Genomic DNA, 72089 nt, shown 5'->3' on the forward strand with positions numbered 1-72089 from the left:
ATGGAGCATCAACTATGTGCCACAATTTCTAGAAACATTATAGATTATCTTCTATGTCTATGCCATTGCCAATTTGATTACTAATTCCAGTTAGTAACCCTAAATTATTGCTATTTATGATATGTTGTATAGTTAGTATTTTTAGGCTCCACTCAATTTTCTTTAATATAGTTGCTTGCAATTTGCTCTGTTTAACCAGGTTTCGTTCTCCCTGTCATTCTTTTCATTTCATAACATCTTATTTACTTAAAGGTTTGCCTATATAAGTGCACATATATTCACAAACATTTGTGAATATATAAAGGTGAAAAAAACAGGTGAAACCCTGCTTGTTTGGATCTGGCACTGTGATTGGTGAAGTCAGAGTACAATGAAAAATGTTTGTAAGACCAGGTGCTCAGGATTAAATCATATGAAGAAAGTTACTCAAGTGTAGAGAATGGATTGTCATGGCATGTGCAGGATTTGTTGATCACGTCTTGAGAGGCCTGTGCATGTTGGATGAAGATGAAATGAGATCAAAACCCAAAGACTAAGAAAGAAATGATGCCTCATTTACCATCAATCATATAAAAACCCACTGATCAAATAAATATAGAAGAGGCATAGGAAAAACCAGTCTTCTACTGCTTGATGTTAAAATCATTCACCCTGTGCTGTTTTTACATATTTCCTTTTGTGAGTTATTGGTTTATTTTTTGGTCAGATTCCACTTCGGGTAGTTACATCATATATCTGTAAATACCTTTGTATATTTGACAAATTTCTTTTTTCTCCTCTATTATTTTTGCTTGGCTTTAAGGGGGATTTAATTAGGGTTGGAAAGCAGCCAGAATCCAAAGAAGCTTTTCCTTCCTCATTGTCTATCAGAGACCACCTGAGCTAATTAAATCTCTCTTCTTCTTCATGTTCATTTTATTGCTCTCTATCCCACTATGTTTATTCAACCTATTTTTTATGTTTCTTTAACTACAGGACAAAAAATGTGCCTAGCAATGTAAATCCAAAAGCTTATTTTTCCATGGGAGGTGTACTATAAGAATATCAAAATACTCTTTCTAAATTCTTTTTGGAAAAGAAGTTGATCTGCACACCTAGACTTGTATCTTCTCATAGTTTAAATACTATGAGAGTGAGAAGGACACAGAAATAACAGAGGAGAAAAGGCCATGGTGAGCTGGTGTGTGTGTGTGTGTGTGTGTGTGTGTGTGTGTGTGTGTGTGTGTGTGTGTGTTGTAAACTGAGAGCAGTGCCTGGACTTACATATTTCAATGTGACTCTAATATCAAGAGGAGATACTAACGAGGAGATCCTTTTCAATTCACAAGATGCTTCTGCAACCAGATTAATAAAGTGCAAGATTTACATAGTCTGCACAAGACACTCCCCATGACCTAAAGTTACAACAGCAACACACAAACTACCATTTTTTCTTAATATTCTCTGACACCATCTCTGATCCTGCTTTGCTGTGCTCATTCCTCTTGCCACTCAGACTCATTTTGACCCTTATTTTCTAACAATCATCTTCCTCAGTGTCTTTGCACTGGCTGTTCCTTTTGCCTGGCAAACACTTATGCTTCAGTCTCCCAGATAGTGATCTTTGAGGTATCTGTTTAAGTGTCATCTTTTGGCAAGTCTTGGCTAAAAAGAACACCCTCTATCCACTCTCTCCATTTACTTTTCTTTATAGCAGCTGCACCATTGGATATGTTTTATTATTTTTATTTGATTATATTCTTTCTCTATGATTAGTTTGTAGAGACTATGTTTTTTAGCATCCCATACTCTGAAAAGTGCCTGAAATATGGTCTGTAGTAAATATATATTCCCCAAATGCATGAGAGATATTCTCAATAAAACAGCAATATACGTTACTTTTGAAGAAGATGTTGATGGTAGAAAAGAAAATTCTAATGACAAATGCTAATAGAGATACCATAATGGGGACCAAGTCAAACACCAAAATGGAAATTACATTCTTGATTCTAAAACATAAATACGTCATTTCTTCTCAGTTACAAATGCTTGCTAATGCGAAATTTTGTTTTTCATTTTTTCTATTTTCTGGTAGTCACCTACAACACAAGGAATCTTACAATGGTACACAAATTTCAGAATTTCTTCTTCTGGGACTTTCACAGGTACGGGAACTACAGCCCCTCATATTTGGGCTTTTCCTCTCCATGTACCTGATCACTGTGTTGGGAAACCTGCTCATTGTCCTGGCTGTCAGCTCAGACTCCCACCTCCACACACCCATGTACTTCTTCCTCTCCAACCTGTCCTTGGTAGACATCTGTTTCACCTCCACCACCGTCCCAAAGATGCTGTGGAACATCCAGACACAGAGCAAAGTCATCACCTATGAAGGCTGCATCACCCAGATATATTTTTATATCCTTTTTGCAGTGTTGGATAACTTTATCCTGACCGTGATGGCCTATGACAGGTTTGTGGCCATCTGCCACCCGCTGCACTACTTGGTCATCATGAACCCCCGGCTCTGTGGACTGCTGATTCTGGTGTGCTGGATCCTGAGTGCCCTACATTCCTTGTTACATAACTTAATGGTGTTGGGTCTGTGCTTCTGCTCAGGCTTAGAAATCCCCCACTTTTTCTGTGAACTCAATCGGGTGCTCCAACTTGCCTGTTCTGACACTTTTCTTAACAACATTTTGATTTATTTTTTAACTCTGCTGCTGGGCTTTGGACCCCTTGCTGGAATCTTTTACTCATACTCTAGAATCGTTTCCTCCATATGTGCAATCCCATCAGCTCAGGGGAAGTATAAAGCATTTTCTACTTGTGCATCTCACCTCTTAGTTGTCTCCTTATTTTATGGCACAGCCCTAGGAGTGTATCTCAGCTCTGCTGCTTCCCAAAGCTCACACTCAAGTGCAGCAGCCTCAGTGATGTACACCGTGGTCACACCCATGCTGAACCCATTCATCTACAGTCTTAGGAACAAGGACATAAAAAGGGCCCTGAAAAGATTCCTTGGCAGGTACGCTTTTCATGGGCCAACTGTACTAGGCTGAAGAATTGCCCAGGAATGCAGGGTTCAAATACTCAGGGCCAGAAGTTCTGACCCAAATTAATCCAATATTTGGACCATATGTATATGGAAATTCTCAGTTATCTCATAGGTTAAAATAAATTACTTTAGCATAATTTAATATTTTATGACATTTTTCATACCAAGTAATTTTCCTATTGTGTTCCTGAAAGAATAGTCATGAATTATACTACCCCTGTGGACAAAATTATACTTGGATGCTAAGGTCATATGCATAATTTTATTTTAGACCAAAATCTGAGACCACGGTTTTCACTTATATGTTCATTATTCTTTTTTTAAAAAAAAAATTTATTTTTATTTATTTCAGAGAGTGGAAGGGAGAGGAAGAGAAAGATAGAAACAACAATAACGAGAAACACCAATCAGCTGCCTCCTGCACTCCCCACACTAGGGATTGAGACTGCAACCCGGGCACATGCCCCCACCAAAATTGAACTGTGACCTTCTGGGGTACAGGTCAATGCTCAACCACTGAGCCATGCTGGCTGGGCTATCATTATTTTCTATAGCACTACCTTTACTGCTATTCTTGATAATGTAGACTTTAACATGCTAGTATGTTTTATAGCTAGTTTCCTGGTTTTATATTCTTCATTCTATTATTCATCTGTGTGTCTACATGCCTACCAGAGCACTAGCAAAAACTGATTATCAAACACATTTCTAAGGAGAGTCTACAAGGAAATAGACATTTTAATATATAGATTGGTCTTCCATGGTTAGAGTCAGAGATAACCTAACATGTAATGAAGCAATAATAGACATATAATTTTTTACTGTACAAAATGTTTGTCCTGGCACAAATCTAATCAATAAAGTGTGGAATATGCTGTCCATGTGTAAGGCTACTTATTCATTGGGGTGAAAAATTATTTGGAGTATTTTATGATTTTTTTTTCTGAGCTATTTCACTGTTTCTGCTTTAAAACATTCTTTTTATATGGTTGAGAGAGAGAGAGAAGAGAGAGAGAGAGAGAGAGAGAGAGAGAGAGAGAGAGAGAGAGAGAGAGAAATGGAAGCAAGATGGAAATGTCAATCTTCTGTAAATCTTGAAAATGACATCCCATCACCATTGTCTTACTCTACTGTTAGAAGTACCCACACTCAAGGAGGGGATTACACATGGATACCAGTAGGCACAGATCATGAGGGCTGTCTTAGAGTCTGTCCAACTATTTTTCCCACCTTAGTATATGGGCCACCACCAGGTCAGTTCTTCAGGCCTTAAACGGGGATGTCATCTTGTCCATAAGACATCTAACCTTGTTCTAAATGGCCTTTCTGACATCGTCTCCTTCTTTCATTCCGTCTTGGCCTTCCTTTTCTTCTCGGAAGCTTAGTCCCCCCTCAGTGCCTTTGTACCTGCTGTTCACTCTGCCTGGAACTTTCTTCCCCCAGACATCTGCTTGGCTCCTCCTTCAGGGTCTTTCACAGGCTGCTATCCAGGTATTGTCTGGGGCTGCAATCTTATCTGAAGTCTGGATCAGGGAAGCACCAACTTCCTTCCAGCTTTAGCTTTAACATGAACTCTTTAAATGTGCATTGCTGATTTGATATTTAGTCGTCCACATTAAAGAGTTAACCCAGGGGTTTTGGGGTGCTCCAATTCTCCACCTTCCAAAGGAAGGCCTGTTTGCATGATACTTTTGCCTTGCCTTTTCCCTGGGGAGGTCATCTTTAAGGGCCTGGAGTGTCCTGCCTGATAAGAGTGTCTATATACCTCAGACCTTAGACCATGTCAGAGAGTCAGGCTCACAATGTGATTTATGGCAGAGGCCTTAGGCCAGAAATGCACTATCAGCTTGTTCTCTGAAGGGGCTGAAGTCAGCCACATGAGTGGTCAGTCAGGCCCACATGAGGAATTCCCAGTAAAAAACCTAGACAGCAAGGATTGAGTGAGTTTCCCTGGTTGTCCCAGATCATGGCTGTGCGAGTGGAGAGCTGGCACTCCACTGGGAGGGACACCTGGAAGCTCATGCCTGGTGTTCTCTGAGTCCCACCCATGTGCTTTGTCCTTTGCTGATTTTAATCAATATCCTTTCCCTGTAATAAATTGTGGCCAAGAGTATAACAGCGTTTCTAGGTTATGTGAGTCTGAGTGAATCATTCACACCCACCCAAGCCCGTCTCCCATCTGCCACCCTCTTTTGAGATCTTCATTGCCCTTTTCACTGAATAGTATATTCTTGCTCATTTGCTATTTCCTGACTCTCTTCTCTGGACAGAGTGGAAAGCTGGAACCTTTTCTATGGCTCTTATAAGAGCAGAAGACCAGAGTGGTCAGGGGTCAGGCCCTAACTCTGCCACTGTTTGGAGGTGTAGCCCTGGGTGAGCAACCTCACTTGTCTGTGCTCAGTTATCTATAAAACAGGAGGAGAACATGAGTTCCTCTTTCATGGACTATTGGGATATGGATGGACTAATTTATTAAGGCCTATAAAGGCCTCTGTAAGTAAAAGCTTCTAAGTGGTGGTCACTCTGTCTCCCCAGTAGTTAGAGCAGGTGTCAGTGCTCAGTTAAGGACAATGAGTTAGAAGATCCTTCTATTGCCTTGGACATGGAGAGGCAGAAGGGAGCCAGGGATGCCCAGATGATGTAAAGGATCAGGAGAGGAGAAGTGCTAGGGAGGGTATGACATCCACCCTGTGATTCTGGACACACACAGGCCCTATCAGGTCTCTTTGGGACTTCCCTGGTAGCTTGGTTGCCACAGTGGAGGAGGTCTTGGTTAGTGAGTGACAGACCTGGCTCAGAGGTAGAGGGTAGGAAAACCAAATTCTACAATCAGGGCTTCTAGGAGGAAACATGTGGGAGAGTTGGGAGAGGGTAGCCAGGGGAACTGGAGCCATGGTCCTGGGCAGGCACCGGACCACCCCAAAAGAATGGTGTCCTGAAAGTGGCTAGTCTAGCCTGGCCTGGGAGGTTGCCTCCCCTGTGCTGGATGCCCTGGAGATGTTGCTGAGCTTCTGGACACAGCCTAACCTATCCCTGAGGGAGGAATGTGCCCCTCCCCACATCGTGCTTCTAGATTCTTCAACATAATGCTTTCAGGATACTCATGCCAATGAGTTCAGGACAAAGGAATCAGAAGCACATGGTCTGAGTCTCCAGAGAGAGGTTCTTCTGCAAACAAGACTAAAAGGATGAGAGCAGAACAGTGGGCCAGTACTGGGATGTGGGCTTGAGAAGCAACAGAAGGGAGTGCTTGGCTCTGAGCAGGTTCTGTCCCTCTCAATATCCACACTGCCAGAGCTCTCAAGTCAGGGCCATACCTTGGCTGGGGATGAGGGCCACTGTGGACCCATATGCACCCTGCACACACCCATGTCCTTCTTCCTCTCCTCCCTGTCCTTGGCAGACATCTGTTTCACCTCTACCACCATCTCAAAGATGCTAGTGAATATCAAGATACAGAGCAAAGCCAAAACCTATGAATGCTGCAGCATCCAGTGCTGGATGCTATCCATTGTCAACACTATCATGAATGTGCAACAAGGAACTCAGAAGGAGGATGGACCTTCAGCTTTGGCAGGGCCAAAGCCATGCACTGATTGTTTTGTCGAGATAATGGTGGCTTGAGCAATTTCCTGACCTTATAGTCTCAATGTAAATCTTTACTAATATTTACTGACCTTTAAGATAGTCTGTCTGCTACCGATTCCCTGCCTAACTGAGGGAAAGATGTGTATTCTCAAATTGAATAAAAGCTAACAGGGCCTGGGCTTCGGTGAGCCTCTCCACTAGAGAAAGGTTTCCACCCAGCCTGCATGATTTCTAAATTCATATTTATTGTCTAGTGCTTTCATTTGTGCATCCGCCCCTTCTCCAGACCTTGAACCCTAGCTGTGCTAGTTGCGCCATCCCATCTGGCACCTTGAAAGGGACCTGGAGAAGAAGATTCGCCTGAGCAAAAAAAGAAGAAAAAAGGAAATTCACTAGAAAGGTGGGAAGATCACAGAATAGGTGGGGAAATTCACCATTTAAAAGCCCATTCCAGCTTCAGAGTTGCAAACCATAAGTGGGCGGGAACATCTTTTATTTCAGTCAGGCTATCATGGGGCATAGTTTGAGTAAAGGGGAAAAACTTTATTGTTAACTTTGGCTTGCATGCTCAAGGATAAAGGAATTAAAGTGGAAGAAGGTCTTCTCTTACAGTTTTTGCATATTGTTATAGAACATAATACTTGGTTTCCTGAAGAGGGTGCATTAGATGTTGAATGTTGGAAAAGAGTAGTCAGAACTTGGAAAAAAGCTCATCAGCAGGAGAAAAACTTGCCTCCAAATTATTTCTCACTGTGGAACATGGTATTGCATTTGCTAGAACCTTTTAGAGAGGCTAAAGAGGATAGACCTCCTCCCATTGCACCATCCACTCGTAAAGAGGAACAGAAAGAAAAATTGGAGGAATGGCCTTCATGCCCACCTCTACCTCCATGTCCTGATCTTGAAACATTTAATTTGCCACTAGTAGAATCACCTGTGCAAAGAGCTATCTGAGAAGAATTAAAGGACATGACGGTGGAGGAGAGACTTGCTTTTCCTATTATACATGTAGTGGACCCACATTTCCCAAATCAAATAATAAGACAGTATGAAATGTTTGACTTTAAAATGATAAAGGCCTTATGTGAGAGCATAGTACAAAATGGTCCTACTGCTCCATTTACTGGAGGAATTATGACTAACATTTCTAAAGCATTCCTATCTCCTTATGATTGTATGCCGGGGTCCAACCCCAGCAGGTCCAGGGGTTCCCAAAGGCGTAGACGGAGTTGGCGAAGAAGGAAGGACACGGAGACAGTGTTCAGTTGATCAGCAGCCTAGCCAGGATCTCCAGCCAGGATCTCCAGCCAAGTTCTGGTCTGGATCTCCAGAGAGGTTCTGGTTAGGATCTCCAGCCAGGTTCTGTCCAGGTTCTCCAGCCAGGTTCAGTCACAAGGTTCTAGTCCGGTTCTCTTGCCATGTTCTATAATCAGGTTCAGTCCAGGATCTTTTGCCATGTTCTCTCCAGCGAAGTTCTTCTGGCTCTAGAGAACGTTCTGTGTAGGTTCTGTGCCTAGGTTCTGTCTTCTTAGTTCTGTCTCCTAAGTTCTGTCTCTTTCTGTCTTGTTACATCTGTATTTATATCAGTTGATTCAATCCTATCAATCTCTATTACAAAGGTTAGGGCGTTTCTTATCTCCATTCCAGGGAGTAAAGATTATGTAGCTTAAGCATGATTGTTCGTAGTTAAAGTGATTAATTACCCGCCTGGCACTTAGTTAAGAGGTTTTATTCCCTCCCTAACTTCAGGGGAAAATCCCTACCTGGGGAAACAACCTTTCTCAGAGACCTTGGTTAAAACACATAGTGCCAAGAAGGTGAGCAAACATATCAAGAACAGTATGCCATATATGCCAGGTCCCTTGAAACAGCAAGGATGGACCGGCTCCCGGCAGGTACTCTCTGGCTCGTGCAACCCTGGATGGAGGAGATTATTTACTATGGAAGGGAGAATTTTTAGAGAGATGTCAAGAACAAACTCATGCAAATTGCATGCTGAATGATCAAATAACTTATGAAATGTTAGCAGGACAAGGACAATACAGTGACTTGCAGAATCAGCTACAGTATGAGCAACAAGCTTATTAGCAAATTAGACTTTGTGGAAGAAGAGCCTGGTGGGCTTTACCAGCAAAAGGAGATCCTGAGGGAGCATTTAGTAAGTGTATTCAGGGACCCACGGAATCATTTTCTGATTTTGTGGCTTGCCTCACTCGAGCAGTGAGATGACAAATACAACATGAAACAGCAGGAGACATTTTAATTCAGCAATTAGCTTATGAAAATGACAATGCTATTGAAATAAATGTCTGACACCTCTAAGAAAAAATAGTACCATTATAGAAATGATTCAAGCATGTCAGAATGTGGGATCAGGCATTTTTCAAGCAAACTTACTAACTGCTGTTGTAACAGTGGGGAATAAAAGATGTTTTAATTGTGGAAGAACAGGACATTTTAAAAAAGAATGTAGGCAACCAAGAAGGACACAGGGTGGCACCCAAGGGAAAGGCATGAGCATTCCCCTCCTGATTCAAACAACGCAGGTTCAACCTCTTTATGTCCTAGATGTCAAAAAGGAAATCATTGGGCTGGTCTATGTAGATCGAAGTTTCATAGAAACGGGCAGCAGTTAAATCAAGACATAGGGAATAGCCAACCGCAGGGAAACGGCCAGAGTGGCTATCCCCAGCCCTGTCATCAACAGGGGATTTATGCCCGGCAATGCCCACTTCAAGGAGCACAGGCCTAGATCTCAACAGCACAATAGCAGTCACTCTGACCCTGATATGGCTCAGCAAGCTGTTCCTACAGGAATTTGGGGACCTGTGCCACCAGGAACATTAGGATTAGTCTTAGGAAGAAGTGAAAACACTCTTAAAGGACTAACTGTTTTGCCTGGAGTCATAGATTCAGACTATGAGAAATCAAGGCAATACTAGACTGAAAACATATTATGCAAATTACTCCAGGACAAAGAATTGCTCAGCTCCTACTTTTACCTTATATGCAGCAGGGTGAAGCTATAAATAGGAAAAGAGGAACACAAGGATTTGGAATCTCAGATATCTATTGGATACATGAAATTAGCAAAACCCATCCTATGATTAATTTAAGAATAGAGGGAAAACTGTTTAAAGGTTTAGTAGATACTGGAGTGGCTGTTAGTGTTATTAGTAAAGAATTCTGGCCTCCAAGTTGGTCCATGGTAGAAGCTATGGGCTCTATTAGGAGGGTTGGAGTTCCTGATAATATACAACGTAGTGCTTCAGTGTTAAAGTGGCAAGATGAGGAAGGACAGACAGGATGGTTTCAGTCCCACATAGTCTCTGGAATTGCAGTCAACTTCTGGGGCCAGGATGCTTTAGAAGGTTTACAAACTTGTATTATTACTGGCAAGGGATAGCAGTTAATAACTCAGATGAGATATCAGACTGGTCAAGGCTTAGGAAAAAATAATCATGGAATTAAAGAACCCATTCAAGCCAAAGGAAACCCAGAAAGATGAGGATTAGGATATCAGCCTTCTTAGGAATGATCACTGCTCAGTCTCCTCGCCCCCATGCTGATCCTATACAATGGAAAGATGATAGACCTATATGGGTGGATCAGTGGCCATTAACCAAGGAGAAACTAGGTCATATTCACGAATTAACACAGGAACAAATAGAGGCTGGCCACATAGAGCCTTCCAATAGTCCTTGGAATACTCCTATATTTAGAAGGTGACAGGAAAGTGGTGATTTTGCATCATCTTAGAGTGGTTAACACTACTATGCATACCATGGGAGCTTTACAGCCTGGACTCCCTGCACCTTCACAAATCTCCCTAGACTGGTCTCTTATTTTAGTAGATCTTAAGGATTGTTTTTTCACAATTCCCTTGGCACCACAAGATAAACAAAGATTTGCCTTTTCAGTGCCATCTATTAATAATATAGAACCTATGAACATATATCAATGTAAAGCTTTGCCTCAAGGAATGGCCAATAGCCCCACATTATGTCAAAAATATGTAGCTCAAGCTATTCAGCCTTTAAGGGACAAATATTCCCAATATTATATCATCCATTACATGGATGGCTTGCTCTTAGCAAGTTCATGGGAAAAGCAGACTTTAGCAATGTTTTCCCAATTAGAAAAGAAACTCCCTTAATGGGGCTTAAAAATTGCTCCAGAAAAGATACAGAAAGCAACACCTTTCAAATATCTAGGAACCATAATTGAAAACCAATGTATTAGGCCTCAAAAGGTGGAAATATAAAAAGATTGTCTTAAAACCTTAAACGACTTTCAAAAATATTTGGGGACATTAATTGGTTAAGACCTTATCTAAAAATCTCTATGCGAGAAATGACAAATTTATTTAATATACTTAGGGGTGACTCTAATCTTTCCTCACCCTGAACATTAACAGATGAAGCTAGGAAGGAGTTGCTAAGAATTGAGCAGGCAGTCCCCTCAGCACAAGTATCATGGGTACAGCCTGAATTGCCTTTATTGGGACAGATTAACCCTATTGAAAATAGTCCCACTGGAGTCATCTTCCAAAATAAAAACTCTTCTACTATTATTGAATGGGTCCACCTAGGGCAGTGATGGAGAACCTTTTGAGCTCGGCGTGTCAGCATTTTGAAAAACCCTAACTTAACTCTGGTGTCGTGTCACATATAGAAATTTTTTGATATTTGCAACCATAGTAAAACAAAGACATATTTTTGATATTTATTTTATATATTTAAATGCTATTTAACAAAGAAAAATCAACCAAAAAAAATGAGTTTGCATGTCACCTCTGACATGCGTGTCATAGGTTTGCTATCACTGACCTAGGGCATCAATCCTCTAAAACTGTGGTTACATACATAGAATTCATGGCTCAATTAATATCTCAACTCAGAAAGTGCTGCAGGCAGCTTAGAGGAGAAGAACCCCAATGCATCTATCTTCCCTTCACTGGGAAGCAATTAGAAATGTTATTTCAAACTGATTTGAATTGGCAAATTGGACTAAGCGGATATTCAGGGGAACTTAGTTGTCACCTACTAAAAAACAACTTACTACAATTTTTATATTACATCTCTATTATTATACTAAAAATACTAGGCAGGAACCTATTCCTGAAGTATTAACTGGTTTTACTGATGGATCATCTAATGCAGCATTTCTCAACCTGTGGGTCCGACCCCTTTGGCAGTTGAACGACCCTTTCACAGGGGTCGCCTAAGACCATCCTGCATATCAGATAGTTACATTATGATTCATAACAGTAGCAACATTACAGTTATGAAGTAGCAACGAAAATAATTTTATAGTTGGGTCAGAACATGAGGAACTGTATTTAAAGGGCCAGAAGGTTGAGAACCACTGATCTAATGGTAAAGCTATATATATCTATATATCTATATATCTATATAGCTATATCTCTATATCTCTATCTATCTATCTATCTATCTATCTATCTATCTATCTATGTCAGTGTCCATGCCGAATGTGCTGACCAAACTACCGGTCAAAATGAGGTGCATTGAGTACCTCTTGGTCCCTCCCCCCACGAGCCGTGGCTCTCATGGTGTAGTGGGACAGGGCAGCTCTCTCAGCATGGCAGGGTGGGGCAGGGCGGCTCTTGCAGTGCAGCGGGGCAGGGCGGCTCTCGCGGCAGGGCACGGCGACTCTCACGGTGGGCTGTGGCTCTCATGGTGAGCAGCAGCAGGCTACCACATGCAATTTCATCCGCTGGGCCTCTAGTCTATATAATAAAAGCATAAGCCACTGTTACAGCGGAATGATCAGAAAGACTGGTCGCTATGATGAGCACTGACTACCAGGGGGAAGATGCTCAATGCAGGAGCTGCCCCCTGGTGGTCAGTGTGCTCCCACAGGGGGAGCATCGCTCAGCCAGAAGCTGGGCTCACGGCTGGCAAGTGCAGCAGCAGTGGTGGAAGTCTCTCCCGACTCTGTGGCAGTACTAAGGAGCAGCGAGCTGAGTGGTAAGGAGCAGCAAGCAGGTGGGCGGTAAGGAGTGAGGGACCTTGGACTGCAAGAGAGATGTCTGACTGCCGGCTTAGGCGGACATCCCCTGAGGGTCCTGTACTGCAAGGACTGCGAGGAGAAAGAAATTAATACCTGGGTGCATTAGAGGGAAACTACAAAAGAAAACAAAGTCAGAGAACATCTTAAAAATAGTCAGAAGAAAATCAGCAGGCAGACATCCCCCAAGGGGTCCCAGACTGCAAGAGGGCATAGGCCAGGCTGAGGGAACCCCCCTGCAGTGCATGAATTTCGTGCACTGGACCTCTAGTCATACAATAAATTCAGACTGAGTCATCTAGACTAGTCATACTTCTGTACAAACAATTGAATTAGAGGCTATCAAGGCTACATTGCAAGATTTCCAAGAGCCTCTTAATATTATTTCTGACTCTGTTTATGCTGTGGGCCTGGTAAACAGAATTGAAACTGCTTGATTAAAATGTCTCAGTGATCAAAGTTTATTTATACTATTTAAACAAGTACAGCATATTGTACAGCAGAGACAATACCCTTTTTATATTACTCACATTAGGGCTTATAGCACATTACCTGGCCCTTTAACATAAAGAAATGCATATGCTGATCAATTGGTTGCTTTATTGAAACAGGCCACAGAATCTCATCAGCTTTTACATCAGCCTGCCAAAATGTTGTCTAAACAATTCTCAATCACTCGACAGCAGACAAAACAGATTATCAAGGAATGTCCCACTTGCATGTTACATCTGCCTCAAGGGCCTAATACAGGTATTAACCCTCGAGAATTGATAAGAAACCATATGTGGCAAATGGATGTAACACACTATACTTCTTTTGGATACCTTCGGCATTGCATGTCTCTGTAGACACTTTTTCAAAGGCCCTATGGGCTACTGCATCTACAGGGGAAATGGCAAAACAGGTCATTAATCATTGCCTAGCTGCTTTTGCCATTATGGGAATTCCAAAAATTATTAAAACTGATAATGGACCCACACACACAAGCTGTCATTTCCAGCAATTTTGTAAAAAGTGGAAAATTCAGCACATTACAGGAATACCATATAATTCCCAAGACAGGCAATTATAGAACTCCAATATCAGCAGCTAAAATCCCAACTTGTAAAACAAAAAGGGGCAATAGTGGAGAAATCTCCTACACCAGGCCTTAATTACCTTAACTTTTTTCATTTGTAATGCTGATGGCAAGACACCCATGCAATTACACTGGTGTCAGAATAAGCCAAAGGAAAATGGTTTGGTTAAATGGGAATATCCCGAGTCTGGTTTATTAAAAGGCCCCGACCTCTTGTTAATATTTGCTCGAGGATACGTTTGTGTATTTCCAGAAAACTACTCCAAGCCCATGTGGATTCCTGCAAGAAATATTAAACTTCAACATGGATCTGAGGGAGGAACTGACCAGATTAATGAGGACTTTGCACCTGGAGTCACACCCTGCAGCTGCAGATAATCAACTACCCCAGCCACAGATAGCAGCAGCCCCAAGCAACATGCTGAACATAAGGAGTGGGAGGAGAACAAGACGGTCGACAAACAGTCCAGAGATGACCTGCGCAATGGTGAAGAAGACGGTCCAGAAAGCTGAGCGAATTGTGAGGAGACCTAAACCCCAAGAACACCTGAGTACATCTTTCTTGCCATGGTAGCAGTCATTTGTTGTGTGGTAATACTACCAGGGGCAAATGGGGAAGTATATTGGACTTATGTTCCTGACCCTCCCTGGGTAAGACCCCTTATTTGGGCTGTTCCCCCACCTAGTGTAGTCACCAATAATCCCAAGCACCTTGGTCATCCAGGAGGACCACAGGTGGGACAAGGAAGTACATGGGCAAAGTATAATTACACGGGTGTCACCACCCAGCTTCCCTTTTGTATGACACAGAATCCAACTACTGCTCCTTTGTGTGTAGAATTAGAGAGAGGTTTCTGGATAGCATGGACACCAAAGGAGGGGGAAGCAAAAGCCCAAATACATCTACTATCACTACTTGCTCTTGGGAGAGGTACAGAAAATGTAACATTACTAAGACATCCCCCAACTAAGCCAATATGTAAAAAGTCTTATGAATGGCACCCCACTGAGGAAGAAATTAATTGGCAAGACTGTTATAGTGACCACCCCACCAGCAGCAAATTTAATAACCATTTTTCCTTTGAGGATTGGAGCCCCTATGGGTCTGTGTATAGTAACAATCGCACCCTAAAATGGAAGGGGACCACATCCTATCTATATGTTGAAGCTAATCACTCCATCTCATGGCATGGAGGAAGATTTGTTGAATATCATTTACAACATGACAATTGGCCCCTACAAAATACACAATGGAAATTAGCTGCTGCACTTGCACCTATAAAATGGTATAGTTTTAACAACAGCTTAGATAATTTCATTTGTACCTTATGGGGAGCTCCCAATAAGACAGTATTTGCCACCACTTATGTATTTGATCCTTATATACTCCTCTCAGGCCCCATCCAGATGGGCCTTAATGCAACAAGCCATCTGTATGAGGTGTCATGCACAGGATGCACACTATCCCACTGCATTAATTCTACATTCCAAAAAGATTCCCTTATGATTTTAAAACAACCTGCTTTCGCTTGGGTTCCTACTAACCTAACCGAGCCTTGGGAATCTCATCAAACCTACCAACTGTTACATGACCTAGTAAAAATCTTAAAACGACAAAAAAGATTTCTTGGAATGTTAATAGCAGGACTCTTTGCCCTCATAATATTACTTACTTCTGTGGAATTTGCTGCTTCATCCACGGTACAAACTGTTCAAACTTCTCAGTTTGTACAAGTTAAGGAAAATGTAACTAAGACCTTGTCTATACAAAAAAGAATTGTCAGCCAGTTTGAGATAGAATTATCAGCACTAAAGTCTACAGTCTTGTGGATGGGTGATAAAATCCACAGCTAAGAGCAAAGAATATCCTTGCAGTGTCATTATGATGTTTCCCAGATTTGTGTTACCTGCTTTCCCTATAATAGTACCTTACACCCTTGGGAATCAATAAAAAATCACCTTCTTGGTGCTTGGTGTAAAGGTAACACAACCCTTGATATTTTAGAATTACAGCAACATATTATACAATTATCCAAGGCAAACTAACAAACTAATTCCTTAGATACCTGGCAGCAATTTAAAAAGGACATGAAAGAATTTAATCCCTTTCACTGGATCTCCTACATTTGCCTCTCAGCATAACCACTATTGCTTGTCTCATTTCATTCTTGTTCTTATATGTTTATTTCTAGGCTGCAGATGCAGAATGAAGAGTCTTAAAAGGACTCAAGCCTTACAGGTGGCATACACTTTTCAAGATTTATTGAGAAAACAAAAAGGGGGAGATGCTGAAAGCTATCCATTGTCAACACTATCATGAAAGTGCAACAAGGAACTTGGAAGGCTGATGGACCTTGAGCTTTGGCAGGGCCAAAGCTATGCACCAATTGTTCTGTTGGATTATGGTGGCTTGAGCAATTTCCTGACTTAATAGTCTCAATGTAAATCTTTACTAATATTTACTGACCTTTAAGATAGTCTGCTTGCTACTGGATTCCCTGCCTAACTGAGGGAAAGATGTGTATTCTAAAATTGAATAAAAGCTAACAGGACCAGGGCTTTGGGGAGCCTCTCCACTAGGGAAAGGTTCCCGCATAGCCACTATGATTTCTAAATTCATATTTCTTGTCTAGTGCTTTCCTTTGTGCATTGGCCCCTTCTTCAGACCTTGAACCCTAGCAGTGCTGGTTGCGGCATCACAACCCAGACTTATTTATATATACACTAGAGGCCTGCTGCACGTAATTTGTGAACTTGGGGTGGGGGGTCCCCCCAGCCTGGCCTGAGCCCTCTCACAGTGTTGGAGCCCTACAATGGTTTGCCCCAAAGAGGTAGGCCCCGCCAACCCATCTGGGGATGTCCCAAAGAGGTAGGTTGGAGCCGGGGGTCCCGCCTCGATGCTGTGTGGAGCCACAGGACACCCAGGCTTCACCTCACAGAGCCACTGGGCACTGCCTCTGAGCCACTCATGCAGCCCAAGTCCCCGCCCAGCCACATGTGCCTTGCCATGCATGAAGTCCCACCCACCCACGCACGCCCACTGTGCAGCCTCCTGGTGGCATGAGGGCATGATGACAACTTGTATATTAGCTCTTTATTATATAGGATATATTGTTGGGTTAGATGTTTTCCTCTTAACTGTGATGACCTATAACCAGTTTGTGGTCATCTGCCATCCTCTGCACCACACGGCTATTATGAGCCCTTGGTCTCTATGTCATTTATTTCCTCTCTGATCTTTATTATTTCCTTCCTTCTGCTTACTCTGGGCTTTTCTTGTTGCTCTCTTTCTAATTTTTTTTAAGTTGTAGGGTTAGATAATTTATTACCATTTTTGTCTTGGTTTTTTTTTTGTTTTTTGTTTTTTTTTTTGTTTGTTTTTTTTTGAGGTAGGCCTGTAGTATGAACTTCCCTCTCAGGACTGCTTTCACTGTGTCCCATAGGTTTTGGATTGTTGTGGTTTCATTGTAATTTGTTACCAGGATAATTTTTATTTCTTCTTTGATCTCTTTGGTAACACAATCACTGTTTAATAGCATGCTAGTTAGCCTCTAAGTGTTTGATTTTTTCATTGTTTTTATTGTAGTTGATTTCTAATTCTACACTATTGTGATCTGAGAAAATGTGTGATATGATTTCTATCTTCTTGAATTTGAAGAGACTTTGCCTGTGTCCCAATATGTGGTCTATCTTTGAAAATGTCCCATGTGCACTTGAGAAGAATGTATATTCTGTAGCTTTGGGGTGAAATGTTCTCAAGATGTTAATTAAGTCCATATGATCTAGTCAGTCATTTAGGATTGATGTTTCTTTGATTTTTTCTTTAGAGGGATTTATCCAGTGGTGTCAAGGGGTATTAAAATCTCCTACCATGACTGTATTGCTGTCAATCTCTCCCTTGATATCTTCCAGAAGTTTTTTTTTTTTTTATATATTTGAGTGCTCCTCTATTGGGTGAATATATGTTTACCAGAGTTATATCTTCTTGTTGAATTGCTCCCTTTAGTATTATGAAGTCTCCTTGTCTCTTATTATGGCCTTCACTTTGAGGTCTATTTTGTCAGATACAAGTATTGCTACCCCAGCTTTTTTTTCATTTCCATTCACCTGAAAAACTTTTTTCCATCCCTGCACTATCAGTTTGTGTGAGTCCTTTGTTCTGAGGTGGGTCTCCTATACACAGCAGACATATGGGTCATGTTTTCTTATCCACTTAGCTACGCTATGTCTTTTGATTGGGGCATTTAATCCATTTACATTTAAAGTTATTTTTTATAGGTACTTGTTTGTAGCCATTTATATTCTTTATGCCTGTGTTCCTTCGTCCCTTCCTATTTCTTCTTTTTACAGCAGTCCCTTTAGCATTTCTTGCATTGCTGGTTTGGTGGTAATAAACTCCCTTTGTTCCTTTTTGTCTGTGAAGCTCCTGATTTCACCTTCCATTTTGAATGATAGCCTTGTTGGATATAGTATTCTTGGATTCAGACCCTTGTTTTGCATCACTTTGTATGTTTCATTCCATTCCCTTCTGGCCTGATGTGTTTCTGTTGAGAAATCAGTTGATAGTCTGATGGGGATTCCTTATAGGTAACTTTCTGTCTCTCTCTGGCAGCCTTTAAGAGTCTTACTTTGTCGTTAGTGTTTGCCAATTTAATTTTATTGTGTCTTGGTGTCAGTCTTTTTGGGTTCATCTTGTTTGGGACTCTGTGAGCCTCTTAGGCTTGTGTGAGTTTTTTTCTTCCCAATATCAGGGAAGTTTTCTGTCATTATTTCTTCAAAGAGATTTTCTATTCCTTGCTCAGTGTCCTTTCCTTCTGGCACCTCTATTATGCAGATGTTGTTTTGTTTCATGTTGTCCCAAAACTTCCTTAGGGTCTCCTCATGTTTTTTAAGTTTTTTTCCAGTTGCTGCTCTGCTTGGGTATTTTTTCCTACCTAGTCTTGTAGCTCACTGATGTCGTCCTCAGCTACTTCTAGTCTGCTGTTGATGCTTTCCATTATATTCTTTATTGCAGTGATGTCATTCTTCATTTCTTCTTGGTTCTTCTTTTTTTCCACTTGATTCTTACACATGTTGTTGAATTTGTCTTCCATCCTTTTCAGCATCCTTATGACCATTGCCCTGAATTCGTTCTCTGACAAATTGCTTGCCTGCATTTCGTTTATGACCTTTTTCAGTGATTCCTCCTTTTCTTTTGTATGGGTGCTGTTTCATTGTCTCCCCATGTTTGCTCCTCTCAGGGTGTCTGGTTATGTGGCTCACTCTCTACCGGGATGACTTAAAGGCACAAAATACAACTCGACAAGACACAACACAGAGGGCATAAAACACGAATGCATTGATACCAATAAGCCCAAATAAAGGTGACCACCAGAGAAAATTAGGGGAGAGAAAAGAGCACAAAAATGATATTGAGAAAAGAAAAAAAAAGGTAAGACAGTAAAGAAAAAGAACAAAAAAAGGAGGGGAGAAAAATATACATATATGGGGAGAATACTCCATAAAACAAACAAATAAACCAAAATTGCAAACAATAAACTCCCAGAAAAAAAGGGGGAAAACTGAATCTGAAGAGGTAGAGGTTATTTCCAGAAAGTAAGGTAAAGGAATTGAATGACTGGAGGAGTGGCCACCATTCAGTATAGAGGAGGGAGAAAGAGAATGAGTGGATAAGGAAAAAACCCCACAAACAAACAAACAAAAAACACATAAAAAAAACCCTCAATAAAATAAATAAATAATAAAAATTTAAAAAATTAAAAATAAAAAGGACAAAGAAAAATTTTCCCTTTCTTTAATCTATCTAGCTAGCTATATATTCATCTATTTTTGGAGAAGGACAATAGAGTAGAGAGTAAATAGTCTTGAGTTTGGTGAGTGGTACTAATTAAGCAATTAGGAGAAAACATGAGCAAGGGAGGAGAGGAAAAACAAAAGTATAAATAAATGGCTAGCAAAGAAAAAGAAATGAGAAGGGTGCATGGACTTGGGACAGGGAAGAGGAAATTAGATATATAAATAAGCCAACAGAGACTACTATAATAGTAATGCATCAATAAAGCAGATAAAGAAGATCAATTTTTAACAAGAGGTAAAAGAAAGGAGAGAGAAAAATGAAAGCAGGAACAGGAGAAGAGAAACTAGATGAAAAAGGGAGAAGGGAAGAAGAAAAGGTTGGCACAAAGGAAAAAATGCGATAAAGTAAAGTAATGATAAAAAAATAAAAATAGAATGAAAAACATTAATCCAAAAAAAGGTTAAAAAATAAATAAAATAAAGAAAAATTATTTTTCCATTTTCTTTCTTAAGTAAAAGATAAAAAATAAAAAAGTGAAGTAGTGAAGTGTCATTCACTTCACCTGAGTTTTAATGTCCCAGGGGGGCTGGTTTAAGACCTTTCTCTACTGTTCTGTCTGCCACTTCTCAGTTTCCTGTTAGGTAATGAGCACCTTGTTGAAGTTCCCAGAGATCCACCGCTCCTCTGTGTCTGTCTCCACAGCCTTGGTTTCAGGCAGGTGGGACCAATCTGCCCACATTGTTTGTCTTCCTGCTTTCAGTCTATTTATAGAAGTGCCTATTTCTGATACAGGCTCTAGGTGGGGGTGTTACTGTATTAGTTTCCAGGACCAAATAACCACTCAGCCCAAGCCATGAGGGCTCCCTGGGGATATTCAGATTTCTTATTTCCCTGCAGGGCTCAAGGCTGGGTGCAGCTGCAATGCTAGGAGGGGCTGGCTCTTCAGGAGAAAAATGGCTGTTTAGGGTTGGAGGGACAGGAGTGTCCCAGAGATGGATTCATGGTCACCTCTCCCTGTCTTGCTCCCTGGCCTCCACAAAATTGAACCACCACCTGCACCACAGCCTCAGTGAGTGTTTGTAATTGAAAGATCCTATGAACTGGGTTTAGCAAGTAAAAGCAAGGAAAATATAAAGACAGAGCAACCATGCCGCTGTGTATATCCCCCTCCTCCCCCCCGCCCCCCGCCCCCCCCCCCCCCCCCCTCCACACACACACTGCACTGCTAGTGCAGAACTTCAGGCTGCCTTTCTGGGCACAGCCTCCCAATGGCTATGGTCTTAGATCTAGATTCCCCAGCTTCCAGCAGCCCTGTGGACCCTCTTCCACAGTCAAGTGTTACGCCTGTCCCCAAGGGATGCAGACTTGGTGCAGCACAGTTTCCTTCTGATCCTCTCATCCCGGTAGTCACGTGTCTCTCTCACCAGCCCATATCCCCAATCCTACCATTCTCCAGGCGTCCTCTGTCCTTGCCGTCCACAGATTGCCTCACCAGTTGTGTTGAATTCACCAATTCTGGGTGGATGTTATTTGATTTAGTTCTTTCTCCTATCTGGTCCGTGAGAAGGTGCAGGACATGTCTGCTGATTAGGCCGCCATTTTGTCTCCCCGCCAGACAAATTTTTAGGAGCCCACAGCCAGGGAGGCTGGAATCTCAGTGTTCTGGGTTCACAACCAAGGCAACAGATCCCTGGCTGGTGTGGTTGTAGGGTCCCAGGTGGCGTCCAAGGGCTCCCCTGGTGAAGGGTGAGGCTGGGCTCCCCTTAAAGATGGCGTGGCCTCTGTGGCAGAGCCAGCTGCCCGGGGAGAGATTGCAGTGGTAGCAAAAGCTGCCCGGCCAGGGGACCCTGGTCCTCCAGTCCCCACAAGTCCTGTGGAATATAACTTACTCACACACACACACACCCCACATGTCCACACACTCTCCTTTCACTCCCTCACTCACTCACACTCTCTCCCTCACTGCCATCGGAGCTCTCGCAGTCTGGGATCCTTCACTCCTTACTGCCTGCTTACAGCGGAGGTGGGAGAGTCTCCTGTCACTGCTGCTGTGCTCACCAGCTGTGAGCCGGACTTCTGGCTGAGGACACTCCCCCTGTGGGAACCCACTGACCACCAGGGGGCAGTTCCTGCATTGAGCATCTACCCCCTGGTGGTCAGTGCACATCATAGCGACTGGTTGTTCTGCTGTTCTGTTGATTTGCATATTAGGTTTTTATTATATAGGATATTTTATGTATAAAGTAAACTTATGAGAAAGTTGACGAGCATAGCATTGAAAAGATATAGAAATTTAGACATAAAGGTTTAAAGTAAATGGTAGACATGAACTTAAATGATGAATTACCTTTCATGTGTTAATGCCTCAAAGGAATTAACATCTGAAGCACATTTATAATTATTCAATAAGAAATCCTCTACCAGCTAAAGAGCTTGAATATCTCCAAACTGATTATAAATGCCTTCTACCTAAGAGGGATTACATCTCAAAATGCCTTTACCCAGAGGCAATGAATGAATTGAGACTTTAATTTCATTTTCCTGAACAAAAATTTCATTGGATAAATTTCTGTATTCAATTTTTAATGCTAGTGTAAAAATATCATGAGTGATTAAAACAAACATGTTTATGCTCTTATAATTCCTGAGGTCAGAAACAGGAAATGGGTCTTAGTGGGCTAATATCAAGATGTTTGCAAGGCTAGGTTTCTTCTGGAGGCTACAGGGAAGAGTCTATTTACTTTCTTATTTCAAACTTACATTAGAGTGCAAAAAGTATGTTTCTGATAATTAACAAATATTTCATAGTGAGGGACTAAATGACAGATTTCAACTTGTGATAAAAGGTCGAAATGCCAAATTGCTTTTGGCTAATATGTAATGAAGCCCATTGTGTAGCATTCAAAATTTATATCAAAGGAAGTTAGTTCTCCCCCTTGTTAAAAAGAAAAATAGAATTTTATGTAGATATCCGGGCTTATGATCAAACAACAAGTCAGTATGTTGAGATTTAAGTTTTCTAATCCAGGCTAGATTTTCAGTCTTAAATTTGGAAACATTTTAAATCAGGGTTGGGATAAGATGCTGAGATGTCAGTCCCCTGAAAACAGATTATATAAAGAAGAACTAGTAAAAAACTGGGATTCCCTGGACATTTAAACTTGTCTTTTGGGAACACAGAATCTCCAGGAAAACATTTTGTTCTGTCTTAACCCACAGGGAAATCATGTGATTAGCGGTTGAAATAACAAGAAAGAAATGTAGCTAATTAGCAGACATAGGGAGCTGTAAATATCTCTTAATCTTCAGTCTCTCAGTGTGTGTGACCTTGGGATGGATGGGATCTGGTTGTTGCTTTTGGAATCCTAAGTTTGTCTAGGAGACCTGTGCTTGCCTCCATCCTGCTGTCTTGTCTGGACAGAGAGCTTTAGTCTCCATCATCAACCATCCAGGAGGTTGGAATTTCACACAAAGGCCATCCCCTAAGATTTCCCAATCAGGTGAGTCCAAAGATCTGGCAGGTACTACAAGAAAGAGTCAAAGAGAATCCAAGCCAAGAACATTTACCTGAGGTCTCTTGGTAGCCATCAGCCTATGGTTGTTTGTCTGATTAACTAATTAATGGTTAGTTTATGATGCTGAAAGGAGAAGTGAACATTGAATTCAGCAACACATGGTGAATTGTTGACAATTAACAGATGGAAGCCCAATTAGAAGTGGCAATGTTAGACATAAAGCACTTTAAGTAAAAGTGGACCCTATACAATGAGTTTTGTAACTAAAGGGAGTAGGAAAATAGAGTGCTAGCTATGGAGTGATGTCCAATAAAGTGAGGGCAATTCTTTATTCTTATCATGGGGTTTATTCCACGATGTATTTATATTGAAGAGAAAAATCCAGATTCAATATTTGCAACAGTAGTTCATGAGACATACATTTCACAATGTCTTCTTTCAGTCTGGTTGTTCAATTCACATGAAACAGAATTTATTGGATAAGTAAAAAGAGGTATGCTAAATAGCTTCAGCCATTTTTCTCCTGAAGAGCCAGCCCCTCCTAGCATTGCAGCTGCACCCATCCTTGAGCTCTGCAGGGAAATAAGGAATCTGAATATCCCCAGGGAGCCCTCATGGCTTGGGCTGAGTGGTCATTTGGTCCTGGAAACTAATACAGTAACACCCCCACCTAGAGCCTGTATCAGAAATAGACACTTCTATAATTAGACTGAAAGCAGGAAGACAAACAATGTGGGCAGATTGGTCCTGCCTGCCTGAACTTCATTACTTCATTACCTGTGACCTGAATACATTTGTGGGGTAATTACTTATTTGTTTTGTCTATTGTAAATTATCTGTACAAGTCCTGGCATTTGTGTAGTGGGGCCAGAGTGTTTTCATTCCTGTTTTTTATTGCATCCTTCTAAATAAGGAATTGCAGTCTTCTCCACCTAATTTGTTGTCATTGAGTACCTTCATGTGTGTATATGTGGGGAATTGTTAGTGTTTATTAATAGTGTGGGCTCAAATCTACCACTCAGTCATATTGTATTCTCTGTTTCTTCGTATTTTTCGCTTCTCTTACTGAAAATAAATTCAGCTGCTACTTGTATACTTTTCACTTGTGAATCCTTGCTCTCAACAAAAATGAAAGTGAATGTTTTTCTGTTACTTAGTGCTAATAAATCACCCTACACCCATATAGCCAACTTTTTTTACATCTCCATTATCCCTTATTGTTCCTTTCGGCCTTTTGTCATAACCTCTATTTCCAAAATTTGCATCATGTTCTACTGTCCTCTGGAAGGCATTCTCCTTTGTATTCGACTAAAGGTTAGCTTTACTTTCTATTAGCATATTTGAATCTAATAACTTTATATAAGAAGAAATTATAACTTAGACACTGCTCTTCCCCAGATTTAAAAGCCATTCTATGATATTCTTATATATCCAAGTTTTTGGATATTTAATCTGGAATTAATGGCCATGATGATGATAAGTCATTATTTTCTATCTTTATATAGATTAATATGATTTTCACTTAATGTTTTTATGTAATTGTTTCATAGCCACCATGCATAACCTAATCTCATTCTTGCCGATAATCTGTATTCCATAATTTTAGTTTTTAAAAAACTTCTCTTCTTATGTTATGCACATATACATACTCATATGCTTTTATGTAAATTCATAAATACTATCCTGTGCCCATCAGAAATTCTCTTTATGTGTTCTACACTCTTTTTTCTGTGTCCACGCTTCCTTATTACTAACAATATCTTATGGTCTTCCCTCCACTCAACTAGTGTAATAGCAATTCATTATTACCATGTGCACAGAATCTTTTATGATGTGGCTATTCTATTCCATATACTTTCTCAATACATTGTTATTATAACAATCATACAAAAATATTCTGAGATTGTTACATTAGAACTCTGGTACTCCACCAGCGGCAGTATTGTTCCCCCAGGGGACATACAGCAATATCCAGAGACATTTTTCGCTGTCACATGGGAGATGTAGGTAGAATCCAGGATGCTCTAAACATCCCACAATGCATAGGAGAGACCACACTACAGGCAATGATATGGCCCAGAATATCAATAGTGCAGAGACTGAGAAACCATGACTGAAAGAATATATGTACTTGTAATAGTTGTCTTCAGATTGGTTTCCCAATGTTGTAACACTTTACAGTTCTGCCAGAAAAGAAAAACGAGTACCCCTTTGCTACCTGCTTGAAAGTTCCAACCCCAGTCAATGTGACATTTTAGTTTTTTCCAACCTAACAGGTATGAAAATTTTTTTATTGTCTTCTCGACTTTTCCTGAATTTGATCAAACATTTATATGTTTGATGGTTTTGTTAATTTTAATATTATTTTTATATGCTGATTACTCTTTTATTATCATCCTTTTAAATGATTTTTAAAAAAATATTATGGTGGGAAGGTTGAGGAGGATGAAAGTGGCATAAATGGTGATAGAAGGAGACTTGACTTGGGATGCTGAACACACAATACAATATACATATGATGTATTATAGAATTGTACACTTGAACCCTATATAATTTTATTAACCAATGTCAATGTAATAAATTCAATGAAAAATTTTAAAAAGAAGCAAATTAAGTAAAAATTAATATTTGTCAATTGATTTTGGGGGGGTGTTTGGCCAAAGAGAAGTTTTACATTTTTTAAAAATTAAATATATCTGTCTTATTACTTCTGAGTCTCTTGAGTATGATGGGTTTGGCCCACTATTAAACATTGATATGTAGTTTTGTATCTGTTAACCAAAGAGAGATTGGTTACCCCTATAGTGAGTAGACAATACATCTGTTTTTTTTTTGTAACATGATTGAGGGGCTCAATTTCATTTTCCTACAGGATGATATTTATTTTTCCAACATTCACAGCAATTCAATCTTTCCAAATATATTGAAATGCAACCTTACATGGGTTCAATGTACTTATATACAGAGTCCTAATTCCTTATTCACTCAGCAAATAATAACTGAGCACCTGCCATTTGCCACAATTTCTAGAAACATTATAGATTATCTTCTATGTCTATGCCATTGCAAATTTAATCACTAATCCATGTTGGCATCACTAAATTATTGTTGTTTTTCCATCTTGCTTCCATTAATTTTTGATGCTCCACTCAATTTTCTTTAATTGATATCAGTTGGTTTAAAACCACTCTGTTTAACCAGGTTTCATTCTCCCTGTCATGCCTTTCATTTTATAACTTCACATTTACTTAAAGGTTTGCCTATATAAGTGCACATATATTCACACACATTTGTGAAAATACAAAGGTGAACAAAACAGACGAAGCCCTGCTTGTCTGGATCTGGCACTGTGATGGTGAAGTCAGAGTATGATGAAAGGAATGTTTGTATGACAATGTGCTCAGGCATAAATCATATGAAGAAAGTCACTAGGTGTAGAAGGATGGTTCCTCATGGCGTGTGCAGCATGCATTGCTCACGTCCTGGGAGGCCTTTGCATGTTGGATGAGACAAATAATAGACTGCGCCCATTATTTGTCAAAAATGAGATCAAAACCCAAAGTCCAAGGAAAACAATGATGCCATATAAGAAAAGTGAGAAAGGGGCTTGTCTCATCTGCCACCAACCATATAAAACCAACTGGTCAAATAAATATAGAAGGGGCACAGGAAAAACTTGTCTTCTACTGCTTGATGTTATAAATATTCAACCTGTGTTGTTTTTGTACATTTCCTTTTGTGAGCTATTGGTTTATTTTTTGGTAATTTATCACATGGGGTAGTCAATCTGTAAGGTGTTTCATACAATATATTTATAACTACCTCTGTCTTTTGGAGAAATTTATTTTTTCTTCTTTATTATTTTTGCTTGGCCTCAATGGGGTGTAATTAGATTTGGAAAGCTGCTAGAATACAAGGAAGATTTTGCTTCCTCATCATATCTCAGGGACCAGCTGAGCTCATTATATCTCTTTTCTTCCTCATGTGCATTTTATTTCTTTCTCTCCCACTATGTTTATTTAACCTATTGTTCATGTTTCTTTAAATACAGGAGAGAAAATGTGCATAGCCATAAGAAAATCCAAAGTTATTTGTCCATGGAAGGCATACAATAGGAATATCTAGGTGCTGTTTCTATGTTCTTTTAAAAAATACTTGATATGGACAGTTTGACTTGAATCTATTCATAGCTTACATAGTGCGGGAGGGAGGGAGAAGAACATGGAAATAACATAGATGAAGAGGCCCTGGTGTATTTGAGTGTGTGTGTGTGTGTGTGTGTGTGTGTGTGTGTTTGCCATATAAATTGAGTGAAGTCCTCAGAGCAGAGGTGCTTGAACTCATTTATTCCAATGTGATTCTAATATCAAGAGAGGGTAACAAGGAGGAGATCCTTTTCAATTCACTGGATGCTTTCACAACCAGATTGATAAAGTGCAAGATTTACATAGTGTGCATAAGGCACCCTCTGTGAAATTTCAACAGCAACATGCAGGCTACCTTGTTTCTTAATATTCTCTGACACCATCTCTCACCCTGTTTTTTCTTGCTCATTCCCCTGGATACACGGGGTCATTTTGAGCCCTGATTTTCTAAAACAACCATCTTCTCAGGGTCTTTGCACTGGCTGTTCCTTTTGCCTGGTAAGAACTTCCCCTTTGTCTGGTGCCTGTTCTTCATTGAGGTGTGTATTTAACTGTCACCTGTTGGCAAGTCTTGGCTAAACTCTGTAAAAACAACACCCTCAATGCACTCTCTCCATTGAATGTGATTTACTTTTCTTTATAACATCTTCACCATTGCATATGTGATATTATCATTTTTATTGGATTAAATTCTTTCTCCATCATTAATTTGTAGAGACTTTTATTTTTTAGCATCCCATATTGTGAACAGTGCCTGAAGCATGGTCTATAGTCAACATACAGGGTGTCTTCCAAAAGTGTATACACACTGTACAAGCTGATAGCTCAATATTGAAAACAAAATGCATTTTAATAAACACTACCTTTATTATTATTCAAACCATGGGCACACATTTTTTGGGACACCCTATATTTACATCAAGTGAATGAAACATATCCTCAATTAAAGAGCAATATACATTATCTTTGAAGAATTGATTGATGGTAAAAAAGGAAATTTTAATGAGAAATGGCAACAGATATAAATTAATGGGAATCAGAACATACACTAAATATGAAAATTATTTTCTGATTCTAAAATATAAATATATCATTTATCTCAGTTACTAATTCCTGCTAATGTAAAAATTAGTTATTATTTTTTTTCTATTTTCTAGTAGTAACCTCTGACACATGGAACCAGGGAATGGTACACAAATTTCAGAATTTCTTCTTCTGGGACTATCACAGGCATTGGAACTACAGGCCCTCATGTTTGGGCTTTTCCTCTCCATGTACCTGATCACTGTGTTGGGAAACCTACTCATCATCCTGGCCGTCAGCTCAGACTCCCACCTCCACACGCCCATGTACTTCTTCCTCTCCAACCTGTCCTTGGTAGACATCTGTTTCACCTCCACCACCATCCCAAAGATGCTGGTGAACATCCAGACACAGAGCAAAGTCATCACCTATGAAGGCTGCATCACACAGATGTATTTTTATACGCTCTTTGTTGTGTTGGACAACTTTATCCTGACTGTAATGGCGTATGACCGGTTTGTGGCCATCTGCCACCCCCTGCACTACATGGTCATCATGAACCCCCGGCTCTGTAGACTGCTGGTTCTGCTGTCCTGGATCATGAGTGTCCTGAATTCCTTGCTAGAAAGCTTAATGGTGCTGTGTCTGTCCTTCTGCTCAGACTTGGAAATCCCCCACTTTTTCTGTGAACTGAATCAGGTGATCAAACTTGCCTGTTCTGACACCTTTCTTAACAACATTATTTTATATTTTTTACTTGTGCTACTAGGTGGTGGTCCCCTTGTAGGGATCCTTTACTCTTACTCTAAGATAGTCTCCTGTATATGTGCAATCCCATCAGCTCAGGGGAAGTATAAAGCATTTTCTACTTGTGCATCTCACCTCTCAGTTGTCTCCTTATTTTATGGTACTTGCCTAGGAGTGTATCTTAGCTCTACTGCTACCCAAAATATACACTCAAGTGCAATAGCCTCAGTGATGTACACTGTGGTCACACCCATGCTGAACCCCTTCATCTACAGTCTGAGGAACAATGACATAAAGAGGGCCCTGGTAAGATTTTTTGGCAGGTAAGCTTTTCAAGGGACAGCTGTACTAGTTTGAAGAATTGCCCATGAATGCAGGCTTCAAAGCCTCAGAGCCTGATGTTCTGACACAAATAAAGCCAATCTTTGGACCATATGTAATTGGAAATTCTCATCTCATGAATTCTCTTAGCATAATTTATTCTCTTGTGACATATATCATTCAAAGGAATATTTCTATTGTTTCCCTGAAAGAACAGTCATGAATTCCACTACTCCTATGGACAAAACTACATTTAGGTACTAAGGGTATTTACATAATTTTAATTTAGAGGAAAACCTAAGACCATAGTCTTCAAGGTGCACATCTAATCTTTTTTTTAAAATATATTTTTATTGATTTTTTTACAGAGAGGAAGGGAGAGGAATAGAGAGTTAGAAACATCGATCAGCTGCCTCCTGCACACCTCCTACTGAGATGTGCCCACAATCAAGGTACATGCCCTTGACCGGAATTGAACCTGGGACCTTTCAGTCCGCAGGCTGACGCTCTACCCACTGAGCCAAACCGGTTAGGGCTAATCTTTAAAGAGTTGATATGATGTCTAGGTGTAAGGGTCCTTAGTCATTGGAGTGAAAAAATTACCTGGAGAGTTTTATGCGCTTTTTCTTAACTATTTTCCTGTTTTGGCTGAAAATCTTTCAATACGCTCCCTACAAATGTGACTCCTTCTAGTGCTCCAAGTTAAATATCTCCCCTTTTCTAAAGTTTTCCAAATCTACCAAAGAGACAGTGAGTGAACAATCTCCATATCACACAATATATGTCTGAATGAAGCTTATCTCACACATATTTTCTCCACAAGTCACATCACAGCCTCTTGCACTCAGAGACACTAGACAGGTTTCAGCACTATACGTGGGGGCTAATTTCAACAGTGAAATCACCAAAAGAAAGAAGGTGAAACGTGTGGCACTACATAGACTATGAAAACTACACATTATGGTATCAGAGCTGAAACAAGAAGGCAGCGTCTTGCCTTGTTGGACCTCAGATTAGAAGCGGCCAGTAAGCAATTCTGATTGCTCTTTTCTCTGTGCATGTCTGAGAATGACCACTGACTTCTCACCAGTATTGATTTCAGGTTACAAATAAATGTTTCCAAGTAATTAAGTTTTCAAATATGGAATATTTGAATAATGAATAATGACAGAACAAATGCGCTCTCACACACACACACACACACACACACACACACACACACACACAGAATCTCAATTGCTTGTGTGTGTGTCCACGACTCAACATAAGCAATAATGACAGGAATAGTAGGAAGCCAGTGGACAACTCAACATAAGGAACAATGACAGGAATAGTAGGAAGCCAGTGGATGACTCAACATAAAAAACAATGACAGGAATAGTAGGAAGCCAGTTGGGTTGGAGGAAATAGTGAGGGGACAGTGGGAGGAGATAATGGCAGGGAGGGCCAGGGCAGGACATGTAGAGACTTGTGTGTCACGAGGAGGATTTTGATTTTTGTTTTGAGTGTGGTGGGAGTCTCTAAGGGTTTTTGAGCAGTGTTGTCCTCTGGACACTGCTGGGGGAACAGCCTGTGTGTGAGGGCGAGTGGAGTGGAGTGGAGCTGAAAGGTCAGGGCACAGGTGACTGAACGGTCCCCAGTAGAAGATAATGGGGCTGGTCCAGGGTAAGGCCATGGAGGAGGTAAAAAGTGGGTGGATTCTGGATGGATTTTGAAAGTAGAGCCCTCGGGGCTTGCTGATGCTGGGGTTGGAGGGATGGAGAGCAACAGAGATAGAGAGATGCACAGATGGCTCTCGTATTTTGACCTGGACACCTGGGCCACTGGGAAGAACACTGAGGCCCACAGAGGCGGAGGGAGGTGCCCAGGTTGCACGTGGGCCCACAGTGGACTCATCCCCAGCCACGGCATGATCCTGGTGTGAGAGCTCTGGTGGTGTGGCTTCATGAGGGGAAGAGCCTGCTCAGAGCCAGGCACCTCCTCTCTTTGCCTCTCAAGTCCTCGTCCCGGTACTCCCCCTCTGGCTCTGTTCTCTTCCTTTCAGTCTTGTTTCCAGAACTACTGCTCCCTAGAGACTCAGACGATGTGCTTCTGATTCTTTTGTCCTGAAAATATATGGCATGAGCACCCATGAAAGTCTTATGTCGAAGACTCTAGAAGCAGGGGTTGGGAGGGGAACGTACCTCCCAAGGAGATGGGTAGGACTGTGTCTAGAGAAGCCCAGTAGGATCTCCAGGGCATCTAGCAGGTGGGATGCATTCTCCTGGGCCAGGAAAGAATGGCCCATTTCCAGAACAGCCTTCCTTTGGGTCCCTCTGGTGTCTGCCCCCAGCCATGGCTATAGCTGCTCTGACCCTCAACCTCCCAGTTCTTCCCACACATTTCCTCCTAGGAGCCCTGATTGTAGTATTTGGTTTTCCTCACCCCCTCCTTCCTACCCAGCTCTACCACTCCCCCAGACCTCCTTCCCAGTGGCTGCATGGCCTGGCTACCCAGGGTGTCCCACATACTAGTAGCCCACATAGCCCTGTGTGGGACCAAAGTCACAGGGCAGATGTCCAGGCCTTCCTGACACTTTTCCTGTCCTCCTTTCCACCATCTGGGCATCTCTGGTTCCTTCCTGTCTCTCCACGTCAAAGTTCTCAGAGGGGGTGCCTTAACTCATTTGTCCTCAACTGAGCACTGAAACCTGCTCTAGGTACTACTTTTCTATGTTATGAGTCTAAACAGAGACCAATACTTGGAAGCTAATGCTTATAGAGGACTTTCTGGGCCTTAATAAACCAGCCCATCCATCTCCCAATGTTCTATGAAAGAGTACCTCATGCTCCTGTTCCTGTTTTACAGAGAGGGAAACTGGAGCACAGACAGGTGAGGTTCCTCACCCAGGGCCACACTGACAGACAGTGGCAGAGTTAGGACTTGACCCCTGACCACTCTGGTCTTCTTCTCTCATGAAAGCTGTATATAAGGTTCCAGCTTTCCTTTCTGTCCAGATGAGAGAGACAGGAAATAGAAAATGAGCAAGAACATACCATTTAGTGACAAGGGCAATGAAGATCTCAAAAGAGGAGGACTGGAGGAATGCCAGCCTTGGTTGGGGGTAAATAATTCACTCAGACTCATAACCTAAAAAGGTTGTTATACTCCAGGTCACAATAAATTATAGGGAAAGAATACAGATTAAAATCAGCAAATTTATGCCTCAAACAGATTGTCAAACTGCAGCGGGAAGGCCGGGGAGGGTTGGGGGGCAGGAGGTAGGGGGGTAAGAGATCAACTAAAGGACTTGTATGCATGCATATAAGCATAACCAATGGGCATAAGACACTGGGGGATAGGGGAGGCTAGGGGACTGTCTAGGGCGGGGGGATAAAATGGACACATATGTAATACCCTTTGTAATACTTTAAGCAATAAATAAAAAGAAAAGAAATATTTAAAAAAAAATCAGCAAATTTATACCTGGGTGGGATTAAGCGGATACCAGGCATGAGCTTCCAGCTGTCCCCTTCCAATGCAGTCCCAGCTTTCAACTCTCCCAGCAACAATGTGTGACAACCTGCACTAAATATTTCCAACCAGGGAAACCCACCTGAGCCTTGGTGCCAGGGTTTTTACTAGGGGTTGTTCACATGGGCTTGGTTGACCACTCATGTGGCTGACCTCAGTTTATTCACAGGACAAGCTAATAGTGCACAGTGGACCAAGGCCTCTATCATGAGTCACATTGTGAGCATGACTCACTGGCATGGTCTAAGGTCTGAGTTATACAGACACTCTTGTCAGGCAAGATACTCCAGGGCCTTAAAGAGATTACCTACCAGGCTCAAGGCAAAACATCATGCAGACAGGCCTTCCTTTGGAAGGTGCAAGCCCACTAAGTTAACTCTTCATGGCACAGGAGTAACTAGTGGATCAAGAATGCATACTGGAAGAGTTCATGTTAAACCTAGAGCTGGAAAGAAATGGGTGCTGATCTGATCCAGCCTTCAGATGAGACTGCAGCCCTAGGCAACACCTGTACAGCAACCTGTGAAAGACCCTGAAGGTGGAGCCATGCCGATGTGAGAGAGTTCCAGGCAGAGGGAACAGAGGGTGTAAAGGTTCTGAGATGGGACTTAGCTTCAGAGAAGTGAAGGCAAAGAGGGGATGAAGGAAGGAGGTGATATCAGAAGGGCCATTTGGAATGCCTTATGGACAGGATGACACTGCAATTTGGGGTTTGAACAACTGAGCTGCTGGTGGAACCATATACTAAAAATGGGAAAATCAGAGGACAGACTCCAAGGCAGCCCCCATGATCCCTGCATCCTGGTATCCATGTGTAATGCCATTCTCTTGAGTGTGGGCAAGGCCTCATGACTCACTTCTAACAGGAGAGTAGGACCAAGGTGGTGAGATGTCACTTTCAAGATTTGGTTATAGAAGATTGAGATTTCCATCTTGCTCCCATGGCGCTTTCTATCTCTCCCTCCCCTCCCCTTCGCCTTCTCCTCCCCCTCCCCCTCTCCCTCTCTTTCCCTCTCCCTCTCACTCTTCCTCTATCACTTGGTATGGTGAAATCAGCAGTCACATTGTGAGCTGCCCTGCGGAAAGACCCATGTGGTGAGGAGCTGAGAGCTGTCTACTGAACAGCCAGTGAGAAACTTAATCCTGTCAACAACACCTGAGTGAACTTGGGAATGGACCTTTCCCTCAGCTTACACTGTGGCCCATTAAAAACCCTGGAACAAAGAACCCAGGGAAGCCATACCTCATTCCTGACCCACAAAAAATGTGAGATCATAATTATTTGCTGTTATTTTAGACCCTTATGTTTGGGGCAATTTGTTGCACAGCAATAAATCACTAACACAACATATTTGGCCAGAGATTAAGAGGTGAATCAGGAATTACAGTGTTCGCCCAGTTGAAATAAAATTGTAATAGATGTCTGCCTTGGGCTGGTTTCCCTGAACAGCAGAGTCTGAGGTAAGGATTGAGTAGGGGTACATCATTAGCAGTGGATCTTACAAAGCATGAGTAGAGAAGAAGGGACATGAGATAGGGAGGTGTAGGCAGCAAATCATGAGAGTTTGAATGAACAATTTCTGCAGTGGGCACTGGGGCTCAGTCCTTCCAGGGACCTCTGAGAGTGTGTAGGACCCACCCTGGAGGAGTGAGGGAGCTGGGTTATTGACCCACAAAAGGTGATGGAGGGTCATTCCCAGGGATGCTAACTCCCTATCAATTCTGACCTAGGGCCACATGGGCCATAGAAAGCCCCAGGCAGAGCATCTTGGGTATTCACCAGAGCAGGGACTATAGGGAGACGAATGAGGCACAAAGATTGATTGTTCCCTTGGCCTCTGTTTCTACAATGTCTCAGCTCATTGCTGTGACAGATCCTGTCTTAATTTAACATTTTGCTATTTCAAGCATCGTGCATGTTTTGCATTAATTTTTTTTTAAACACTGCATTCAAATAACAGTCATCTTTACTATTCATTTCCTTGGTGTCCCTTAAATTTTGCTTCAATTCTTACTATGGTCCCAGCCCTGGGGATCATGGATGAGGGAACTATCACCATCATCAGCACACATGGGAGAGGACTCAGCTGTCAGCTGCCACATCTGAGTCAGGGTGGGCTCAGTTCTGCTGTAGTAACAAGCAAAGCTCAAACCTCCATGGTTTAAAGCATAAGAGATTTTCCTTCTCACCTGGCTACTGTCTGCACACAAAGGAAAAGAAAACAGTGTGTGGCCACTCTAAGCCTCCTGTGGGGTTTTTTTGTTTTTGTTTTAAATATATTTTTATTGATTTCATAGAAAAAGGGAGAGGAGAGATAGAAACATCAATGATGAGAAAGAATCATTGATAGGCTGTGTACTGCATGCCCCCTACTGGGGATTGAGCCTGCAACCTGGCCTAGTGCCCATGAGTGGAATCACATGCAGGCTGACACTTTATCTGCTGAGCCAAACAAGCTAGGGATGGATTTTTTTTCTTAATGTGGTGAAATACACATAACTTAAAAGTTACCATCTTGCCTAAACTGGTTTGGCTCAGTGGATAGAGTGTTTGCCTGTGGACTGAAGGGTCCCAGGTTCAATTCCAGTCCCTAGTTGTGGGCACCTCACAAGTGGGGCTGTGCAGGAGGCAGCTGATCAATGTTACTCTCTCATTGATGTTTCTAACTCTCTGTCCCTCTCCCTTCCTCTCTGTAAAAATCAATAACATAAACAAACAAACAAATGAAAAACATTCATTCCTTCTTTCCTCCCCACCCCCTAGCCCAAGGCTCCTACCATTCTCCTTCCGGTCTCTATGAGTGTGACTTCTCTAGGGACCTCATAAAATTGGAGTCACACAGTATTTGTCTTTTTATGACTGCTTTGTTTCATCAGCTTAATCTCCTAAGGGGTCATACATATTATACCATGTGTCAAAAATTTCTTCCTTATAAAAAAAATTTAAAGTAGTAAAAAAGAAATAAAACTTATTGTAATCAATTTAAGTGTGCAGTTCAGTAGTGTTAAGTACATTCACATTGTTGTGCCACCAACACCTAAAACATTTTTATGTTCTTGAAAAACTGATACTCTTCACCCACTAAATACTAACTAACTCCCCAGCCCCCTCCTTCCATGCCTGACAACCACCATTGTATTTTCTGTTTCTATGAATTTCACTATTTCAGATATGTCATATAAGTGAAATCATGCAGAATTTGTCCTTTTGTGACTGGCTTCTTTTGTTCAGCATAATGGCAGCAACTCTATTCTTTCAAATACTTATTTCTCTGTTGTATGTGCATTTCAAAGGCCACCTCCTTCCATGAAAAACACATCCACCAAAAATACAAGTATCAGATTGGAAATCATTTTGAATATGTTAAGAGCAGGTCAATAAAAAGAGAAGTGATGTCTACATGAGGATGTCAAAAAAGATAGTATCAGGAAAGCAACAGCTCTCTAGCCATGTTAACCAAGGAGTTAAGTCCCTGGATAGGAGATAACTGGAAGGAAAAATTTTACTTTTTTAGCCTAGAAATGATAAGCAGAAGGCAAGCTGCAGGGGGGAGATGTTTACATTTGGAGAGGGCTGACCCTCAAGAGTAGAACTTCCATTAAACATAATTTTTATTCTCACTTTCTTCTCTAAGATCATTCAGCCATTGAGGACAGATGTAGAAATAAAACTTTACTGAATTAAAATTTACCCAATTGATAGTCAGTTTGCAGATGTGGCCCCATTCTTTTCTGTTTCCATGTCTTTGTCCATGTAACTGTGAGCTTCTCCCATCCAGAGGTGTAGTCTTTTTCTCCACCTTTCAATCTGGGCTGGACTTAGGATTTTTTTAGTTGTTTGGTCAAAAATATATGGTGGAAGAGACAGTGTGCTTTACCAGGCCTGGGTGTATTTCCAGTGTTCCCACTCAGAACCCTGGCTGAGCCATGTGAACAAACCCCGGGGGCCTTCCAGAGAAGGAGAGGACATGCGGACAGAGCTCATTTATTCCAGCCAAACCCTCCCTAGATCAGTCACCATAGCTGAGCCCCTCATACATTAGAAAGGTCAGCCAAGGTCAGCAGAGACACCACAGCTGACCCATAGCTGACTGCAGACTCATGAGGAGACCAGCAGAGATCAGAACACCTCCCTACTACACAAACCCATTGGAAAATAAAGGAATTATATTAAACTATTTGCTTTTAAGATGGCTTGTTACATAGCAATAGTGAATTGATACTATAATTAAACAACAGAACTGAGGTAAATTGTAATAATCTGCAACTTCTTACTTTTGACATTTGTACTGAAATTTGAGGACAGCATTCAAAATCATTCTGTTATTCAAATATATTCAACTGTATTTCAGATAACTGTAGGAAAGTGCCTCCACTGAGGTTCCTTCTAGGTAGTCAGGACAGGGTGGGAGGTCATGCATGTTTGTGTAGGAAAATCCATGATTTTTATTCACATGACTGGGCAGAATTTCCACTCCTGGGCAATTAATCCTCTTTATTTTTTATTTTTCACTTTGGCTATTTCGACAGTTTGTTTTGTTTGTTTGTTTTTTGTTTTTGTTTTTCAGATCCTCTATTCACTTTAACATTGAATGTGATTTCCAGGAAATAAAAATTCCCCCACACCAAAATACCATTCCAGATCGGGTACACTTAAATATATGACTCCATTGGAAGTGCTGAAAGCATAGTCTTTGCAAATAGCCTAAAGCATACATTTTAGAGGGTTTTTAGAAGTTGTTTGTAATGTTCATGTTTACTTCTTAGGCCAAACTGCTTTCTAATGAAGACAGCATCGTGCTTTGTGCAAGAATGGAAACCTCAAAATAATCATCATAAAACTTCTGGGAGAATAAAGTATGATGATCCACAGATATAAGATGAAATCCACAATGTTGAAGTTTTAAATGGTTAGAGGAGCCCAGACTAGAAGACAAGCCCAAACCAACATTAGACGAGTGAAATATGATATGGTACTAAATGAACTATAAAGTTTTGTTTGGACCTTAAGTCTAATTATAAGGCGTAATCTGAATTCAGTTCAGTCCAGCCAGCAGAAATTGACTTGCAATTTTTAATTGTATTTATTATGGAGACCATTCTAGAAGGTTCCTTTAGTGTACACTGTTGTAGTTTTTGTCCTGGCAATTTGAGGGTGTGCCAATACCACAAAATCATCAATGAGAACAGGCCATTCTCCCTTTTCATCATAATTAGACATGTCATCTGCAATCATTGTACTAAATCTAAAGAAAATTCCAGGTATCTTTTGATTGTGATTGTTTATGGTGTCCCAACAAAAACTAAGAATTTAAAGCTTCCATTAAGCACTAAATTCCAGTAGGCAATGGCCATTCCTAGATCTAATCCTTTTTGTCCTGTATCCTTTGCAAAATTAAAAGTGAACTGCTATATGCCATCTATTCCAATTTTATTTTTACTTTGATGATCTTTGTATCTAGTGTATAGATGTTTTAACTTCTTCCTGTCCAATGATCCTTTTACACTGTCTCATATATACTGTTCAGGATTTTGGAAAAAATTGGTCTCTTGCAACATCTAACTTCCAGTCATTTTGAGACAGGCAACTTACTGCTGGTTTTTCACTAGGTTGTGTGAAGATCATAAACTAACCCAGGTTATCCTTCTGCAGTGACTTAAACTTGATCATGTTGTGTCCTCCAGGTCTCTTACCTCTTCCTCCAGCTCCAGGGTAAATGGAGGCTAGACGGATCCTCTCCCGGGCTCCTGGATTCCATTTTATACACAGTGCAGGGCAGCCCTTGGTGCAGCCGAGGAAGCAGCCCTGGGTCTGGGAGTGGCAGAGGGTTGGGGGCAAGTGTTAGGAGCCCCTCATGACTTTTCTCTCGGGGGTGGGGTTTTCTCAGGCATGTGAGATTCATCCTTTAATTATAAAGATTGAAGATATCCCTGAGTGTAAAGGATATATATATATATATATATATATATATATATATATATATATATATACATATATACATATATATATATCCTATATAAGAAAAGCCTAATATGCAAATTGACCAAGTGGTGGAACAGCTGGTCACTATGTCCTGCACTGACCACCAGGGTGAAGACACTCAATGCAGGAGCTGCCCGCAAGCCGCAGGCCCCAGGCCAGCCAAGGTAGGTGCCTGTGGGGGTCTGTCCAATCACCTTAGTAGCCTAGTATAGTTTTGTCCATAGAGGTAGTAAAATTCATGACAATTCTTTAGGAAAGCAATAGAAAAATTATTTGGAATGATATATGTCATAAGAGAATAAATTATACTAAAGTAATTCATGTTAACACATAAGATAAATGAATATTTCCAATTCCTTATGGTCCAAAAATTGGATTAATCTCTGTCAGACTTTGGACCCTGAAGCTTGAAAGCTGCATTCCTGGGCAATTCATCAGCCCAGTATAGTTGGTCCTTGAAAAGCTTACCTGCCAAGGAATCTTTCCAGGGCCCTCTTTAAGTCATTGTTCCTCAGACTGTAGATGAAGGGGTTCAGCATGGGTGTGACCACAGTGTACATCACCGAGGCTGTTGCACTTGAATGTGCATTTTGGGTAGCAGTAGAGCTGAGGTAAACTCCAAGGCTTGTACCATAAAATAAGGAGACAACTAAGAGGTGAGAGGCACAGGTAGAAAATGCTTTATACTTTCCTTGAGATGATGAGATCCCTCGAATGGAGAAAAGTATCTTAGAGTAAGAGTAAAGGATTCCAGCAAGGGGACCACCACCTAGCAGCCCAGCTGAGAAATACATCACAATGTTGTTAAGAAAGGTATCAGAACAGGCAAGTTGGAGCACCTGATTGAGTTCACAGAAAAAGTGGGGGATTTCCAAGTCTGAGCAGAAGTGCAGACCCAACACCATTAAGCTTTCTAACAAGGAATTCAGGACACTCATGATCCAGGACACCAGAACCAGCAGTCCACAGAGCCGGGGGTTCATGATGACCATGTAGTGTAGAGGGTGGCAGATGGCCACAAACCGGTCATAGGCCATCACAGTCAGGATAATGCTGTCCAACACTGCAAAGAGGATATAAAAATACATCTGTGTGATGCAGCCTTCATAGGTGATGACTTCACTCTGTGTCTGGATGTTGACCAGCATCTTTGGGACGGTGGTGGAGGTGAAGCAGATGTCCACCAAGGACAAATTGGAGAGGAAGAAGTACATGGGTGTGTGGAGGTGGGAGTCTGAGCTGACAGCCAGGATGATGAGCAGGTTTCCCAACACAGTGATCAGGTACATGGAGAGGAAAAGCCCAAATATGAGGGGCTGCAGTTCCAGTGCCTGTGAAAGTCCCAGAAGAAGAAATTCTGAAATTTGTGTACCATTGCCTGGTTCCATGTGTTGGAGTTGACTACAAAAAACAGTTAAAAATTAATTTTCATGTTAGCAAACATTAGTAACTGAGAATAAATGTCACGTTTATATTTTTTTAAAAATGTATTTTATTCATTATTTTACAGAGAGGAAGGGAGAGGGATAGAGAGTTAGAAACATCGATGAGAGAGAAAAATCAATCAGCTGCCTCCTGCACACTCCCTACTGGGAATGTGCCCGCAACTAAGGTACATGCCCTTGACCAGAATTGAACCTGGGACCTTTCAGTCTGCAGGCCAACACTCTATCCACTGAGCCAAACCAGTTAGGGACACGTTTATATTTTAGAATCAGGATAATAACTTGCATTTTTGTTGTGTTATCTGGTCTCCATTAATGTTTCTTTATTGGCATTTTTCATTAGAAATTCCTGTTCTTCAAACATAATGTATACCGCTGTTTTACTGAGGATATCTTTCATGCATTTGAGACATATGTATTGACTATAGACCATGTTCTAGGCACTGTTCAGGGTATGAGATGCTTAAAAACAAAAGTCTACAAACTAACGATAGAGCAATAATATAATCAAATAAAAATAATAATATAACAAATCCAATGGTGAAGATGCTATAAAGAAAAGTAAATCACATTAAATGGAGAGAGTGGATAGAGGGTGTTCTTTTTCATAGAGTTCAGCCAAGACTTGCCAACGCTGACACTTTAACACACTCCTCAATGACGACTGAGGGAGAGACTCAGTGGGAAAGTGTTTCCCAGGGAGAAGGAACAGCCAGTGCAAAGGCCCTGAGGATGATTGCTGTTTTAGAAAATGAAGGCTCCGGAGTTTGAAGGTAGCAGCATGTGGTGGATTATTCTTGCAGTTCCTCCCAGAACCAAACTGGCAATAAAACTAAATTAGGGAATATTCACCCTGAATTACCAGCTGAAGACTTAGCTGAAGAGGAGACTATTGAAGAGGGAAGGGCAGAAACCACCTTGAAAGTGGTAGGGAGGTTGTGGTTTGGGGAGGGGCTGGCACCACACTCACAGGGCAGGCCAAGTTGAGGAGGGAAATCTCAGCTATGGGGGTTTCCCCCTGAGAGTAGTGAGGCCTGTACACCAGGCTGGGCTCCCCAGCTTCTAGGGCCAGAGGCAGGAAACCTGCCCACAGAGCATCTATCAGTGAAAAGCAGCAGGGCTTCTACCAGCAGAGGGCGATGGATCCTGCTGGAGATAAAGCCACTTTAATATATATATATATATATATATATATATATATATATATATATATATATATATATATATTGTTGAAAGTATTACATATGCTCCCTTGTTTCCTCCATTGACTTCTTCTAGCCCTCTCTTGTCCCCCACCCCTGGCCTTCACCACCCTATTGTCTGGTCCCATGGGTTATGCATATATGATACAAATTCTTTGGTTAATCTCTTCCCCCCCATTCACTCTCCCCCACCTTCCCTTTGAAGTTCAACAGTCTGTTCATGCTTCTATGACTCTGGGTCTATTTTTGATCATCATTTTCTTTGGTTCATTATATTCCTCATATGAATGAGATCATGTGTTACTTTTCTCTGAATGGCTTATTTCTCTTAGCATAACACCGTAAGTGCTGCTGCAAATGGTAAGAGTTCTTTCTTTTTTACTGTTGTGTAGTATTCCATTGTGTAAATGTACCACAGCTTTATATCCACTCATGTGCTGATAGGCACTTGGGTTGTTTCCCAATCTTAGCTATTGCAAATTGGCTGCTAAGAACATAGGGGTGCATATATTCTTTCTGGGTGGTGTTTCTAATTTCTTAGGATATATTCCTAGAAGTGGGATCACTGGATCAAATGGGAATTCCAGTTTTAATTTTTTGAAAAAACTCCATACTCTTTTCCATAGAGGAAGCCACTTTGTTTTTAAAGGAGCAGAGCACAGAATTTTCATTCATAGCCGCTCACCCTGGCTTCAGTGAAGTGGGGAGTGGTGGTGCAGACTGGAGTCACCTGAGAAATGTCTGGGATTAGAAGCCTTGTTGAGAGACATGGAGAGTAGCTTCCAGGATACCTGTGCTCAATCTTCCTCCCCAGTTCTGCAGTAGCCATTTTTCCTGAGAGGTACAAGCCGCTCCCCTCAGCTGCAGAGGCCCAACCTATAGGTCTGGTCAGACTCAGTAAGCATCAGTGACTGGCTTTGGGGCAAGACCATTCTCCAAACTTTATTGGGAACCTGACTTGCCCCTCTCCCTCATGGAAGAGCTGATAGAAATTGCTGACTTCCAGCAGACCCCACTGGCCTGCCTAAGAGTGGATTCGCCCAACAAGGTTAGGGAAATGCAGTCTAACCTCGGTTCTCAAATGTCTCCCAACTCGAACAATTCAGTTCTTGACCAAGTTGTTCAGAGAAACCATGTCTTGAGTGTCAATCAAATTTTGTGCATGATCAAAAGCGTCTTGCAGGACACAAACAAAGGAGAGAATGAGAGTCAGGTTTACTGTGCTGTGAATATTTTCATGTAGTTTTGTTGGTGGTGTTGTTTTTGTTGTTGTTATTGTTTTGTTTTGCTTTTGTTGTTGGTGAAATGGATGATTAGTGTGATTTTAAAACCTAAAGTGACCATCAGATGTGCTGATGTTGCTAAGGGCATAAAAGTGCTCACAAAACAAAGATCATAGGCAATTAAAGAGGTAGAAAAACTGTTGTTGATTTGGATAAAGAAAAGCAGTTAGCCTGTGACAGCATTTTGGAAGCACTGATATGTGAAAAAGTGAATACTGCACCCCTGGAATGAGTGATAAAAGCTATTCATTTAAGGCTAGTAAGGGGTGGTTCAATACATTAAGAAAAGAAGTGTTTGTTTATAGATTGTACAGTACTGTAGACATGTACTGTATATAAGAAAGGTTGAAACAGGGAACCATTTGGGGGTCTGCAACAAGGTAATTCAATTTACATTATTTCTAATGGAGAAAAAATGATTCAGTTTTCAAACAAATCTCTTCTCCAACAATTTTTTGGAATGAATTACTAATAAGTTCAAGAGTATTTTGTGAGAGTCTCAGGTGTGTGGCTCTGGGACAGGGAAACACACCCATCATCTTCTTCGAAGTCTGAATGGCACCTCCCCCTCATGGGAGAGACAGAGGTCTCATCTTCCCGATTCTGCCAAAAGCCCTTTCAGAAACAGTTTTTTCAGTGACTAAATCTGATAGAAAGTGGGCATATGAAGGAGGGACAAGTCAGACCCCAAAGTGACTTGGGATGTTTGCTGACCCACCTTTGGGGCCCATGCAGCCATACAGCTGACCTTGGAGAGTAGCTTGTCCTTCCTGTGCACAGTCAAGCTCAGTGAAGGCAGCCACAAAAGGGGGGTCACTTCAAGCTTCAACTAGGTTGCTGAGAACCAAATGTGGGCAGCTTCTGACATTGGAAAGCACCAAAGTCCCTACCAGGAGGCCCAAAATCAACATACGAAACAGTTTTCCTCAGGCAACACATGAGAAGGCTACAAAGGGGCTCACTAAATTCTGCCTAAATGAACTCCACTTTGTTTTTTATTTCATTATTTTCTCTTTATTGCTTTATTATTTTTTCTTTCACATCACTTATTTTTCTCTTTCCTTTTGTATTCTTTCTTTATTTCACTTATTTTTTTGCTTTTATTACTTTTTCTTTCTTCTCTTTTCCACTGTTCTTATTATCTTCTTGTTTCCTCCTTTCTTTCCTTTCATGTTATTTTATCTTCTGCATTTTTTCTTATTGTATTCTTTTATTTTTCTTCTGTTATTATTCTTGGTCTCTTTTCACATTCTTTTTTCTATTCTGGTTGTTTTAATTGCTGTTGGATTCCTTTGTATGTTTTTGTTTTCTTTCTTATTTTATTGGATAAACATCTGTAAAACAGCTCACACAATGTGATCAGGGTTGAGCTTCACATTCAGCCATCCAGAGGGTGGTTCCCATCCACAAATGGCACAACAACAATAAAGATATAGTTACAACTGAAGAGCTCCCCCCCCCCGTCCCCCATAAAAAAAAACACACACACACAGTGGACATTTCTAGTGCATCCAGCTCAAGAGATAGGTGGCTGCACCACTGGGCCCTACAGGACACTTCCTTTGAAAGACCACCCCATGAAGACTGGGAATCAAGCATTTCTATCTAATACATAGAAACAAACACAAAGAAACAGCTTGGGGAGAAAAGATATAATCCCCAAATGAAAGAAAAGTAGGAACCTCCAGAAAAAAGCTAAATAAAATGTAGGTAAGCAATTTATCAGATATACAGTTCTAAGTAATATTTATAAGAATGCTCAAGGAACTTAGAGAGAACTACAGGGAACATAATGGGAACCACAAAGAACTTAGTGGGAACTACATCAACATGAAAAAGGACATAAGAACCATGAATAAGAACCACTCAGAAATAAAGAATACTACCTGGTGAAAGAGATACATTTACAAGTCCAGAAAGCACAGAGAGTCCCAACAAGAGGAACCCAAAGAGGCCCACACCAAGACACATCATAATTGAAATGCCAAGGGTTAAAGACAAAGAGAGAATCTTAAAAGCAGCAAAAGAAAAGCAGTTAATTACCTATAAGGGAGCATCCATACGACTATCAGCTGATTTTTTTTAACAGAAACTTTGTAAGTCAAAAGGGAGTAGCAAGAAATATTCAAAGTGATGAATAGCAAGGACATATAACCAAGATTACTCTACCCAGAAACACTATCAGTTGGAATTGAAGGTCAGATAAAGAGCTTCTCAGACAAGAAAACGGTAAAGGAGTTCATCACCACCAAACCAGTATTACATGAAATGTTGAAGGTTATTCTTTAAGAAGGGTAAGAAGAAGAAGAAGAAAAAGAAGAAGAGGAAGAAGAAGAAAAAGATGAGAAAAAAAGATAAAAAATATGAACAATAAAATGGCAATAAATACATATCTATCAACTACTTAATCTAAAAATAAAAATAAACAAACAAGTAATCTAATGAAGAAAATAAACTGATGAATAAAATAGAAACAGAGGTATGGAAAAATGGAACAGACTGATGACTCTCAGAAGGAAAGGACCAGGTGGGGAGGGTGGGAAGATATCAACTAAAGAACTTAGATGCGCATATGCATTACCTATGGACACAGACAATAGGGTGGTGAAGGTCTGGGGCTGGGTGAGAACTGGGTGGAGTGAAACAGTGGGGAGAAAAAGGCAGGACATCTATAATACTCTCAAAAATTAAGATTAAAAAATAGAAATGAAGAACACCATATGTGACATCAAGAATACACTGGAAAGAATAGAAATTAAGCCTGATGAAGCAGAAAAAAAGACAAAAGTATTTAAAATAATGAGGATAGTTTAAGGGAACTTTGGGATAACTTCATATGTAACAATATACACATCAAAGAGGTAGAGAAGGAAAAGAAAGTGAAAAAAGGATAGAAAACAAGTTTGAAGAAATAATGATAGAAAATTTCCCTAATCTGGTCAAGGAAAAAGTCATGCAAGTTCAGGAAGCACAGAATCCCAATCAAGATGAATTCAAGCGACCTACACAATGACACATATTAATTAAAATGGCAAAGGTTCAAGGACAGAGTAATAGTCTTAAAGGCAGCAGGATATAAACAGTTTCCTACAAAGGAGTTTCCATAAGGCTGTCAGCTGATTTCTCAACAGAAACACTAGAAATAAGCAAATGGCATGAATTATTCAAGGTAATGAAAAGCAAGGTTCTGATACCAAGACTACTCTATCCAGCAAGGCTATCATTTCAAAATAGATGGCAAAATAAAGAGCTTCTCAGACATACACACACACACATACACACACATACACACACAGCCTAAAGGAGTTTAATGCCACCAAATCATCATTGCAAGAAATGTAAAAAGGATTCCTATAATGATGAGAGGAAATAGAGAAACATGGGTATAAAGAATTAAAATGCCAATAAATAAGTACCTATCAATAATAACCATAAATGGTCCTAGATGGATTGGCTCAGTGGATAGAGAATTGGCCTGGGGACTGAAGGATCCCAGGTTCGATTCTGGTCATAGACACATTCCTGGATTGTGGGCTTGATCCCCAGTATGAGACGTGCAGGAGGTTGCTGATCAATGATTCTCTCTCACCATTGATGGTCATTGATGTTTCTCTCTCTCTCTCTCTCTCTCTCTCTCTCTCTCTCTCTTTCTCTCTCTCTCTCTCTCTTCCTGTCTGAAATCAATAAAAATATATTTAAAAATATAATAATAACTATGAATAAGTAAGTCAGAGAAAGATAAATATCACATGATCTCACTCATTTGTGGATTATAATGAACAACATAAACTGATGAACAAAAACAGATCTAGAGACAGAGAAACATTGATCAGATGCTCAAACCTCAGAGGGAAGTTAGGGGAGGGAGGTGTAAGGGGGAGAGATCAACCAAAGGACTTATATGCATGCATATAAGTATAACCAATGGACACAGACACCAGAGGGGTGAGTTCATGAACGGGAGTGGAGTGGGGGTGCAATGGAGGAATAAGGACACATATGTACTAACTTAATGAATAAAGAAAAAAAAAACATAAATGTAAGTGGATTAAATGCTCTAATCAAAAGACATAGAGTAGCTGAATAGATAAGAAAACATGATACAAATATGTACTATCTACAAAAGACCCAGCTCAGAAAAAAAATGATTCACACAGCCCTAACCAGTTTGGCTCAGTATATAGAGCATCTGCCTGCAGACTAAAGGGTCCCAGGTTTGATTCCAGTCAAGGGGATGTACCTTGGTTGTAGGCACATCCCTAGTAGGGGTTGTGCAGGAGGCAGCTGATCGATGTTTCTAACTCTCTATTCCTCTCCCTTCCTCTCTGTAAAAAAATCAATAAAATATTTTTTTTTAAAAAAATGATTCACACAGGATGAGAATGAAGGGATGAAAATTTTTTTCCCCATGCCAATGGATATGAAGATAAGGCCTGCAAAACATAATTCATATTTGACAAAATAGACTTCAAAATGAAGGCCATAACAAGAGACAATGGAGTTCACTATATAATACTAAAAAGATTGACACAACCAGAGGATATCACCCTGGTAAATCTATATGCACCCAATGTAGGAAAAACCAAATATTGGAAAAAAACTACCAAAGGACTTAAAGGAAGAAATCTACAGTAATGCAATCATAGCATGAGACTTTAACACTCCACTGACATCACTGAATAGACCTTGTAGAAAAAAATCAACAAGAAAACAGTGACTTTAAATAACACAATAGAACAGATGGATTTAATTCACATTTATAGAACATTCCACCCAAAAGCTGCAAAATATACATTCTTCTCAAGTGCACATAGGTCATTCTCAAAGATAGACCACATGTTAGGACACAAAATAAGTCCCCAGAAGTTTAAGAGAATTGAAATCATATCAAGCTTCTTCTCAGATCACAATGGCATGAAACTAGAGATCAACTACAATAAAAACACCCCAAAACCTTCAAACACCTGGAGGCTTAATACCATTTCATTAAACAATGGATGGACTACCAATGAGAAAAAGAAAAAAAAGACACCTGGAAACAAATGAAAAAGAACACACAGCAACCCAGAATCTATGGGACAAAGGAAAAGCAATCCTGAGAGGGAAGTTCGTAGCTTTACAGGCCTACCTCAAGAAACAAGAAAAATTTCTAAGAAGCTATCTAACCCTACAACTTAAAAAAATTAGAAACAGAACAAAAAGAAAAGCTCAGAGTAAATAGAAGGAAGGAAATAATAAAGATCAGAGTGGAAATAAATGACATAGAGAATAAAAAGATAATAAATAAGATAAATGAAACCAACAGCTGGTTCTTTGAAAAGATAGACAAGATTGATGCACCTTGAGCCCAACTCATTAAGAAACAAAGAGCGAGGACCCAAATAAGTAAAATCAGAAACAAAAGCAGTGAAGTAACAACTGACACCACCAACAAAAGGCTTGTAAGAAAATACTATGAACAACTACATGCCAACATGTCACAATGTGATCAAAATGGACAAATTCCTAGAAACATAAATTTTCAAAAACTGAATCAGGAAGAACAAGAAAACCTGAATAGGCCAATAACAACTGATTACATTGAAACAGTAATAAAACAACAACAACAACAGCAACAACAAAACCTCTCAGGAAGCAAAAGCCCTGGGCCAGATGACTTCACCTGGGAGTTTTACCAAACATTTAAAGAAGAAGTATCCACCTCAAACTATTACAAAAACTTCAAGAGGAGGGAAGTCTCCCAAGCTCTTTTTTATGGAGCCAACATTATCATAATAACAAAACCAGATGAAGACACCACAAAAAAAGGAGAATTACAGGCCAATATCCCTGATGAGCATAGATACTAAAATACTCAACAAAATAGTAACAAATCCGATTCGCAATGTATTAAAAAGATCATACATCATGACCACTTTGGATTTATTCCAGGATGCAAGGCTGGAACAATATTCACAAACAAATCGAAGACAAAATTCACAGGATCATATCAATAGACGCAGAAAAAGCAATTGACAAAATCCGAAATTCATTTTTGGTAAAATTTCTCACAAAGTGGGAATAAAGGGATCATACCTCAATGCAATAAAGGCTATATTTGATAAACCTACAGCCAACATCATACTCAATGGGCAAAAACTGAAAACATTTTCTCTAAGAACAGGAAGAAGACAGGAATGTCTGCTTTTACAACTCTTATTCAACATAGAACTGGAAGTCCTAGCCGCAGCAGTCAGACATGAAGGAAACATAAAAGGCATCCAAATTGGAAAGTAGGAAGTAAAACGGTCATTATTCGCAAATGACAGGATACTGTCCAAATAGTGATGTTATTTAACTCAGAATTTCTCAGCCTCAGCACTGTTGCCATTCTGGGACAGACTGTGCTCTGTGCTGTAGTCTGTCAGGTGAATTGGAAGTTGTTTAGCAACCCTGCGTCCACCCACCCCTCTCCAGTATGACAGTCACCAGTCTCTTTGGACATTACTTGATGTCTCATGGAGGACAAAATCACCCCTGATCAGAACCTCAATTTGAAATTAATAACTTAAACATTTCATAGCATAGATATGACAGTAATCCTATATAATAAAAGGCTAATATCCAAATTGACCAAATGGGTGAACTACTGGTTGCTATGATGTGCACTAATCACCAGGGGGCAGATGCTCAATGTAGAAGCTGCCCTCTGGTGGTCAGTGTGCTCCCACAGGGGGAGCGCTGCTCAGCCAGAAGCTGGGCTCAAGGCTGGGGAGCAGAGCAGCGGTGGTGGGAGCCTCTCCCACCTCTGTGGCAGCTCTACAGATGTCCAACTGCCAGCTTAGACACACTCCCCCTGGGACTAAGCTGTCAGTAGGACATCCCCTGAGGACTCCAGGACTGCGAGAAGGTGCAGACCAGACAGAGTGATCCCCCTCCCCCAGTGCACAAATACCTTGCACCAGGCCTCTAGTTTAAGGATAAAGAGTGTAAAAGACCATCAAAAGTGTGAGTAGCAGTCATTCTATGAACTCTATGTAGCCACTGAAATAAATACATTGATTCATCAAGCAAACAAACCCAGCAATCTCTTCCCTCTGGACTAAGTAGAATGGGCTCTCAGGTGACAACAGGTAATTGTTTTTGGCTTCCATTCTCTGTGACCCTCTCTCTCATGCAGGGTCAGCTGGGTTTTGGACTCACCTGGATAAGATCTCTTAGAGGCAGGTTATTGTGGGGACATCTGAATTCCTCCCTGAACACTTGATGATAGAGACTAAAGTTCTGTTCACAGGCAAAACAGCAGGAAGTTGTGAAATATCAGTCTCCAGCCAGAATTGGCCTCCAAGCAAACAGAATAATGACAAATAAACATAACCGTGCTCCTCCCAGCTTAAGTTTACACACGCTAAGAGACTGGAGATGAGGAGATATTATAAATCCCTTTACCTGCTCCTCAGGCACATTTCCCTCTTGTTACTCCAACCTCTAAGCACACGGATATGATATATTTTATAGCAAGAGGAGGATTAGAGTAGCAGATGGAACAGGCATGTTAATCGGCTGGCTTGGGACTAAGGTAACCACAATGTTTCTGTTAATGCTGAAGAGAGAGGCAAAAGAATTGGACTCAGAGAGACTTTGAAAATGCTACACAGCTGGCTTGAAGATGGGAGAAGGAACAAGAGCCAAAGAATGCAGGTGGCCAGTCACACTAATAAGCATCAGAGAACAGATCCTCACCTCAGCTTCTAGAAGGACTCCAGCCCTGCACATATCTGGATATTAGTCAGTGAGACTCATTTCAAGCTTCTGACATCCAGACTGTAAGAGCATATGTTTGTTTGTTTCAAGCAACTAGTGCGGGAATATGTTACAGCAGCTATAGGATTCTAATATAGACATTTATTCAATAATATTTGTCTGAGGAACCGAGTTTAGGCTTCTTCATTCATTAGCTTCCCTTGGGTCAGGGCATTTTATGTTAAAAACACACATGAAGTAGAAAAATATTTTTAACTAGATTGGAGACATTCCCCCCTCAGCTGGTACAGTGAAGGCCTCACTGCATAAATGTAAACTCACTGTGCTGCTTCTGTGGCATTAAGAGTTAAGGTACAATGGGCGACCTTTAATTCTCCATCTATATAACTATGCTGACTTTTTTCTCAGCACCCTATACCTTTGTCTAGAAGATGGTCAGTCCTCAATTTATATTCCCAGAATGCATGGCCAGAATTTCTTAGTACATTTAGAGACCACTGGGGGAAAGGCTGTGTGTGGGGGTAGGAATTCCTTTCAATTGTTTCAACAGAGAAAGTCAATGGGTAACAAATCCAAGAATATATGCAGCTCTGCCAATAATAAATAATTAATCAAAGTAAAGCTATTTAGTATTCTTTCCCAAACTCATTAAATATTTATTTCACACGAATACCCAACATGAGAGAAGATGCTGCAATGAATGTCTCACAAATTACTGTTTCAAGGAACCAACTCCCTGACTGGTCAGGATCTTTTCAATAAATACAAAGCATGCTCAAATACACACCATTTTTGAAATTTAATAAAAAGACTCTCACTTTACTGCACTGTTCTTCTGAACTAATTTTCTATCACCTTCTTCCCGAAAAATAAATCTTTCCAGATACATTTTCATTTTACTGCAATCATTTTATGCATCTCATTCGATCTACAGTGTCATGCAACTGGACTCCCATTCTTATCACTTTATTGTTAACTATACTCCTTATAATACAGATTCAAACAAACACATCTTTCTTAATGTATTACCTAAATTAATTACAAATTATTTCCTTAACACAAAATGCCAACACAGTGAGCTCTTATCTCTGGTCTAGGCTGTTTGGGCTCCTAGGTGATTTAGGTGAAATTTTTAAGGTTCCATCCTCTCTGACCTTTTCCTGATGGACCTGCTGGGCTCCCAGACTCACCTGGATGGGTCTCTGAGAGGAAGGTCTCTGTGTGGAAGTCTGAATTGCTCCCTGGATGGTTGATGATGGAGACTGAAGCTCTGTCCCCATATGAGACAGCAGGAAGGAGTGAAGCATCAGTTCCTGAGCCAGCTTAGGAATCAAAAGCAGCAGCCATGCCCTGCCCCCCAGCGTTGTATAGGCTGAGGCCTGCACAGGGGAGATACCTGCAGCTCTCTCTATACCTGGCCATCAGGCACATTTCCCTTGTGTTATTCCAACCTCTAAGCACATGATTTCCCTCAGGGCCTCTGGAATAAGCAGAAAGGAAAATTTTCCTAATGATTCTCTGATCCCAGGTGACCAGGTTGTAAGTCAAGCGGACTCAGTTATTATGACTCCTTGTCTTGGTCTCGCCTGCTTTCTGGAGGTCTAAAGACCTACTACCTTATCCCATCCCTGACTTCATTTTTTCTTCAAAGTCTGATTGGGGTTGGGACACTGACCTGATGTCTCTGGAAAATTGCTATTCTCCTCTTCAATATGGCAGAACCTGGCTCCTTTGAGATGCAATCCAGGGCACCACACTCTTTGGGTTCCTGACACATTTGTCAAAATAATGAGGGATTTTATACTTATATCACCAGTTAAAAGCTGTTATTTATACTCTCATAAAATATTTACTAACTTTTCTGGCCAGCGTGCCTCAGTTGGTTGAACATCGTCCCATGTACCTACAAGTTGCTGGTTTGATTCCCCATATGGTGCATGCCTGGGTTGAAGGCCTGATCCCCAGTAGGGAGTGTGAAGAAGGCAGTCCATCAATGTTTCTCTCTCATGAATGTTTCTCTCTCTCTAAAAAAAAAAAAATCAATAAAAACATATTAAAATATATATTCATTATAAGAGATACACTTAGATATTTTTATGCCACATGACCTTAGCTTATCATTTTATAGGAATTTCCTGGTTTAATTTTTAGCTTTCCTGGTAGTCACCTTCACCACATGGAACCTGGGAATGTTACACAAATTTCAGAATTTCTTCTTCTGGGATCTTTAGAGAAACCAGAACTGCAGCCCCTCAGATTTGGGCTTTTCCTCTCCATGTACCCGATCACTGTGTTGGGAAACCTACTCATCATCCAGGCCATCAGCTCAGACTCCCACCTCTACACACCCACGTGCTGGAGTCGTTCTCAGAATCTACTAGGGTTCAAGAAATCTGGCAAAGGGGCTGTGCATTAATGGATTAGAGACTAGACAAGAAATATAAATTTGAAAGGCATTTTGGAGGGCCAGAAGGAAACTTGGTTCTAGTAGAATCTCTGCACCCAGGGCTTTTTATTCACACATTTTGCCCCCTAGCAAAGCAGATATACATGTCAAAGGTAAGGCCTGGTAAACAATAAAGGACCATCAGGTTGGGGGAAACTGCCCTCAGCTGTCTGGCAGCAGGCAATCATATGCAGATCTTCAGCCCTGCTGAAGGTGTCCATCAACCTTTTGATGGACCTCCTGCATTTATTATGCTAACTACTGTTCCGAGCCTCTAGCACCCTCGTACTTCTTCCTCTCCAGCCTGCCCTTGGTAGACATCTGATTCACCTCCACCACCTTCCCAAAGATGCTGTGGAACAACCAGACACAGAGCGAAGTCATCACCTATGAAGCCTGCATTACTTAGATATATTTTGTCATACTTTTTACTGAGTTGCATGTTTTCTTCCTCACTTGAAAGGCCTATGACTGTTTTATGACCATCTGCTAACACCGGCACTGCATGGTCACCATGAACCCTGTGGACTGCTGTCTCTGATACGCTGGATCATGAGTGTCCTGTACTCCTTCCTACAATGTTTAATGGCATTACGATGGTCCTCCTGCATGGGCATGGAAATCCCTCTTTTTTCTGTGAACTCCATCAGATGATCAAACTTGCCTGTTTGGACACTATTTTAACTATCATGGTGATGTATTTTTCAGCTCTCCTGCTTGGTGCTGGTCCTTTCTCTAGGATCCTTTACTCATATTCTAAAATAGTGTCCTGCACACATGGAATGTCATCAGCTCAGGGGAAGTATAACACTTGTGTGTCTCACCTCTCAATTGTCTCCTTATTTTATGGTACTATCCTAGGGGTGTACCTTAGCTCTGATGCTACCCACAATGCACATTCAAGTGCCACAGCCTGGGTCATGTACTCTGTGGTCACACCCATGCTGAACTCCTTCATGTACAGTCACAGGAATAAAGACATCAAACAGGCTCTGAAGACATTCTTTGTGAAGGAAACTACAAACAGGCCAGTTGTCCTAAGACTGAAGATGTGCCCATGATGGCAGAGGTCAAAGGCTCAGAGTCACACATCATGATCTTCAGACTATGGAAGCAGAACTTGCTTTTTCCATTTTTTTCCTGGAATTTCTATTTCTTTAACCTCATCTTCTCCATTCAACATATGTAACTCAATTAAGTTCTCTGCTCTCTCAGATATTCAACGGCTTTTCTCTTTGTTGTTTTTCTGCTTTCCTAAATTTATTTTCATCCTGCAACAGAATATTTGGAAAATACTATTTACCCAATGAAACAACATGGATATCTTTAGAATAATTTTTCTCAAATGACATATACCATATCAAATAATTTTTTTACTAAAAGAATCATCCTGAATTGCACTACTCCTATGGAAAAACTACTTTTAATGACCAAGGCAATTTATACAGTTTTGTATAATTCGAAAATCTGAGACCTCTGCTGTTCACTTTTATGACTGACATTTCTTTGTATATCATTGTCTCAACTGCTGTTCCTGATAATGTAGATTCTGACATACTATTGTGTTTAATAGCTGGTCACTGGGTTTTATTCTCCTCATTGGAATCCTGTTCTCTTTTAGCTCAGGGTTCATAGCCCTACCTTAGCCACTTACAGAATGATTATCAAATCAATTGCTCCAAGGGGGCTCTTCATTGAAAAATAAATTTTAATAAATAAGTTGACCTAATACCACCTTAAAATTACAGATGAATTTCAATATAATGGAGCATATTTTTAAATCACATATTATATTATTATGTAAAATGTTTATTCTTCATGCTATGCATCTAGTCATTGAAATATGGAGGAATGATGCCCATTTGGAAAGGGGTATATACATATGATTGAAGACTGGTTGGTGTTTCTCTATATTTTATTGGGTTGAAAATTTGCAGTGCTTCCTATAATGTGACTCTTTCATTAAAATAAAGAATATAGATTCCCTCCCTCTAAATTTTTCATAAGAATAGACAGGATGGTAAGTGATCATTATCAGTTCCATCCACTATACATCTGTATTGTGCTCAGGATAATATTCATCCTTTATGATCAAAGAATGACTCAAGAGAGAAATTGCATTCTTGTTTAGTTGTATGACACAGGGTCGCCAGTTTTTCTACACACACATATGTGTTCTTTCCACCTCTCCTGGTTACAGAGAAATGAACCTCCAATAAGTTTTTATATATAGTTGTCTTAAATAAACTAACATAGTAACAATGAATGTTGTCTTCTAAAAGAAATAAATAAAATAAAAATGGTAAGCGTCCTAGTTGGTTGGGTGTTGTCCCAAGCACTGAGAGGTTTAATTCCTGGTCAGGGCACATGCCTGGGTTTCGGGCTCTATCTCAAATCGGGGGGCATGTAGGAGGCAGCCGATTGAAGTTTCCGTCTCTCCCTCTACCTTCCTTTCTCACTCTAAAATCAATAAATATATATTTAGGGAAAGAAAGTGTTATTCTCCCGTGAAATTTCTAATTTTGTTTGTGTCTCCTAACTTTTTTTCTTGATTAGATTTATTAGACATTGGTATGGTTTGGATTTATAAATTCTGTTTTTCTGTTTTTAAATCCATTAATTCCTGACTTTGTTTTTGTTATAAACTGAATCTGCTCCCCTGAAGCTTGTTTTATTCTATTAATGAATTCAATTTATTTTTATGCTTTATTTTTTTAACTGAAAAATTTTAAGGATATTTTTCATCTGAGTACAGCATTGGCTACACCCTGAGTTTTCACATATAGAGTTGTCATTGTAATATTTTTTCTAAATATATTTGTATTGATTTCAGAGAAGAAGGGAGAGTGACAGAGAGATAGAAAAATCAATGATGAGAGAGAATCATTGATCTGCTGCCTCCTGCATGCCCCCTCCTAGGGATCACATTCGAGGCCAGGCATGTGCCCTGACTGAGAATCAAACCAATTGAACCGTGACCTCCTAGTTCATGGGTTGATGCTCAACCACTGAGCCACACCATTTGGACTCATTGTAATCTCTTAAATAGTAGTTTGAATAATTCTCTTTTGACCAAGTTGTATTTGAGGAGATTGCTTTAAGAATTCCCCCATAAAGTTTTTATGTAGTTGAGTTTTATGGCCTTGTAGTTAGAGAATATATCTGAATTTTTTCTTCTGATGTTTTGAAATGTGTGGCTAAGAATTAACTGACTTTTGTCAATGTTTCATGGGTGCTTAAAAAGGAGATGTATTATTTGTTAGAGGCTAAAAGTTCAATATTTATCAGTTAATTAAAACTGTTTATAATTCAGAAAAAAAAGAAAACGAGTTTCAAAAAAAAAACAACAACCGACGGCAGATAACTAGTGTCCTCCCTTATATTTACTTTGATTATTATATCATTAAGCTATTACTGTATGACAAGCCATCCTACAAGCAAATTATTAAATATAATACCATTATTACTAAGTGAGATTGCATGTTATGGAGTTTTTATGAGCTCTGCCAGTCTCCCTGTGAGACTGTAGTCAGCTGTGAGTCTCTACATGTATTTTTAAGGCTCATTCGTGATGTGTGTGGCCATGGTGATCTTCTTTGAAGCAGTATGTCATCAGTTTACCTTATTTTTATATCTAATTTTATCTTCTATTTTAAAGAAAACAAATAGTACTGAATATGAATTGCTTTACTTTACTTCCATGGTTCCAATATCCATGAAACTTACTTTTCTCCAGGTAAAAGAGATACTCCTACCATTTCTCAGTGTGAATCAGCTACCTGGGCTCTAGATCCTAGGCTATTTTCCTTCCATTTTTTAAAAGTATAATTACATAATGTAAACTAAACATGATAAAAATCTACTATTTGATGAATAAAAGTCATGCAAAAATTGCAGTCTATACCTCATGTTCCATTTGTATATGTCAAGAAAGTACACAATAAAATGTAATGGCTTCTTATAGTAATTGGTAAACATTTAATGTACCTAAGTCTAAATTTCCAATGATATATGGCCATATATCTCATCTATTGCTTGCAACATTCATCATGGGGATAGTAAACGTAACTTCAGAGGAATAGTGCAAGCAATAAATAAAATATATGGCCATATTTCATTGAGCCAAAATAAAAAATTCCAAGGTAAAGTGTGTATGTATAAGTGTGCTTATTCATATACATTTTTATTTCAAACAAACACACCAACATATATGTACACAAACATAGATTCATTTATAATCACATATTTCACGTTGAAAGGAAACTAAAGAGAAATTTAAAGAGGATAGAAATGAAAAGAATAAATTTTTGAATTAACATAAAATTAAACGATGTAGAAATTTAGACATGAAGATTTAAAGTAAATAGTAGACATGAACTTAAATGATGAATTGCTTTTCCAATGTTAATTTCTCAAAGGCATCAAAATCTGGAGCACATTTACATTTATGCAATAAGAAATTCTCTACCAGTTAAAGAGCCTGAATATCTCCAAACTGATTTCACATTTCTTTTACTTAAGGGGGAATTACAAAGCAAAATGCCTTTAGCCAGGGGAGGCTAAATGAATGAATAGAGCCATTTGATCTCAGCTTCATTAGGAAAATTTTCATTGGATAAAGATTTATTCACTTTTTTTTTTTTCCCTTGCAAAAACCCTCGGCTCACCGGAGGGCCAGTGGAAATTTATTTTTTTGTCCTTTCTTTCTTTTCCCTAAGTGGCTTTTCCTGGTTTATTCACTTTTTAATGCTAATGTAAAATGACCACAAAAGTGATTTAAAACAAACACATTCATGCTCTTACAATTCCTCAGGTCAGAAACAGGAAATGGGTCTCAGTGGGCTAAAATCAAGATGTTTGGAGGGCTAGGATTTTTCTGGAGGCTACAGGGAAGGGTCTATTTACTTTCCTACTCCAAGCTTAGATTAGCAAGCAAAATAATGGAAATATGTTTCTTATAATTAACAAATATTTCATAGTGAGGGACTAAATGACAACTCTTAACTTGTGATATCAGAAGGAAATGAAAAATTGTTTTGGCTAATGTGTCATGAAGCCCAGTGTGTAACACTCAAAGTATATATCAAAGAAACTTACTTCTCCCCCTTGTTGAAAAGAAAAATAGCAATTTTCTGTAGATATCAGGGCCTGTATCCCTACCACAAGTCAATATTTGAGATTCAAGTTTTCTAATCCAGACTGCATCCTCAGTATTAAATTTGGAAAAATTTTAAATCAGGATTGAGATAAGGTGCTGGGATGTTAGTTTTCTGAAACCCAACAAATGTAATGAGGAAGAACCAGTAGACACTGGACTCACTTGAATTCTTAGCTGGTTTCTTGGGAACAGTATCTCCAGGAAAACATTCCCTTCTGCCCAGACCCACAGGGAAATCAGGTGATTAGAAGTTGCAGTAAGAAGACAGAAATGCACCTAATGAGCAGACATAGGGAGCTGTAAATATCTCCTCATCTCCAGTCTCTCAGCGTGTGTGACCTTGGGCTGGGTGGGACCTAGTTGTTGCTTTTGGAATCCTAAGTTTGTCTAGGAGACCTGTGCTTGCCTCCTTTCTGCTGTCTCGTCTGGGCAGAGAGCTTCAGTCTCCATCATCACCCATCCAGGATGTTGGACTTCCCCATGGAGACCTTCCCTTCAGAGTTCCCAAACAGGTGAGTCCAAAGGTCCAGTAGGTACTACAGGATAGTGTCAGAGAGAGTCAAAGCCAAGGGCATGTAACAGAGGTCTCTTGACAGGACCAGCCTATGGTTGTTTACCTGATTAACAAATTAATGACTAATTTCTGATGTTAAAAGAAGCAAACATTGAACTAATTGCTGATAATTAACTGATGGAAGACCAATTTTCAGCATGCCATACTCAGAACAGTGCCTGGGACATGGTCTATGGTCAATATATATTTCTCAAATGCATAAAAGATATTCTCAATAAAGCAGTTCTATACATTATTTTTGAAGAACAGGTTGATGGTAGTATAGGAAATTCTATTGAGAAATACCAATAGAGATACCATAATGGGGAATAAATCACACATCAGAAATGGAAATTATTTTCCTTATCCTAAAATATAAAAATGGCATTTCTTTTCAGTTACTAATGCCTGCTAATGTGAAAATTATTTATTCATTTTTTCTATTTTCTGGTAGCCACATCCTCCAACACAGGATACAAAACAATGGTACACAAATTTCAGATTTTCTTCTTCTGGGACTTTCACAGGCTCTGGAACTGCAGCCTCTCATATTTGGGCTTTTTCTCGCCATGTACTTGATCACTGTGTTTGGAAATCTGCTCATCATCCTGGCTGTCAGCTCAGACTCCCATCTCCACACACCCATGTACTTCTTCCTCTCCAACCTGTCCTTTGTAGACATCTGTTTCACCTCCACCACCGTCCCAAAGATGCTGTGGAACATCCAGACACAGAGCAAAGCCATCACCTATCAAGGCTGCATCACCCAGATGTATTTTTTCATACTTTTTGCTGGCTTGGACAACTTTATCCTGACTGTGATGGCCTATGACCGGTTTGTGGCCATCTGCCACCCCCTGCACTACACGGTCATCATGAACCCCCGGCTCTGTGGACTGCTGGTTCTGGTGTCCTGGATCATGAGTGTCCTGAATTCCTTGTTAGAAAGCTTAATGGTGCTGCATCTGTCCTTCTGTTCAGACTTGGAAATCCCACACTTCTTCTGTGAATTCAATCAGGTGCTCCAACTTGCCTGTTCTGACACTTTTCTTAACAACATTATAATGTATTTTACAGCTGGGCTGCTAGGTGGTGGTTCCCTTGCAGGGATCCTTTACTCTTACTCCAAGATACTTTCCTCCATACGTGGGATCCCTTCAGCTCAGGGGAAGTATAAAGCATTTTCTACCTGTGCCTCTCACCTCTCAGTTGTCTCCTTATTTTATGGTACGCTCCTAGGAGTGTACTTCAGCTCTGCTGCTTCCCGGAGCTCACACTCAAGTGCAACAGCCTCGGTGATGTACACTGTGGTCACACCCATGCTGAACCCCTTCATCTACAGTCTCAGGAACAAGGACATAAAGAGGGCCCTGGAAAGATTTCTTGACAGGTAAGCTTTTCATGGGCCACCTGTACTAAGCTGCAGAATTGCCCAGGAATTCAGGGTTCAAATTCTCAGGACCAGAAGTTCTGACACAAATTAATCCAATATTTGGACCATATGTAATTGGAAATTCTCATTTATCTCATAGGTTGACATGAATTACTTTAGCATAATTTATTATCTATGACATATTTCATTCCAAGTAATTTTTCTATTGTTTTCCGGAGAGAATACTCATGAATTATGCTACCCCTATGAACAAAATTATACTTGGCTACTAAGGTCATTTGTACAATTTTATTTTAGAGGTAACTCAGACCACAGTTTTCACTTATTTGTTCACCATTATTTTTTATAGCACTGCCTCTACTGCTCTTCTTGATAATGTAGACTTTGATATGCTAGTATGTTTTATAGTTGCTCTCCTGGCTTTATGTTCTTCATTCTATTTTTCATCTCTGTGTCCACATGCCTACCATAGTCACTGGCTAAAATTGACTATCAAACACATGTTTCTAAGAAGAGTCTACAAGGAAATGCACATTTTAATAGATAGATTGGTCTAATATGGTTAGAGTCAGAGATGACCTTAAATGTGATGAAGCAATAATAGCCGTACAATTTTTTACTATACAAAAATGTTTTTCATGGCACTTGTGTACTTAATAAAGTGTGGAATATGCTGTCCATGTGTAAGGCTCCTTATTCAGTGGGGTGAAAAATTGTGTGGTGTATTTTATGATTTTTTCTGAACCATTTCACTGTTTTTGCTTTAAAACTTTCTTTTGATATGCTTTTTTTTAAGTGAGAGGGAGAGATAGAGAAACATCCATATGAGAGAGAAATATTGATCGATTGTCTCCCATACAACCCACAACCTGGAAATGTGCCCTGACTGGGAATAGAACCAGCAACGTTTCTGTGCATGGGATGATGCTCAACCAACTGAGCCATACAGGCCAGGGCTCCTTAAAACTTTAAATGTGCTCCCTACTAATGTGACTCTTTCTAGTGTTCTAAATTCACTCTCTCCCTTTTCTAAATTTTTTCAAATCCGTCAAAGGGAAAGTGACTGAACAACCTCACTACCACACAATATGTATCTTTATACTCAGGAATATCTTCAATTATAAATATATATATATATATATATATATATATATATATATATATATATATATATATATACTGACTTCAGAGAAAAAGAGAGAGGGAGATATAAAAACATCAATGATGAGAATCATTGATTGGCTGCCCCCTGCATGCCCTCTGCTGGGGATCAAGCCCAAAACCTGGGCATGTGCCCTTGACTGGAATCAAATCTGGGACCCTTCAGTCCCCAAGCCGATGCTCTATCTATTATGCCAAACCAGCTAGGACCATATCTTCAATCTTTATGATCAAAGGAGGAATCCTGCCCAGTTGTTATGTGTAGATTTTCTTGCACAAACAAACATGTCCTTCCATCCTGTCTTGACTGCCTCAGTGGAGCCACTTCTATACAGTTACCTAAAATGCAATGGAATTACAGTATGATTGTGAGTGCTGTCCTCAAATATCAGTACAAATGCCAAAAGTAAGAAGTAGCGGATTATTATAATTTACATCAGTTTTTTTCACTTTGATTATAGTATCAATTCACTATTGCTATGTAACAAGCCATCCTAAAAGCAAACGGTTTAATATAATTCCTTTATTTTCCAATGGGTTTGTGTAGTTGGGTGGTGTTACTATCTCTGCTAGTCTCCTCATGAGTCTGCAGTCAGCTATGGGTCAGCGGGGGTATCTCTGCTGACCTTGGCTGGGCTTTCTAATGTATTAGGGGCTCAGCTATAGTGACTGATCTAGGGAGGGCTTGGCTGGAATAAATGAGTTCTGGATTTGTTCACATGGCTCAGCCAGGGTTCTGAGTGAGAGCAGTGGAAATGCACCAAGGCCTGGTAAAGCACACTGTAACTTCCACCACGTTTTATTTTACCAAACCAACTAAAAAAAAATCCTAGTTCCAGCCCAGATTCAGAGGTGGAGAAGAAAACTACAGCTCTGGATGGGAGAAGCTCACAGTCACATTGCCGAAGACATTCTTTGTCTGTACAAAGAATTGGTGCCATCTCTGCACACAGTCTACCACTTGTGTAAATTTTATCTCAGTAAAGTTTTACTTCGATATCTGCCCTTAATGGTGAATGATCCTAGAGAAGAGAGTGAGAGTAAAAATATGTTTAATGAGCAGATGTGGAAGTTCTACTCTTGAGGTCAGGCCCCTCCAAAATAACCATGCCCCTTCTGCTGCTTGCCTCCAGCTTACCATTTATAGACAGAAAAGAAATAAAAAATTTCCTTCCAGTTATTTCAAGTCCAGAGACTTAACCCATTGATTAAAAGAGCTAGAAAGCTGTTGTTTTCCTGATACCATCCTTTGTTGGCACCCTCATGTAGACATTGCTTTTACACGCTCTTAAAATATCCATAATCCAATATGATAGATTTATTTGTTGGGTATGGCAGTACTGATGGAAGGGGGTGGCATTTGAAGTGTACATACAAGAGACAAATAGGAATTTGAAAGCAGAGACAGAATTCAGTGTTAGTGGCAACTTCTGAGAACAGGACTACTGCAATAAAGAGTATCAACTACTGATGACTTCAGTGTTCTTTCTAGAGACCCTGGAGAACAAATATGAATGCTGTACTAACCATGTTTTCTTTTCTGTATTTTTTCCAGCTTTATTGATACATAATTGATCTATAACATTGTGTAAGTTTAAGGTGTACAGAGTAATCATTGGTTCATTTAAAAACTGCAATATGATTACCATCAAAGCATTAGCTAGCACCTTCATTGGCACACATAATTAACATTTCTCTTTCTGATCAGAACATTTAAGATTTATTTTCATAGCAACTTTCAAGTATATAGTACAGCAGTTTAACTATACCAGTAGTCAACATGATGTCCATTACATCCCTAGAACTTATTCATCTTACTAGGGGCCCAGTGCACGAATTCATGCATCTTGAAAGGAACTGTGGGTCATGAGGATGCGGTGGGCACAGGGGTAGGTCTTGGCCCATCCTCCACACCCCCGCCTGGCCCCTCCTGCCATGGCCCTTGGTACCCTCTCTGACCGCAGCCCCACTCCCTCCACTGCTGCTCCAAGTGCTGACAGTGCTGGCCCCGCTCACACCCACTGATGGCGTGGAGCAATTGGGGCCAGCACCAGCAGCAGGTGCAAGCAAGGCTGGCATGGTCAGTGAGTATGAGCAGTCGCTGCTGCCCTGATCACCCCTCAGGAGCAGGAAGAGGTGGAGAAGCCCTCAGGGGCGATTGGGGCCAGCAGCCGCTGCTTGCACCCCCTGATGGCACTGAGCGATCGGGATGGGTGCCGGGCACTGGCAGTGGGTGTGAGCGGGGCTATCATGGGCAGTGGGTGTGAGAGGCAGCTGCTGGCCCCGATTGTCCCTCAGTAGCAGGGGGAGATAGAGAAGCCCTCAGGGGTGATCGGAGTCAGCAGCTGCTGCTTGCACACACTGATGGCGCTGAGCTATCAGGACTGATGGCAGGTGCCAGCAACTGGTGTGAGTGGCAGCTCCAGTGCCTGCAATGGGTGTGAGCAGGGCCAGCACTGGCAACAGGTGTGAGTGCTGGGCAAAACTGTGGCATGCGGGAGCAAAGAATTTTCAGTAACCACCAGAGGCTCACCCAAATGACAGCGACCGGAGCCCCACCTTGGTCTGGCATCCCCACTCACCTTCTCCACCATCCAACAATGGCCAATACCCTCCATGTTCCTCCTGCGCCCCCTGGTGGTCAGTGCACATCATAGCAACCAGTTGTTTGGTTGTACCGCTATTTGGTCTATTTGCATAGTAGGGTTTTAATTTGCATAGTAGGGTTTTTCATATATATATATATGTTCATATATATATATAGATGGCTAGACCTTGGGGGCATTATGCTGAGTGAAGTAAGTTAGACAAAGAAAGATGAGTACTGTATGATCTCACTTATATGTGAACTCTAGGTAGGATGGTGGTTACCAGGGGCTGGGGGCTGTGGAAATGGGGGGTTGTAGGTCAAAGGGTACAAACTTCCAGTTATCTATATATATAAAACCACAATATGCAAATAGACTGAATGGAGGAACAACCAACAACCGGTCGTTATGACATGTGCTTACCACCGGGGGGTGCGTTTGGAACATGGTGGGCATCGGCAGCAGATGGCAGAGCGCGGAACACGGTGGTCGTCGGCCATGGTGGGATGGTGGAGCAGGTGAACCGGGGCATCACTCGCTGTCATTTGGGCGAGCCTCTGGTGGTTACTGAAAATATTTTGCTCCCATATGCTGCAGTCCCACCCAGCCCTTGCACCTGCTGCCAGTGCCAGCCCCACTTGCACTCGCAGCCAATGCTGAAGCCACTGCTTGCACCTGCTACCGGTGCCCAGTGCTGGCCCTGATCGCTTTTTGCCATCAGCGGGTGCGAGTGGTGGCTGCTGGCCCCGATTACCCCTGAGGGCTTCTCCACCTCCCCCTGCTCCTGAGGGGTGATCGGGAAGCAGCTGCCACTTGCACCCGCTGACAGTGATAGCCCCATTCACACCCACTGCTGGTGCTCGCCCCAATCAGCATGGGAACAGGGGCAGCGGGAGAGGGGCTGCCAGCAGACAGGGCACTGGGGGCCATGGTGGGAGGGGCCAGGCAGGGGTGCAGAGGATGGGCTGATACCCTCCCCTATGCCCACAGCAGCCTCACAGCCTACAGTTCCTTTTAAGGTGCATGGATTCGTACACTGGGCTCCTAGTATTATCATAATAGGCAAGATTTCCTTCTTTGGACTCATGGCCCTTTCTCCCTTTTAAAAAAAATCCTCAACTAAGGATATTTTCCCATTGATTTTTTAAAAATATATTTTTATTGATTTCAGAGAAGAATAGAGAGGGAGAGATAGAAACATCAATGAGAGAGAATCATTGATTGGTTGCCTCCTGCACATCCCCTACTGGAGATTGAGCCCACAATCCAGGCATATGCCCTTGACTGGAACCCAACCTGGGACCCTTCAGTCCGCAGGCCTACACTCTATCCACTGAGCCAAACCAGCTAGGGCTTTTCCCATTGATTTTTAAAGAGAGTGGAAGGGTGGGGGAGAGATAGAGAGAGAAACATCAATTTGAGAGAGACACAGGCACATCAACTGGTTGCTTCCACACAGGCCCTGTCTGGGGCCTGGGATGGAACCTGCAACTGAGGTATGTGGCCTTGACTGGAATTGAATCCATGAACCTTCAGTCCACACTTTATCCACTGAACCAAGCTGGCTAGGGCCCTTTCTACATCTTTAAAACCAGCAGTGTAGCATTTAAAAATCTTGTTCTGATACCAACTATATACTGGTATTCTTCCTTCCTCTTCCACATTCAGAGGACCATGGAGATTACATTAGCCTGACCTACATAATTATTGACAAATATATCTTCATTATAGTTGACAATCAATATTATGTTAGTTTCAAGTGTATAACATAGTGATTCAATATTGATATTCCTTAGAAAGTGATCACTACAATAAGTCTAGTCACCATCTGTCATCATACATAATTATTACAGTATTATTACACTGTACATTGTAGTCCATGATTCATTTTATAACTGAATGTTTATACTTCATAATAACATTATCCCTGTCCCCAACGCCATACTCCTTCCTCTCTAATAACCATCAGGTTGTTTTCTGTATGTATAAATTTCTTTGTTTCATTTTATTTCTATTCTTTTTAAAAATTCAACATATAAGTGAAATCATATAGAATTTTTTCTCTGACTTATTTCACTTAACATAATACTGTATGTTCATCCATGTTATTGAAAATGGCAAGATTTCATTATTTTTATGACTGAGTAATATTGCATTGCATATATGTACCACATCTTCTTTATCCATTCATTAATCAGTGGACACCTACCTTGCTTCCATATCTTGGCTATTGTAAACAATGCCACAATGGTCATAGGGGTGCATATATCTCTTCAAATAATTATTTTTATTTTAATCAGATAAATACCCAGAAGTGGAATTGCTGGGTCATATAGTACTTCTATTTTTAACTTTCTAAAGGATCTGCATTCTGTTTTTCATACTGACTGCACCAGTTTGCAATCCCACCAACAATAAATGAGGCTTTCCTGTTCTCTACATCCTCACCACCACTGGTTATTTGTTGACTTTTGCTAATAGACATTCTGACAGGTGTGAGATGATATCTCATTGTGGTTTTGTTTGCATTTTCCTGATAATTAGGGATGTTGTACATCTTTTCATCTGTATGTCTGCTTTGGAGTAATGTCTACTCAGGTCTTCTACCCATTTTTTTAATTGAGTTTTTTGTTGTTTATGCTGAGTTGTATGAGTTACCATATATTTTGGATATTAACCCCTTACCAGATATATCATCTGCAAACATCCTCTCCCATTCAGTAGATTGCCTTTCATCTTGATGTGAGTTTTCTTTGCTCTTCAAAGCTTTTTGGTTTAATGTAGTCCCATTTGCTTATTTTTCTTTTTTTAAATAATGTTTTTTCTTTATTGATTAAGGTATTACATATGTGTCCTTATTGCCCCATTGCCCCCCCCCCCCCCCACTCATGCCCTCTTTTGATGCCTGGGCAATTATTTGTTACAGTCAGCAGATTAGCAAACACATCCCATCTACTACCTTAGTCTTCCTTTGATATGAAATATGACATATTACAATTTTCTGGGGCTAAGATGTTAGCATCTTTTGGAGGTGAACATTCTGCATACTACAAAATCTTTTTCAGTAATAGATTATTTGGCTTCTCAATGACACTTGTCCTATATAATAAAAGGGTAATATGCAAATTGTCCCCTTGGGTGGTTGTTCGTCCAGGAATTTGACTGGGAGTTCAACCTCTTGCTATGATGAACGCTGACCACCAGGGTGCAGCGTGGAACATGGCAGGCGACCTCTCATCGGCTACCTGGGGGCGAGAGTGATGGGGATGGAAGTGCAGTGAGAATGTGGAGTGTATGCCAAGCTTGCCCTCCCCTGGAACGCCAGGGCTCGCATGCAGAGGAAGCCCCTGCGCTCAGGTGCTGGGCGCCCACAAGGAGCCAGCCCCGAACCCACGTGCCTTCTTCTGGGTGAGCTGGGCCGCAGCCGCCAGGACCACAGAGGCCAGTCGGGCTCCCTGTCAGTTTGCACAGGAGCCAGTCTGCAAGGCCGGCCAGAAGAGAGCGCAATGTCCTCACGGCTTCCGTGCAGCACCGTTGTGCAGCTCAGAGGCCCATGCTGCACCCCGGTCCATGGTGTCCAGCTGTGCTCACTGCAACTCTGTGTGGGGACTTGGGAGCCGTGACTCAGGTGGAGGGGGCTTGCAGGGGTCTGGGGGCCCAGGTGCTGCCAAGGGCCCAGAGGTCAGCTGGGACCTGCCCTTCCATGCCAAATACTTGCACTTCAATCACCAGCCAGGCTTAGGGACCACACCTGTGCATAAATTTCGTGCACTGGGCCTCTAGTATAAAATAATTGAAGAAGGCATTTTTCAGGAATTTATTATATAATGTTATTCATGAATCCTTTCATGAAACTTAGAGGACCGGTACATGAAATTCATGCATGAGTAGGGCTCTTAGCAGCTGCTGGCTGCTGGCCCAGGCCTCCCTTCCCTAGCCACTAGCCACGGCCTTCCATCATTCCACGCTGTCACCTGGATGTCAGTGCACATCATAGCAAGTGGTCGAGTTCCCTGTCGGTTTAACTCCTGGTCGGTTGAACTCCCACCCAAGGGGACAATTTGCATATTAACCTTTTATTTTTTTTTTTTTAATTTTTTTATTGCTTAAAGTATTACAAAGGGTATTACATATGTGTCCATTTTATCCCCCCGCCCTAGACAGTCCCCCAGCCTCCCCTATCCCCCAGTGTCTTATGTCCATTGACAATTTGCATATTAACCTTTTATTATATAGGATAAGTGAACAATCCTATATAAGAAATAGGTAATATGCAAATTGACCATCATGCCTTCGCACAAGATGGCCGCCCCCATGTAGACAAAGATGACCGCCCCCATGTGGTCACAAAATGGTAACCACAAGATGGCTGGCAGGGGAGGGCAGTTGTGGGCGATCAGGCCAGCAGGGAAGGGCAGTTAGACGTCGATCAGGCTGGCTGGGGAGTGTTTAGGGGGTGATCAAACTGGCAGGCAGAAGTGGATAGGAGCAATCAGGCAGGCAGGTGAACAGTTGGGAGCCTGCAGTCCTGGATTGTGAGAGTGATGTCCCAGATTGGAGAGGGTGCAGGCTGGGCACCCTTGCATGAATTTCATGCACTGGACCTCTAGTAAATTTATGATAGCCTCCAGAATGAGTGAAAATCCTACTTATTCAAAATTACATGCAACTATGACTTTAACACAGAGCCACAGTATTGCTGTTCAGAGTGGTCCGCAGACCAGGACCTGCAGAATCAGCATCACACAGACATTGATTCTCAAAAGATCAAGCCCATCAGGACCTGATAATTCAGATTCTGCATTCAAACTAGACTCCTGGGTGACTCATGAACATAGACATTCTAACAGGTGTAAGATGCTATCTCATTGTGTTTGAGATAGTGCTAGAGAAGTTAGAGAAGTGCTGGTCTAAATTAGGGGTTCTCTCCTTTTCATGTTGGCAATTGAGGCAGGAAAATTACGTGTGTTGGGTATTGTCAGTGTTCAGCAGCATCCTTCAGACATTGCCAAATAGCCCCTGAGGCACAGTCACCTCTGGTTGAGAACCACTGCCCCACAGAGAAAGCTTTTCAAAGTATCTTGACAAAATTCCAAACAAAATCCCATCTCTTATCAGTTTGAGCTTTGAGCACATCAGTAAACTCCTTTTGGCCTCATTTCTGCAATGGGAAAGAGAGTTCATAATAATACTACATCATAGAATGGACTTTTCTAAAAATTAAACCAGACAATTCCTATAAAATGCTAAGCTCAGGTCATGTAGTATAAAAATATCTAATATCTAAATGTAATTCATAAATAATTTATGAGGCACTCAATAATAGCTCTTAACTTGTGATGTAAGTATAAAGTCCCCAGTTATTTTGACAAATGTGTCAGGAAGCCAAGCAGGGAGGTACACAGTATTGCATATCAAAGATATGTGGTTCTGCCTGGTTGAGGAGGAGAATAGCAATTTTCCAGAGATATAAGGTCTGTGTCCCACCCCAAAGCAGACTTTGAAGAAAACATGAAGTCAGGAAGGGGTGAGGTTAGACCTCTGGAAAGCAGGTGAGCTGAAGAGAAGGAGTCGTAAGAACAGCTCACTTGACTTTCAACCTGGTCTCTTGGGATGAGTGAACCATTAGGAAAAATTTCCTTTTTGCTTATCCCAGAGGCCCAGAGGGAAATCATGTGCTTAGAAGTTGGAATAATGTGAGGGAAATGTGCCTGATGGTCAGGTATAGAGAGAGCTGTAACTATCTTCCCTGTGCAGTCTCCAGCTGTACAACTCTGGGGGGCAGGACATGGTTCTGCTTTTGATTCCCAAGCTTGCTCAGGAACTGAAGCTTCACTCCTTCCTGCTGTCTCCTTTGGGGCAGAGCTTCAGTCTCATCATCAACCATTCAGGGAGAAATTCAGACTTTCACACGGAGACCTTCCTCTCAGAGACCCATCCAGGTGAGTCTGGGAGCCCAGCAGATACATCAAGAGAGGGTCACAGAGGATGAAACCTTAGAACTTTTACTGGAGTCACATAGGAGTCCAAACAGCCTGTTTCAGAGACAAGATATCTTTGTGTCAGTATTCTTGGTTAGTGACCAATTGGTAATTAATTTAGTTAATAGAATAAGAAAGATGTGTGTGTGTTTGAATCTGCACTACAAGGACCATAGTTGACAATTAAGTGCTGGGAATGGGAGTCCGGTTGGATAACACTGTGGAATGAGTGAGATGCATAAAATGATTGCAGTAAAATGAAAACATATCTGAGATTTGTCTTTTGGGAAGAAGGTAATAGAAAATTAGGTAGGAAGAACAGTGCAGTGGAGTGAGAGTGTTTGTATGAAATTTCAAAGTTGGTGTGCATTTGAGCATGTTTTGTGTTTATTGGAAAGATCCGACCAGTTAAGGAGTTAGTCCCTTGCAATAGCAATTTGTGGGACATTCATTGCAGTATCTTCTCTGATGCTGTGTATTTACATGAAAAAAGTATTTAATAAGTCTGAAGAGGAATACTAAATAGTTTCAGTTTGAATTAATTACTTTATTATTGGCAAGGCTGCATATATTCTTGGATTTGTTACCCATTGACTTTCTCTGTTGGAACAATTGACAGAAATTCCTACCCCACGCTCAGCCTCTTCCCTCAGTGGTCTTTACTTGTAATGAGAAATTCTGGCATGCATTCGGGGAATGTAAGTTGAGGACAGACCAACTTCCACGGCACTGATATAGGGTGCTGAGAAAAAAGTCAACATAGTTATATAGATGGAGAAATAAAGGTCACCCATTCTACCTTAACTCTTAATGCCACAGAGGCAGCACAGTTTACATTTATGCAGTGAGGCCTTTACTGTACCAGCAAAAGAGGGAGGGAGATATCTCAAAATCTACTTAAAATTCCTTTTCTACTTTATGCCTGTGTTTAACATGAAATGCCCTGACCCAAGGGAAGCTTCTGTCAAACAAGTTTTATTTCATAAATGTCTGCATTGAATCCTGTAGCTGCTGTAAAGTATTCCCACAGTAGTTGCTTAAAACAAACAAACCTATGCTCTTACAGGCTGGATGTCAGCAGCTTGAAATGAGTCTCCGTGGCTAATATCAAGGTGTGTGCAGGGCTGGGCTCCTTCAGGCTCAGGGGAGGATCTGTTTCTTTCTAATGATTGTCCGTGTGGCTGGCTGCCTGCACTGCTTGGCTCACGTTCCTTCCTCCATCTTCAAGCCAGCTGGGTAGCATTTTCAAAATCTTTCTGAGACCAAATTTTTTGTCTCTCTCTTCAACATTAACAGAACCGCTATGCTTACCTTAGTCCCACCTGGATGAACCTGGCTCATCCTCCATATTAAAGTCAGCTGATTAACAAGCCTGTTCCATCTGCTACCCCAATTCTCCCCTTGTCATAAAATTATCATATTCAAAATTACTGGGGTATGATGTGGACATCTTCTGGAGGCCCTTACTCTGCCTGCTACAAAGTCCTTTTCAGAAATGCATTGTTTTGTATCACTGAAGGGTCCGTATATATAAGAAACTAACAGTATTTAACACAACTTCTAGAATAAGTGAATACACTATTCCTTCAAAGTTATATGCAAAGATGATTTTTGTTTCAGATGATCTAGAACCATTTCCACCTGACTCTGACACAGAGCCACAGCCTAGCTACTCACACTGTGGTCCACAGACCAGGAGGACCTGCAGCATCAACACCACCTGGAGCTTGTCAGAAATGCAGTCCCTGGACTCAGTTAAGACAAATCAGAATCTGAATTTGCGCTATGAACTTTGGTGACTTATATGCACTATGAAGTGGAGAGGTGCTGGCCTAGAACAGGTGTCACTGCTCATATTGGGGACTGAATAATAATTGCATGTGTGGGTGCTTTCCTGTGGATCATAGGTATTTAGTGTCCTCTATTCAGACATTGCCTAACAGCCCCAGGGAGAACTCATTTCTGGTTGATAGCGCTGCCCTAGAAGCATCTGACATAATTATAATGGAGGTCCATCACTTACTCGGATATTAACTTTGGGCAGATCACTAAACTTCTCCAAGTCCCATTTCTGCAATAGAGAATGGAGCTCATAAATGTGATGGAGCTCATAAATGTGCTTTCTCATGGTAAGTTGCTTATAAAAAATAAATCAGACAGTCCAAGAGGGTGTTAGCCTCAGTTTACAGTGCATAAAAAGATCTAAATATTTTTTTTTAGAATTAACAATCATTTTTATAATGAGGGACCAAATGTCAGTCTTAACTTGTGATGGAAGTACAACATTCCTTATTGTTATAGCAAAATGACAGAAAGCCAACAAGTGTAGTGACCAACATTTATTGTCTAAAGAATCAG

General features: G+C 40.9%; 4 protein-coding genes across 5 annotated transcripts; 3 read left to right on the plus strand and 1 right to left on the minus strand.

Annotated features, from left to right (window-relative positions):
- Positions 1-2186: 2186 nt before the first annotated feature.
- On the plus strand, positions 2187-3041 carry LOC308520154 (olfactory receptor 7A10-like; the record flags this gene model as incomplete). The annotated part of the gene is made up of 1 exon (XM_081092697.1): positions 2187-3041. One exon carries the CDS (start codon positions 2187-2189, stop codon positions 3039-3041), a length of 855 nt encoding a protein of 284 aa, XP_080948823.1.
- A 25323-nt stretch (positions 3042-28364) lies between these two features.
- Positions 28365-29288, plus strand: LOC308519476 (olfactory receptor 7A10-like; the record flags this gene model as incomplete). The annotated part of the gene is made up of 1 exon (XM_081091472.1): positions 28365-29288. The coding sequence occupies one exon, from the start codon at positions 28365-28367 to the stop codon at positions 29286-29288; it is 924 nt and encodes a 307-aa protein (XP_080947598.1).
- Positions 29289-39242: 9954 nt separating this feature from the next.
- Positions 39243-40166, minus strand: LOC308519475 (putative olfactory receptor 7A2; the record flags this gene model as incomplete). The annotated part of the gene is made up of 1 exon (XM_081091471.1): positions 39243-40166. The coding sequence occupies one exon, from the start codon at positions 40164-40166 to the stop codon at positions 39243-39245; it is 924 nt and encodes a 307-aa protein (XP_080947597.1).
- Positions 40167-52627: 12461 nt separating this feature from the next.
- LOC308519483 (olfactory receptor 7A10-like) lies at positions 52628-60002 on the plus strand (the record flags this gene model as incomplete). 2 transcript variants are annotated; one of them, XM_081091479.1, is made up of 2 exons in its annotated part: positions 52628-52699; positions 59151-60002. In XM_081091479.1, 2 exons carry the CDS (start codon positions 52628-52630, stop codon positions 60000-60002), a joined length of 924 nt encoding a protein of 307 aa, XP_080947605.1. The 2 variants fall into 2 exon arrangements, with proteins under 2 accessions (XP_080947605.1, XP_080947606.1); XM_081091480.1 differs by lacking the exon at positions 52628-52699 and having other exon boundaries at positions 59097-60002.
- Positions 60003-72089: the final 12087 nt, after the last annotated feature.

The sequence above is a fragment of the Myotis nattereri genome (genome assembly GCF_964212035.1).
Source record: "Myotis nattereri genome assembly, chromosome: 5".
Classification (NCBI taxonomy): domain Eukaryota; kingdom Metazoa; phylum Chordata; class Mammalia; order Chiroptera; family Vespertilionidae; genus Myotis; species Myotis nattereri.